The 61,251-nt window shown below is 35.0% G+C and overlaps 4 protein-coding genes and 7 long non-coding RNA genes across 13 annotated transcripts; 2 read left to right on the plus strand and 9 right to left on the minus strand.

Moving 5' to 3' along the window:
• Nucleotides 1-9,498: 9,498 nt before the first annotated feature.
• Nucleotides 9,499-10,402, minus strand: LOC114543349. Its single transcript, XR_003690000.1, has 3 exons — nt 10,030-10,402; nt 9,898-9,939; nt 9,499-9,509 (listed from the first exon to the last, which is right to left on the minus strand). It is a non-coding gene; the product is annotated as an uncharacterized LOC114543349 (long non-coding RNA).
• A 9,281-nt stretch (nt 10,403-19,683) lies between these two features.
• LOC114543343 lies at nt 19,684-20,192 on the minus strand. Of its 3 annotated transcripts, none has more exons than XR_003689996.1 (4): nt 20,162-20,192; nt 19,987-20,068; nt 19,792-19,914; nt 19,684-19,724 (listed from the first exon to the last, which is right to left on the minus strand). It is a non-coding gene; the product is annotated as an uncharacterized LOC114543343 (long non-coding RNA). The 3 variants fall into 3 exon arrangements; XR_003689994.1 differs by having other exon boundaries at nt 19,987-20,060; nt 20,162-20,173; XR_003689995.1 differs by having other exon boundaries at nt 19,987-20,060; nt 20,129-20,170.
• A 621-nt stretch (nt 20,193-20,813) lies between these two features.
• LOC114543345 lies at nt 20,814-21,424 on the minus strand. The gene is made up of 3 exons (XR_003689997.1): nt 21,387-21,424; nt 21,049-21,302; nt 20,814-20,852 (listed from the first exon to the last, which is right to left on the minus strand). It is a non-coding gene; the product is annotated as an uncharacterized LOC114543345 (long non-coding RNA).
• Nucleotides 21,425-28,548: 7,124 nt separating this feature from the next.
• LOC114543348 lies at nt 28,549-30,076 on the minus strand. Its single transcript, XM_028562367.1, has 3 exons — nt 30,015-30,076; nt 29,254-29,469; nt 28,549-28,658 (listed from the first exon to the last, which is right to left on the minus strand). The coding sequence occupies exons 2-3, from the start codon at nt 29,453-29,455 to the stop codon at nt 28,549-28,551; spliced, it is 312 nt and encodes a 103-aa protein (XP_028418168.1). The 5' UTR covers nt 29,456-29,469; nt 30,015-30,076.
• Nucleotides 30,077-30,088: 12 nt separating this feature from the next.
• LOC114543346 lies at nt 30,089-31,119 on the minus strand. Its single transcript, XR_003689998.1, has 3 exons — nt 30,868-31,119; nt 30,328-30,559; nt 30,089-30,178 (listed from the first exon to the last, which is right to left on the minus strand). It is a non-coding gene; the product is annotated as an uncharacterized LOC114543346 (long non-coding RNA).
• Nucleotides 31,120-31,718: 599 nt separating this feature from the next.
• On the minus strand, nt 31,719-32,930 carry LOC114543339. Its single transcript, XM_028562365.1, has 3 exons — nt 32,816-32,930; nt 32,141-32,535; nt 31,719-31,759 (listed from the first exon to the last, which is right to left on the minus strand). The coding sequence occupies exons 1-2, from the start codon at nt 32,928-32,930 to the stop codon at nt 32,210-32,212; spliced, it is 441 nt and encodes a 146-aa protein (XP_028418166.1). The 3' UTR covers nt 31,719-31,759; nt 32,141-32,209.
• Nucleotides 32,923-34,823, minus strand: LOC114543340. Its single transcript, XM_028562366.1, has 2 exons — nt 34,611-34,823; nt 32,923-33,197 (listed from the first exon to the last, which is right to left on the minus strand). Exons 1-2 carry the CDS (start codon nt 34,755-34,757, stop codon nt 32,946-32,948), a joined length of 399 nt encoding a protein of 132 aa, XP_028418167.1. The 5' UTR covers nt 34,758-34,823; the 3' UTR covers nt 32,923-32,945.
• Nucleotides 34,824-35,696: 873 nt separating this feature from the next.
• Nucleotides 35,697-36,433, plus strand: LOC114543341. The gene is made up of 2 exons (XR_003689992.1): nt 35,697-35,770; nt 36,313-36,433. It is a non-coding gene; the product is annotated as an uncharacterized LOC114543341 (long non-coding RNA).
• A 2,239-nt stretch (nt 36,434-38,672) lies between these two features.
• On the minus strand, nt 38,673-42,212 carry LOC114543347. The gene is made up of 3 exons (XR_003689999.1): nt 41,784-42,212; nt 40,414-40,640; nt 38,673-38,756 (listed from the first exon to the last, which is right to left on the minus strand). It is a non-coding gene; the product is annotated as an uncharacterized LOC114543347 (long non-coding RNA).
• Nucleotides 40,115-41,586, plus strand: LOC114543338. Its single transcript, XM_028562364.1, has 3 exons — nt 40,115-40,250; nt 40,356-40,649; nt 40,850-41,586. The coding sequence occupies exons 1-3, from the start codon at nt 40,194-40,196 to the stop codon at nt 41,090-41,092; spliced, it is 594 nt and encodes a 197-aa protein (XP_028418165.1). The 5' UTR covers nt 40,115-40,193; the 3' UTR covers nt 41,093-41,586.
• Nucleotides 42,213-52,693: 10,481 nt separating the features above from the next.
• Nucleotides 52,694-53,518, minus strand: LOC114543342. The gene is made up of 3 exons (XR_003689993.1): nt 53,226-53,518; nt 53,094-53,135; nt 52,694-52,704 (listed from the first exon to the last, which is right to left on the minus strand). It is a non-coding gene; the product is annotated as an uncharacterized LOC114543342 (long non-coding RNA).
• Between the last annotated feature and the right edge of the window lie 7,733 nt (nt 53,519-61,251).

Raw genomic sequence — 61,251 nt, forward strand, 5'->3', positions numbered from 1 at the left:
TAAATATATAACAATTTACTATAGCACTGCTTTGTGGAAACACACTTTGCAAATTGTTGAGGTTTTTAGGTAGTCTTTTTTTTAATAATTATTCCAATATAAAATAGTTGTTTAAGATTTGTTGACTCTCCTATTACTAATCAATTTCCTATTACTATATGATTCCATTTGGAACAAGATGTAAATGCCTGAAATTTAGGGTTCCTTTTTGTATTAATCATGTTGCCTTTTTGTTATAATTATTTACTTTGTTGCAAACAAATAGGTGTCCAAAATTTGGAGTCCACTTTGGCAACCATTCTGCCCTTTTATACAATTGCCTTATTGTAAACAAAATGGGTGTCTGAAATTCGGAGTCCATTTTTGTCATCATTTTGCCATTTTTTCATAATTATTTACTTCATTGCAAACAAAATGGGTGTCCGAAATTCGGAGTCCATTTTGATAATCATTCTGCCATTTTGTTATAAATGTCCCATTGCATTAGCAAATTGGGTGTCTGAAATTCGAGTCCATTTTTGTCATCATTTTTCCATTTTTTCATAATTATTTACTTTATTGCAAACAAAATGGGTGTCCGAAATTCGGAGTCCATTTTGATAATCATTTTGCCATTTTGTTATAAATGTCCCATTGCATTAGCAAATTGGGTGTTGAAATTCGGAGTCCATTTTTGTCATCATTTTGCCATTTTTTCATAATTATTTACTTTATTGCAAACAAAATGGGTGTCCGAAATTCGGAGTCCATTTTGATAATCATTCTGCCATTTTGTTATAAATGTCCCATTGCATTAGCAAATTGGGTGTTTTCGAAATTCGGAGTCCCTTTTTGTAATCATTTTGCCATGATTATTTACCTTATTGAGAACAAAATGGGTGTCCGAAATTCGGAGTCCCATTTTGTAATCATTTTGCCAATTTTTTTATAATTGCGCCTGTGCAAGTATATGTATGCAAGTAAATGGGTGTTTGAAATTCAGAGTTGTTTTTTGTAATAATTTAACCATTTTATTTTTCCTGTTCTTTTTAAACATAGTTTTCCATTTTGAAGAAAATATAAGTTTAGAAAAGGAAAATTAATCTTTTCTCTAAATTTTCATATTTTTATTGATTTCAAGTTGGAAATATATACAGTTTGCAAAAATCTACTAAACTACTACTAAATTAAACAGTAAATTTTCCATTCTGCAAAATTGCAAGAAAATATTTTTTCAAATTTACCTCAAAAAACCGCTTTTTCTTCTGAAATTAAAGGAAATTATACCTATTTTATATTATGGGTTAAACTGTGCAGAAAAATTAGTCAAATTCTGCAAAATCAAGGATTTTTTTTATGGATTTGGTAGTTTGGAATTGTTGAAAATAGTTTGGAACGCGTTAACTCTGAACCTCAGTCAAAGAGCAAACGTCAGAAAATCAAGCAATCCACTTATAACTAAAACTCCAGTAGAACGATCCTAGAAGAAAAGTTTTCATGGTTAATCTATTTCTTGTGTTTAGTTAGAAAGGTAGTCCAAATTAAAAAGGCAGTTGCTACGAATCACAAGCTGGGTTTTGCAAGGGAATTTCTCTTCCAAAACATGGCTATATACATACAAGAGGGATGGAAAAATAAAGTGCAAGGGTTCAGCGTTGATTATAGGATGTTTTCATATAACATAATTATGCAGCCTAGTAATCGTTTAGTTTAAACTGAAGGCTGCTTTTCACTTACCCGTTTTTTATACGCACGTACACATACAGAGAATTTTAAATGCTTTTAAATTTTTATTATTTAAGATGCATCTAGTTGAACTAATGCACTAAATATGCAGAAAACTAAGTTCCTTCATTTATTCACTTAGTTTTTTCGAAGGTAACATGTATAAGGATTTAAATTTTTACGTGCGTGTACGTGCGTATGAAAAACACGTAAGAGGAAAACAGCCTTATTCCAGATTTTGACAGAACATTAAAACTCAGTGAAAATACAATAATATTCTCTACACAGGATTTTGTCTGCAGAAAAGTACAAAATAAGGAATTTCAACTTACGTCTGGGTGACTGCATGAAGTAGACCGCTGTAGGAAATATTGCAGTTAAATCTGAACACAGCTTCGGTGAAATTTCCTGCAAGGAACCAGTCATAAGACAATATAAAGACAATTGAAAGCTCTCTGAAGATTAAGAATAATTATACTGCTCGGCCTGGCCAAACTAGCCTCTCTGAGTAATAGCTGTTCTTTTACTGGGAGCCAATTAAGTTCGCATAAACCTGGTGCAATATGGTCGAACTTACCAATTTTGTAATTATCCTGCACGCAAAATTTAGACCAACTGTAGTTTCTTGATGTTGGTGGACGATGTGTTGTAACTAGTCCCGGGATGATAAGAATTAAGGCTTCTTTATCAAGCATTTTTTGACTCGATTTATTTGGCACAGAGAATTCGTACATGCAGAGACTAAGTTGGTGATATGCTGGTCATACGACAAATAAGAGTCTAGTGTCATTCCTAGATCTTTGGCAATAGGAACAGGGGTGATGGCTTCGTTCGGGAACTTTATAGTCATGTCTTCCGGAAGTTGTTGTAGATTTTGCCGAGTACCAATCAGCATATATTTAGTCTTTTCCGGATTAATAAGCAATTCGTTTTCAGAGCAGTGTTTAGCTACCGAAAAAAGGTCTTCCTCTATAGTTGTTGCTTTAAACGATCCGCATCAGCCACTAACGATCCGCATCAGCCATACGATCCGCTCCACATACATCTAATAATGGAATCAGTAGAATAGAATTCTGTCTCTCGATATTCTCCGTGTCCGACAGGGTGGATTCGGCTTCCGTTTGGGTTCTATACGAAAAAATCTTTATTCAATCCGTTAAGGTTAGTACTATTCAGCTGTTCAGATTGATAGCACCATGTTCTTTTATTAGCTCATTGATCGTGATGGACATGACGTCTTGAATTTTTCCTTCGGACTCGAAGGGGTTCTGCTCGATTTGTAATGCGAACAGGCAGTAGCGTAGCAAGCCTGTCGATTTGTCACACTATGCTAATATTTTAGTGTTCATTGACTGTTAAAACAATAAATTTTTAAAGACATGAATAATTATAATAACTCGAAATTTACATATAAATAGCGGGACAAAATCGTCAGGCTGGCTACGCCACTGCGAACAGGGATAGTATTAATATGGTCGTTGCCGGTGACCTTTTGTTGCGGTGTTTGAGATTCGTTGTTTGGACTCTTTTGATTTATAGATGTTTTGGTTGTTTCAATTATATGTAAATCGGCATTGTACAGGGTGTATCAAAAAAACGCAACACTTAATATTCATGATATCCTCTTTGTTCTACAACACAAAAGACGTTTGGCCCCTGGAATGCGAGAAAGCTTGTAATCATATTCTAGCGGCACAATCGTCGGTAAACAAAGTCGGGTGCGTAAACCAACGAGCAGAATTGAAAGTATCTAACGAGTAAAATGTTATTTACAATTTATTTTTACATTTTATTCGACAGTTAGCATTCAAGTTATCATGCACGACAATAAAAACTCGTTGTTCGGTTGTTAGCTGCACCATTATTAGTTTAACTGATTTGACTATTAGCAGTTGAACTGTACCATAAGAAGCCATTTTAAAATCCCAGGGGCATAAAATCTATTGAGCTTATGAACAATATGAATTTTAGAATATTAAGTGTTGCGTTTTTTTTGAGAAACCCTGTAATGCTGATCGTCAACATCGCTTGTTTGATTGCAATTTTCCCCCTCATTAGGGATTAACTCAACGATAACGCTATTATTAGTGACCTTTTGTTGCAGTGTCGGAGCTTCGTTGTTAGGGCTCTTTTAATTTATAGATGATTTAGTTATATTAATTATATGCAAATCAGCATTGTGATGTTGGTCATTTGAGTCTGAATGTAGATTGTTTAATTTTTGATTGCTATTTGGGAAATCATTGTTTCCCACAATAGTCCTACGTGCGCTGCAATAATCTTCCTTGTTATCAGGGGTTTCAAGTATGACCTCGCTTATTTGTGTGGATTCTCCTGCTTCTCCATACTTTTAATTTTTGTTGAAGGTCTTCAATTGTGACATCTTGATCATATATTGCTTTATTTTTTTTCATCTAAAATAATAGCAAATTCATTCAGCACAGATTCCAATCTATGGTTACAAGATAGATTATGGTCCCCATTGGGCGCCATAATCTTACTCACGGAATCTACTAGAAATACATGCCACTTCAAAGATTACTAGAAATACATGCATGCAGCAACACCTCGCCATTTTAAACGAAGCAAAATATTTCGTGTGCTACCTAGAATTTTCTACGCTAATATTATGAAATATTGCTAATTTTTTGCAGGGGGAGACTGCCTTAAAAAAATGTACTTGCTAAGTGGCGAATCATGACGAATCACACTTACGAAAAAATAGTATAGAGTTATTCTTTTGATATGTATTCTGTGGTTTAGAACTTGTATGGTTATTATAATTATTTGTGCTGTTTTGATGTTTTGAAGCTTTAGCTACACAAAAGTTTAACACTCACTTAAACTGCAACATAATGCAACAGGCAAACAGGTGATTTCTGTTCACCTTTACGACTGTCTTTGTTTCCGAAAAATTTGCACGAGTTATTTCATAACATTAGCGTAGAAAGTTAGGTCTAGGTAGCGCACAAAATATTTTGCTTCGTTTAAAATGGCGAGGGGTTGCTGCATGCATGTATTTCTAGTTAAAAATACAAAACAATCGCACCGTAACCATTAGCTTCACTTGGCCCGCATATAACCAACTTATATAAAAACAGTGCTTTAGAGCACTTCAAATCTACATGTGATATGTTACAAGCTACGAGTAGAATGGTAATGTCTGTAAAGATACAGTATGTCAGATTGAAGAAAATTAATCATGAACATTACAGTGAACTCATCAGTTTAAATTGTTATTTCATTTGAGATCCTACCAAAAGGTATTAAGTCTCGTCAAAGATCTTTCCAAAAAAGAATAAAGTAAAAAAAAAAAACTGTAGGCTTTCACCACAAGAACTGGTGGTGTAGTGGTGAAGACGGTGATCTGCCAAGTATACAGTCAATGGTTCAAGCCCTGGACAAACCGAAAAAGAACAACAAGGTAATTAGGTGAGAATTTGTGAGTGTGAGAGGAGTAGAGCGAGAGGGCGAATAGGCCCTCGCCTTTGGCGAGGAGTAGACAGAGGGGGGTTGTCTTTCCCCCGTCTTTCCTCACTTTCAATGTAAGCTTTCTTCAATAATTTAATTGTGTAAGGGGATAATTTGGGATGTCTGAGAATAAGAAAGAGTAGGGATAGATAAGAGTAAATAGGAGTATAAATAGGGGTAAGAGGTTTAAATGAGTACAAAAAGACTTAAATGTTTTATATACTGTTTTCTCACCTATACTCTCCCCCTGCTCCCGGGAGCCGAGGCCGCCCAATTACTAAGTCTTTTTGTACTCATATACCCCTCATTCACCCTACTTATCCCCTGATTTCCCTAAAGATTAACTTTTATTTCCAAAGATTAGTCGAGTATAAACGCGAACAACGTACCAACCCTTTTTCTTCTTTCTCGTCATAAGAAACGTACCATCCTTTTCGTGATACCACGATCTTGTATTTGACAGTGCACGACTTTACCACAAGGCTAACTGGCGATTGTTGGAAGCCTACACAAACTTATTCGCCATAACCTTACCATGTATTATTTATAACGAAAATTTCCATCAAAAACGAGATTAAAAACTCCAACTTTCGACACATGAAACCAACATTTTCACCATTAGACTACAATTTCTTCTGCTGAAAGGCTACGTTTATTTAATTTACCTTATCCTTTTCACGATCAAGTTCATAAGAAAAATGGTTATGATAGGATTCGAACCATCGATTTACCACATGGAGACCATAGTCTTAACCACTAGACTACAAGAACTTGGTCTGAAAGGCTATGGTTATCTAATTTCTTTAACCTTTTTACAAAGTTCATATTGAAAAGCGGTTATCGTAGTATTCGAACCATCGTTTTACCACTTAGGAGGCCATTGTTTTTACCACTAGACCAAGAGATCATGTGCTAAACAGCTATTTAATATCTGATTTACTTTAACCTTTTCACGAAGTTCATGATGAAAAAACGGTTAAAATAAGATTCGAACCATCGATTTACCACTTGGGAGACCATTGTTTTCACCACTAGACTACGAAATCATGTGCTGAGTTGCTATGAATATTGATTACTTTTAACCTTTTATGATGTTCATATTTAAAAAACGGTTATGATAAGATTCGAACTATCGACTTACCACTTGGGAGACCATTGTGTTCTGCAATAGACTACAAGACCATGTGCTGAAGGGCTATAATGATTTAATTTACTTCATCTTTTTTTACGAAGTTCATAATGAAAAAAGGGTTATGGTAAGATTCGAACCATCGATTTACCATTTGGGAGACCGCTGTCTTTACCATTAGACAAAGAGATCATGTGCTGAACGGCTATGATTATTTGATTTACTTTAACGTTTTTACTAAGGACATAATGAAAAACGATTACGGTAAGATTTGAATCATCAATTTAGCAGTTGGGAGACCAGTGTCTTCACCACTAGACTACGTGATCATGTGCTGAATTGCTAGGAATATTTGATTTACTTTAACATTTCCATGATGTTAATATTGAAAAAACGGTTATGATAAGATTCGAACCATCGAATTACCTCTTTGAGAGACCATTGTGTTCTCCAATAGACTACAAGACCATGTGCTGAAGGGTTTTGATGATTTAATTTACTTTATCTTTTTCAGGAAGTTCATAATGTAAAAACGGTTATAAGATTTGAACCATCGATTTACCACAGGAGACCTTTGTCTTCTCCACTGGACACAAGATCATGCGCTGAACGGCTAGATTATTTGATTTACTAATTATTAAAAACGGTTATTGTAAGATTCGAACTACGGATTTACCACTTGGGAGACCATTGTCTTTTCTACTATACTACGAGATCATGTGCTTAGCGGATACGATTATTTAGATTACTTTATCTTTTTCACGAAGTTCATAATGAAAACACGATTATGGTAAGATTTGAACCATCGACTTACCACTTGGAAGACCAATGTCTTAATCACTAGACTACAAGATCATGTGCTGAAGGGCTATATATTTTTAATTTACTTTATCTTTTTCACGAAGTTATAATGAAAAACGGTTATGATAAGAATCGAACCATCGACTTACCACTTAGGAGACCATTGTCTTTACCACTAGACAACGAGATCATGTGCTGAACGGTTATTATTATTTAATTTACTTCATCTTTTTTACGAAGTTCATAATAAAAAACGGATATAGTAAGATTTGAACATCGATTTAACATTTGGGAGACCACTGTCTTCCCCACTAGACTACGAGATCATGTGCTGAACGGTATTATTTGATTTTTTTTAACGTTTTTGACAAAGGACTTAATGAAAAGGAGTTATGGTAAGATTCGAACAATCGACTTACCACTTAGGAGACCATTGCCTTGACCACTAGACTGCAAGATCATGTGCTGAAGGGCTATGTTTATTTAATTTACTTTATCTTTTTCACGAAAGATCATAATGAAAAACAGTTATGGTAAGATTCGAACCATCGATTTACCATTTGTGAGACCACTGTCTTACCACTAGACAACGAGATCATGTGCTGAACGGCTATTATTTGATTTACTTTAACGTATTTACTAAAGACATAATGAAAAACGGTTATGGTAAGATTCGAATCATCGATTTACCACTTGGGAGACCATAGTCTTCACAACTAGACTACGAGATCATGTGCTGAACGGCTGTATATATTTGATTTACTCTAACCTTTTCACGATGTTCATAATGAAAAAACGGTTTTGGTAAGATTCGAACCATCGACTTGCCACTTCGGACACCATAGTGTTCTCCAATAGACTACGATCATGTGCTGGATATTTTATTATTAATTTATTTTATCTTTTTCACGAAGTTCATAATGAAAAAACGGTTATGATAAGATACTGACCTTCGATTTACCATTTGGCTGACCACTGTTTTCAATAGACTACAAGATCATGTGCTAAACGGCTAAGATTATTTGATTTACTTTACGTTTTTACGAAGGACATAATAAAAACAGTATAGTAAGATCTAACCATCGACTTACCACTTAGGAGACCAATGTTTATCCAATAGATACAAGATCATGTGCAGAAGGCTATTATTTTTTATTTACTTTATCTTTTCCACGAATTTCATAATGAAAAAACGGTATGGTAAGATTTGAACATCGATTACCACTAGGGAGCCTTTCTCTCCACTGGACTACAAGATTCATGTGCTGAACGGGTATGATTTTTTATTTATTTTAACTTTTCACGTAGTTTATAATGAAAAAACGGTATGGTAAGATTCGAACTACGATTTACCACTTGGGAACCTTGTCTTTCCACTAGCTACGAGATCATATGCTAGCGGCTGATTATTTAATTTACTTTATCTTTTTCACGAAGTTCATAATGAAAAAACGATATGGTAAGATTTGAACCATCGACATACCACTTGGGAGACCAATGTGTTATCACTGACTAAGATCATGTGCAGAAGGGCTATGATTATTTAATTTACTTTATCTTTTTCACGAAGTTCATAATGAAAAAAGGTTATGGTAAGATCGAACCATCGACTTACCACTTAGGAGACCACGGTCTTTCCACTAGACAACGAGATCATGTGCTGAACGGCTATTATTATTTAATTTACTTTCATCTTTTTCACAAAGTTCATAATGAAAAAGGATATGGTAAGATTTGAACTATGATTTACCATTTGGGGACCACTGTGTTCACCACTAGACTACGAGATCATGTGCTGAACGGGCTAGATTATTTGATTTATTTTAACGTTTTTTGACAAAGGACTTAATGAAAAAGTTAGGTAAGTTGAACCATCGACTTACCACTTAGGAGACCATCCATTGTCTTCACCACTACACTACGAGATCATGTGCTGAACGACTATGATTATTTAATTTACTATATCTTTTTCACGAAGTTCATAATGAAAAAACGGTTATGATAAGATTTGACCATCATTACCATTTCGCTGACCACTGTCTTCACCACTAGACTACGAGATCATGTGTATACGGCTAAGATTATTTGATTTACTATAACGTTTTTACGAAGGACATATGAAAACAGTTATGGTGATTCGAATCATCGATTACCACTTGGGAGACCATTGTGTTCACCAATAGACTACAAGATCATGTGCTGAACGGCTAGGATTATTTAATTTACTTTATCTTTTCACGAAGTTCATAATAAAAAAACGGTTATGGTAATATTTCGAACCATCGACTTACCACTTGGGAGACCATTGTGTTCTCCAAAAGACTACAATATCATGTGCTGAAGGGCAATTATTATTTTAATTTACTTCATCTTTTTCACGAAGTTAATATGAACCTGGTGACACCTAAATTGAACAAAATTGCTTCAAAAATGGCTAATAACAAGGAATATATATATGTATATAAACACACAGGTAAGTTATCAAGAAACTTTAAAACAATAAAAGTAACTGTAACGTGAGTGCAACCTGTCGTTCATTCCAATGTAATTTATAACCACTAATATTCTACACAAAAATATGGCATATGTTGATGTTGAAATAGTTTGGAAACGTTAGCTTCAGTTAGCTTATCACTTTATTAATAGAACCCACTTATTAAATTAGAAAAGGAATATGGACCTAATTTTTTGAAGACAGAGGGTGGGGCATTGATACCATGATGAATTACGAATTTGAATTTATTGCGAATAGTTTCATTTTAAGGAATGAGGTACAATTAACCCGAACATACGAATTCACTTCCACTTTTATGACCAGCAAAGTCTTTGTAGAACTTTTAAAATATAATAATCAGTGGTTAATTGACAGATTGTACAATACAGTAAAACAAAGGTACGAAATAAAAAAAATTACACTTCCTTACTAAAGCCTCTGTGATAAGGTCTTCTCTGCGCTCGGTAGAAAATGTAATATTCTTAGTCTTTTGCCTGCTTTGTCTATAAATTAAACAAAGACAGATTTTTTACAAATTACCAGCAGTTGTCAGTTTTATTTTATCTCAAGATTGACAACTGACACTCTCACACCAATGATAACTTCTGTTGGTGCCTTCAAGCTTGGCATGATGTTTAGAAAATCTTTGTAAGCCCACTAAAATATTTTTGAAAATTTGTCAGTTAATAACTTTCTCCTTGTGGTTACCAGCCATTCACATGTGCAATGACAAAATTAGATTGAGAACTTTATGGCTGCAGTTATATTCCAGTTGCCAAAATACATACAAAGACAGAATGATAGTGGTCAGGTGTTGAATACTACATACAATAATTTGCATGAAAATATGGAAATGATGATAAAATCCTAAAAGGACATAGGATTGATTTCAACATAATTTGTTTGGAAAATCAGCAAATGAACCTCTTTTTCGGAGTTGGTCTGAATTCTTGACATTTTTCTAAAACTTTCTAATAGTTGTTGATCATAACAGAGAGCTATTATATATGTTAGGCATTTGCAAGCAAATTCAAATTTGAAACCCAGGATCATGCAGCAATATTGTGTATATGATGGAAGACTGGAAGTCAGGATACATATCTTGTCAGATAAGCCCAGGTTGCACAAGACATCTTAATCAAAATTTACATCAAAGTGATTTTGACAAACATTGACACTCCTGTATTAAAGTCACATACTCGGTTAGAAACTTGTAATTTGTTATAACAAAAATATTACAATTACCTGGTATTATTTAATATACCAGAGCAGTACTTGAGTGTGAAAGTACAAAAGTATCCAGAACTATTACACTTACTTGATTGGTGACTTCAAAGGTAGAAAAATTGTCAGTTTTTACCGCTTTCGATGCGATGGAGAACATTCTCTTATACCTAGAAACGATGTGAAACGAAGTCCAGTTAACCAACCATGCCCATCACGAGCCCGGACTGGTAAACAAACTACGAAGAAAGTACACGATGGTTACACGGAAATCACTTTCCCACCACGAGTGTTTGATCGTAAAATGACAAGCGATATTGTCGTCATCGTAGTCGCTTGCCATTTTAAAGTTTCGATCACTCACAACTGAAATATGAACATTATTAGTCACACAAAATCGAAAACATTCGATTGCAATTCCGCCATGATCTTTGGCGCATACCCGATTCGTGAATTTTGACGTCGGACGCGTGATGAAAGGACTGATGAAATATTATGTGGCAGATCACTAATGAGGGTTATAAGGCCGGGTTACAAGTCACGAAATATATTGTAATAATTAATTAAATATGTAATGCATAATTATAAGGCACTAATAATATAGTGCTACCATTAAATTGTTCTACGGTTTTATGGTTCTACGGTTCTACGGTTCTACGCTTCTACGGTTCCATGGTTCTATGGTTCTACGGTTCCAGGGTTCTACGGTTCCAGGATTCTACGGTTCCATTGTTCTACGGTTCTATGGTTCTACGTAGGGGTGGATCCAGACTGATGTCTGATTGCGACTGATGCGAAATGCATCAGTCAAAATTTCACGAGCATAGTAATTGAACACTAAATACGGAAAATTGCAATAAATACGGAATTTTCTAAAAATCTCTAATAAAGTTTATTATTTATTCTCTTTTCGGTTTACACTGTCTTAAAATTCGTAAAAAACTAAAAACGATTGTTAATAAATCCAAAAAAGGCAAAGCGAGACGATGTTTGAAATTTTAATTAAAATTTCGCCTTTCTCTCGTTGTACGGTTAGTTGTCGTGACACTATATCCCCGAATATGTCGATTATGCATCCACTCTGACTCATCCACTCTGTCGTGACACTATATCCCCAAATATGTCGATTATGCATCAAGTCTGACTCTTATCATATTACCGTCAGTGGATGCGTTTACGTAACATTGGTTCACAAGGGAATGAGGGATATTTACTGTCAACAATCAGGTGTATACAATTAATTTATCAAACCATGGAAGAAAAACAAAATATTTCACCTATGATAATTTAGAAATATCCCTTCCTTGCTGACTCAATTGTGGTGGAAGAGTAAGTGATAACCTTGTTGATGTACATAATCTTTATGATTATTTATGTTTACCACCTCTATGATACCTTTAAGAAATGGATCTGACTTGTTAAACATATCACTAATTCAATTTATTCTGATACAGGGTTCATGGAGCATAAGAATGCCAGGGGTAGAAACAATTTAAGAAAAAATCCTGCACTTCAGCTTGTTACAAAGGTAAGTTTGCTTTTAGTTTACAGCTTTCATATTGATATAAGGTACCATAATTCTTGTTGACAAACTATCCAAACAGATAATTGACTGCTAAATTTCTTTGTTAGACATAATACCCATGTGTGCTACTTCGCTACTTTTTAGTTACCTGCCATATTTTGTATAAAATTCTAATTGATATTTTAGTTAATTGACAGAGTAAAGGTTCTAAATTACCAGTAGAATAATTTTCTTTCACAATGTATCTGGCAAACTCTATTAATTCTTTTTCAGGTAAAAGCAGAATTTTAAAGAGTAAACCACAAATTAATCCATGATATAGTTGGCAAATTTCAATCCATTGATTGAGAAAAATATTTTGGACTATGCCAAGAATTGTAACAAGAAACTACATTTGTTCTTAAAAACAGAGTGGAGAGAGCAATTGGTGGGAAATCAGGTAAGTCATGCAATTAATAATAATTTGTCCAAACCAATGGCAAAATTACAGTATTATAGCAATACAGGCTATTGCTACATGAAATATGGCCTATTTATAATCTATCTATCTTGATAAACAATTTTTTTAACAGACATCACAAACACGACAAAAAATGTTGGCTTACATGATTTCACTACATTTTATTATCTATAGGTATTATTTACAAACAGTTAAAAAATGTACTATTAAGTTAAGCATGCCGTCACACTAAGGAGTCAAAAGAAACATTTGCATGTAAATACCTATATAGGTGATTAAAACAAATTTTAGCAAGTATACAAATAAGTTGCACCATATAGCAAAATTTATAGGTATGGATAACAATTTTCATAGCATGCATGAGTTACAAGCAAACATGTTGAAGCAATAACAATATATAAAATTATATTACTGCCGTTTTTTATGCAATCAAAATGTTCAACAGAACTTATCTCTTTAATTAAAAACATATATATTATGTTACACTAGTAAAATATTAAAAACAAACTTTTCTAGCTTTCGTACGAACGCGTCCATCATCAGGGAATAACTGGCGTAAAACAAATTCTAGCCTTAAATACGGTCTACAAATGTGCATACATTAATAATTATACAATAATTATTAAGCCTAAGGTTAAAACCTATTATAAGAGGAAGGGTACCAAAAGCCCAATTATATAACACAGTACTCTCTGTTTAAAGAATGACAATAATTCATAGTTCTTATTTCTTTAAAATCGGCTTATAAACGTCAGGAAGTATCCTACCAATTATCTCTGTTCGAAATACCGTTACCCGATTGCTCAATCATACATGCTTCTTTCCATTTACGTTGCGCCCATCTGCTCTCTTTACATAATAATGTTGAATCGTTCCATGCTATATCATGTTCACAATCATACCCATGCTTAGCCAAAGCTGACTTTTCAATCTTCCCAAACGGACTGCTGCCTTGTGTTTCTTCTCTCGCGTTCCAAAAGCTCGTCCTGTTTCACCAATGTATTCTACATTAAAGCCTGCACAGGGGATGCTATACACCTCCCCTGTCTGTTCTTGGATTGATAATACATCCTTTGGTTTTACTAACTGTTTTTTCAACGTGCATACCGGCCTCATTGCAACTTTAAATCCGTTTTTAATTAATGTCCGTTTTAATTGTTCCGTTGTACTTTGAATATATGGAAGGACTACTAAACCATTGCCCTTATCCAGGTCTGTTGGTTGTTCAGCATCGCCCACTGATAAATTACCACTTCCAATTTCCCTACAAATTCTCGTTAACATTTCTTTAGGGTAACCGTTGCCTCTCAAAACTTTATATACTCGTTTCTCTTCTTGCTTTTGCTCCTTCGCATCATTACATACGCCAACTGCCTCATAAAAAGTGTCCTCGCAACCGCATTCTTATGCTGCCTTGGATGATGGGAATCGAACGGTAAATATCGATCCGAATGCGCCGGCTTTCGGTATACCTTTGTGTGGATCATACCATCATCACTAACTTTATTTAGCGTATCAAGAAACGCAAGGCCTTCCGTCTTATTATATCTCTCCACTGTAAACTTAATGTGATCACTTTGAGTGTTCAAATGGTCATGGAAGTTAGAAATCTGCGATTTCTTCAGTGCTGTGATCGTGTCATCCACAAATCTGTAATAAAACCTCGGACTATCAACAAAAGTATTCAACGCTTTGATTTCCAATTCTTCCATCACTAAATTAGCCACAATTACCGACACCGGTGACCCCATTGCTGTACATGTATTTGCTTAAAATAACTTCCTCTGAATTGGAATTCTGTCGATTTTAGACAAAACTCCAAGAGTTCAACAACATCCTGTGCTAATAATGACGTCCTTTTTACTAATGTTAAATCCTTATTCAGTCTTGAAGCCGCAATCTGAACTGCTAATTCCACCGGGATTGAAGTAAATAATGCCACAACATAAAACGACACCATTTCCTCATCATCTTCCAACCGGAACTCACTTACTTTCCGAACTTACTCATATGAATTCTTTATATGGTGCTGAGAGTTACCAACAAGTGGAGATAAAATACCACGTAGAAACTTTGACAACTCGTATGTTGTAGAACCAATAAAACTAACAATAGGTCGTAATGCTATGCCATCTTTATGGATCTTTGGTAACCCATATAAGCGCGGTGTTATACCATCCGTCGTACTTAACTTTCGGTATAACTTTTTTCCCAGCTTTTCTTTCTTTGTAACCAAAATTAATTTCAATCGCTTTTCGCATTCTTTTGCTGGATCTTTATCCAATAACATGTATGTCTTATTGTCATTCAACATATTGTTTATTTTCTCTTCATACTGAATTCTATCCATCACCACTGTCGTATTGCCTTTGTCTGCTTTCAAGATCGCTATTGTTTCATCCTCCTTTAAATCTCTTATAATTTGCCTTTCTCTTTTAGTCATGTTGTCCTTTGGTAACTTCGCCTGTTTCAATATACTAGCCGTTTCTGTTCTAATTTCAGTTTTTTGTATCTCATCTAGACTGTAAATTGAACTTTCTACCTCGGCAATAATATCCATCATCGGAACACGTTTTGGTGCCATTGCAAATTTCAAATCTTTTTGTAATACAGAGCATTCATCGGTTGTGAAGGGCAATGGTTTAGTAGTCCTTTCATATATTCAAGGTACAACGGAACGATTAAAACGGACATTAATTAAGAACGGATTTGAAGTTGCAATGAGGCCGGTATGCACGTTGAAAAAACAGTTAGTAAAACCAAAGGATGTATTATCAATCCAAGAACAGACAGGGTGGTGTATAGCATCCCCTGTGCGGGCTGTGATGTAGAATACATTGGTGAAACAGGACGAGCTTTTGGAACGCGAGAGAAGGAACACAAGGCAGCAGTCCGTTTGGGGAAGATTGAAAAGTCAGCTTTGGCTAAGCATGGGTATGATTGTGAACATGGTATAGCATGGAACGATTCAAAATTTTTATGTAAAGAGAGCAGATGGGCGCAACGTAAATGGAAAAAAGCATGTATGATTGAGCAAACGGGTAGCGGTATTTCGAACAGAGATAATGGTAGGATACTTCCTGACATTTATAAGCCGATTTTAAAGAAGTAAGAACTATGAATTATTGTCATTCTTTAAACAGAGAGTACTGTGTTATATAATTGGGCTTTTGGTACCCTTCCTTTTATAATAGGTTTTAACCTTAGGCTTAATTATTATTGTATAATTATTAATGTATGCACATTTGTAGACCGTATTTAAGGCTAGAATTTGTTTACAACAGTTATTCCCTGATGATGGACGCGTTCGTCCGAAAGCTTGGAAAAGTTTGTTTTTAATATTTTACTAGTGTAACATAATATATATGTTTTTAATCATGAGAGTTCCGAGTAACATAACCACATTGCATTTTACTTATCTCTTTAAGTCATCCAGCTGCCAATAGTCCAGGTGATGAACAGTTTTTGACTTTTGATACTATGTCAGAGTCATCCATAAAGAACAATGGGCTGGCATAAGAACATATATTTAGCATATAATTAATACAATCTTTTTACAGATAATACCACATAAAATATGGTATGTATTCATGGAAAAACTAGATTTAGGCTAATCATTATTATAATATAATGTCCTCTTTGATCTAAAACTTCCTAATTATCAGACTTGCTCAGTTACCATGGTCTCTCATTTATTTATTGAATCCCTCATGTCTTTCCCCATGCAATGTTGCAAAATTCTGTTCTAATCTAAAAGAACAAATATAATGAATTAACAAGGCAAGCAATATAGCCACAGCAATGACAGCATTATTATGTCATCATCAAGACAATAATAACTCATGGATAAAGGAACATTATGCTGACTTTCTTCGCCTGGCACCAATAAAGTACTTATTGAGTGCCATTGTGCCAGAAATTTAAGCACTTTTAATCTTAACAGCAACGAAATGTCAATGTTTACCTGAATCCCTTTGTCTCAAATGTAAAAATTGAAAGATCGATCTCTTGGTAAATGAAAAACAGGATGGTTTTTCTGAAAAATCAACGTAAGGGCTGGCAACCTAGTATGATTTGGGAATCTTAATTCATCTCAGAAGCATGGCAATATGGCCAATAATGCCAAGAAAAATGCTTGTTTTTCGAAGCAGAGACATTGTGTGAGAATTATCGATGTTTTTCTAGTTCTTTTTATGGCATCACCCTTGAATACTCCACCAAATCCACCTTCGCCAATCAAGCCATTCTCGATATAGTAATAAATCGCACCTGAAAGTCAAAAGCAATTGCTTGCCAATATAACTGAACAACTAAAGAAATATGTGAAGTAAAATGGATTTTAGAATAAAAACGCAAACTCTAAAAATTTTTGTAGCGATAGAATCGACTTGCCTTTTGACTTGCAAACTTCAACAAAGTTTTCCCCATCGACAACTCTAGTGACGCGTGGCACAATTGAAGGTTGGGAAGGTTTGAGAAAATAAATGGGCTTACAAAAGGATTGTTATGGAATTAAACTTTCATAAATCCCTGTCTTTCCCACCGCTGGTAGTGAAGTTTGTGTTTCATCGAGTTTCGGCCGACTTTGTAGTCTCAAAATCCACGAAGTATCTCTAATTCGTCTTCGAACTAGAATCTGAACCCATCCTTGACCAACGCAACTGCACCCATTGCTTGAGTCACAAGATTTCTGTACTGAGCCTACGGTACCAGTGGCCTTTAAATCGCGGGTAAGAAAGTCAGTTGCTTTCGTATCGAATTTTGTGTTTGACACCTGGCTAGAATCATCTGCACGAGCTTTGCTATCAGTTGAAGAAGCCTGGAAATGTCAAATACGTTCCTAAGAGCTTTCACTAGAAGAATATTTAAACTTGGTTGCTCTTCCAAATTATTTTGTTGTTTAAGAATAAATACGCTGGGCAGACAGCGTATGCGAATTTAAACAATGATACTGAAAGCATTTTCCTTACCTGACTAATTGAGGCCTCGTTTTTGTTTCTCTTAAGCTCAACTTTTAAAACCTCAGGCTCCGTGCCCTTCTGCAGTGAATCATCTCCCACAAACACTTTTCCTGCCGAACAATATGCGCATGACATGTTCGAAGTTGCCCGCTTGTTGACTGTAACCGTGATCAACACATTGCCAAGCAACCAACTTCTTGACGCTCCATTGTGCAGGAGTGGTTCTACAACTGCAGTTCTACAAAACAACAAAATAGTCATCTTCCTTGAAACACAGTGCAGAAAAATACGAAGCCAATATACAGACGTTTTTGGTTGGGTCAAATAAGAAGAAAATGTATATTTGACCATCATATCAACCACGATTTCCATCATCTCTGAACTAAGTGTGTTGCTGTAGTCTTCCTTTGATTTCTCAAGGGAGTTTGGGGGTGACTGGAATTTTGGTGGAGGGATGAGTGACTTTAGGGTATGGGTTTGCAGCATCTGAACATATATCTGTGTTGTTAAGACTCTAAAGGAATACAAGGACATATATTTTAACAGAGTTTTCAAATGATTGAAAACGAGCTTCATTATTAGCAAAATTATGTAACATGAAATGGACAAGTTTATGTAACAACACTGACTAAGCTGTATAAAGTTTAAAGACCACTTCTTAATATCTATTGAAAATTTAGCAAGCAATCTCCGTGGCAATAGAATGAGATGTGGACTTACTTTTTTAATAAATGGCACGAATTGCTTTCTTAACAACAGTGGAAAATTGACAAACCAGGATGAAATGACATTATCAGCAAGAGTTACCGTGTATTGAGAGTATCTAAGGTGAAACATTTTCAACTCATCAACAACTTTTCGCCGAATACGATTGGGTGTTTATACAAGCTAGCTCTCTTTAGGGGTACATTGATATTTCGCAAAAGATTTCCTAATTTACGTAACTTCAAGAAACATACCAGAGAGAAATTCTAACAGTGGTATGACAACTTGAGGCGTTGGCGAAAGTTTGGTAAACTTTTCCAGATATGTTGGGAGCAGTCTAAGGAACGAAAATCTAGAAGTTATTGCTCAAAAAATCTTGTATTTGTGAAGGAGTATCTCGCATAACAAGAGACGTTACATTTAGGCTGGATTTTGTTGAAAAACATTTCTGTAAATTCACTGAGTGCATTATCAAGGCACGATTTCAAATATCTCCAAAGCAATAAACTTCTAAAACATTGCAATTACTTCAACCAACTTCATTCTTTACAAAGTGCTAATGGACATAAAAAAGTCTCAAATTCCAGACTATCTTAAGTAGCCATACCTTGTCATATCTGGCAAAGCATTTCTAACATACATATGGTGAGACAGGATACGCATAAGGTCGTGGAATGAGCAACCAAACCAACCTCCAAAGTACGCATCAGACAAAACTAACGAAATATACAACAACGTTTAAGCGAGAACAGACAACCGCTGAAAATAAAGTCAAGCAGGTTCTTATCTGTTCATCTTGACCAATAAAAATGTGGTACGTACACAGCTATGTTAATACCTTCACATGTTACATTAAAATATCCAATTAAATCATTAGTATGGTATGATATAATTATGGTATAAATTGGTTATGGTATGGTATGGTGTGATATAATTATGGTATGATATGGTTATCGTATGGTATGATTTGTCTTGGTATGGTATGGTGTTATATAATTTTGGAATTATATGGTTATCGTATGGTATGATTTGGTTATGGTTAGTTATGTATGATATGATATGATTATATGATATGATTATATGATATGTTATGGTATGTATGGTTTTAGTATAGTTATGGTAAGATATTATGATAGATGCAAAAAACTGAATGAGAAGAACCGTACTGAAAAAATTCTAGCGTACAAATGAGGTCGGCGCATGTCATGAGGAACACGAAATAATCCAGGAAGAAAATCATAATTTCAAACCTGAATGCAAAGTAAAATTTTTAGTTCATGATTTTGGTGTGAATGTGCACAACTTAACTTCCCTTACCATTTTAGATAACACTGTACATATTTAACGCAAGTAGTGCTTTCAAGAATGTATCAAGTTTTTATCTTGCAGTGCCTCTGGAAAGTTTCTCAGAACAACATACAACACCTCCAATTCCAATTTCTAGAAAATAAAAAAAGTTGAACTTTATTCGAAACTTTATGCCAGATGATATATTATGATTGAAAAGTTTACCTGTTGTAAGCACACAAGAATAACATTCATTGCCTCGTTGTAAGGAAGTGAGACAATCCCGGTTGTCTTATCTTCTGCAGAACTAAAACAAAAATGAGGATGTATTACACTAAGAAGAGAAGGAATTTTGGAAGCAGAATACCTGACATGCGTTGCACTATCATCATTAACCAACCTTTTCCTTTCAGAACAAATAACATACGAAGTGAATTTAACTTTTCCAATTTTGTCTTCGCACAGCCTAGATGTTCTCAGCTCGCAGACTGAGGAAACATTGAAGAATCTTTAAAAAACAACAATGTAAGACATCATAAAAAAATCGCAGAAAAAACATTGAATTTGGCTTACCACAAGTCGTATCTCCGATGCAATAGACGTCCGATAGCGATTGTCATAATGAGTTTTTATGTGGTACACTAATATATTGAATATTCGTTCTGCAATTACATAATAGGAAAGGGAGAATAAAAAAATTATATTTTATATAACACCAGTGTAAAATGAATGATAAATGGAACTGTACAGCAAAATAGGCTATTACTCCTGACAATAATGTTGCACAGAAGCAAGACATTAAATATCTCAGAAATATTTAGGCTAAAGACCCGGGAATACCACTAAATTATAGCGGTTGAAACGATTATTTGAATAGTATATTCCAACCAGCATATAGCTATAACCTGCATTTGTATTATAAGTAAAAACAATAATCAAATAATGGTTGCTTTGTTATCTCAAATTACTCACTCATAGCAAGATATATTTTAGAAATTCCATATCTTTTCGCTTTTTTGGTACTCTGTTGTCTTCAAAATGTCCCAATTTTACACGTTATCAATCTGTTGTAATTCTGAGTAATTCTTGGGCTTGGATGTGCAAAGAAATCGAAGAAATAGTATTATATAAATAGTAAATCGATTTTGACGCTAAATATATCAAAATAGTACTGAATATTTGAACTAAACCACTGCAACCGGTTTTTGTTTGCATTTTGGGCAATATCCTAAGGATTAGGCCGCTTTGATGTGTAATATTGAATATATAAAACGCTGAATATCATACCTGTGAATAGCTATGTATGCATGGCGGTAAAACGCCATATTTCCAGTGGAATTTCCAATATTTAGCCTTGAAATTTACTGCATTTGAGATTTTGTCAGTATGTTAAATTCACTATTATTCCATGCCATGCCCAATTCGACAATATTCTGAAAGGTTCAGTAGTTAAATGTACCACATAATTTAAATGCTACAACAGTTTGAAAGATTTACTTGCCTTTTAAATTCCGACTTTCCTGCTCGATGGGGTTCTAAAGCTTGTGGGGAAAAAAAGCTATTTAATTGAACTGTAATTTTTTGTGAACTTCATGAGAGAAATAATCGAACAAATACACACATACTGTGATATATTGGCTTGGAATATGCTCCAAAACGTGTGAAATCGAACATTTGTTGTGCAATCACCTTGCAAATATCAAAGAAACGGGATCAAAATTTGAATATAGATTAACCAATCTGATTGGTTTTTATTGAACCAATCGTGGAGTACAAAAATTGACCAATGACAAATTGACCTGTGCACAGAAATAACCAATCAAGTTGTCTTAAATTGCTGAATTATGCAAGAGCCTACACGCTATAAAACAGAGCCGTCTGCGACCGTTTTCTTCAGGTAAGTTAGTTCTTTCTTTAGGTAGGATCAAGGTATGTGTAATTATTTTTTTAATAGAAGTAGATCCCCGTGGCCACTCTGTTAGCTAAGAATCTCTGTCCCCGTATCTGGAAACACGGCTCACTGCTTGTCTAACTGTGTTTTGCTCTTCGTTTTCTAGGGAGCTACTAATAATTTTTTTTTGTGTTTTTCAGACAAAGACGATCGTAGTTTAGTTTCAGTATCCAACCCTAAGAAGCCACCCCATATCCATACCCTCAGTTAAACCCCTAGCCACAATTGCCTTCATGCTAATTTTGAATGCTTACTTTTTTAGGAACAACTCACCATATTTTTTGTCGTTTCAGCTACAGAGTTAGTGGGTTGTGGGTTGTTGGATGTTGTGTCGTCGGTTGTGTGTTTTGTGTTGTACGTTCGTATTGTCTGCCAGTCGGTTTGCGAGTTGCCCTGTAGCTCTCGCTTTTTCCTGGCCACACAAAGAACACATTTCAGGTACTCCTTTTTAGGAGATTGGGTTCGAGTCCCATGAATGTGTCAATTTTGCGCTGATATCTAATGTGGTCCGTCTCTAATACAAAAGAACAACATCCAACGGACAATCTGCATCCTTTCACCACACCAACTACAAGTGTTGTCCTCATACAACAGAATGGAACTTCCAACAGAGTAAGGAGTAACCAATACCCAAGATGAAGTTCTCGTTACTTCTCAAACAGGACAGGATGCGGCACTTGTTAATGAAGTATTCTCGATGTTTAAGGGATCCTCTCAGTTAGACGTCCGATGAGAGGATATTTCAAAGTGGTAAGCTGATTTAAACTTGTGATTACTGTGCGAATACTTCACCCATTTTAATAAATATGAGATCACTAAACTCATTGCTGTCTGCTCGTAAATGGCGCACACAGATAATTTGATTTTATCTGGAAGTATTTTATCAAATCAATTAGAAAGTGTGTTATCTCAAAGAAAAAACATTTACCTATTTGTATAAATTCAGTTCATTTCAAAAGCTTTCCTATAAGCCAAGATATTTATTGCCGAACTTGTACTTTTTAAATTGAATTTTAGAGAAGCGAAAATACGCAAAGCCTTCCAAAAATCTCGCCTAAAAACCTCCAAATATTTGTAGTATACATTGGGATCAATATTTTCATCTATTTTACTTGAAATACAGTCGATTTGGCGATTTGTAGTGATATTTCCAACAAACGTGTTTACAAATGGAAACTGGAAAATGTGCATATAAAATTCCATATCACCATATTAACGAAAATTTGACAATTATGACTTCTAGGGACAATTTTACCCCGGAAATCGATTACCGGGCTTATTTTACCCCCACGGGGTAGGCAACCTAACATTTTTGACACCTCCAACCTCACGTGACAACCACATGTGCATGCAGCTGAGCAACGCCTCGCTATACAAAATAACAAATAAAAAAAGCTTTATTTTTCGAGTTTTTCTGCCTATCCTGACTTAAAAACTATCAGAGAAGATAACTAAAGCCTTTACAGTTTACATGTAACGGTTAAAAGATGACAGGATAAAAATAACGAAGAAAATAACGAAATTCCAAAGGCGAGTTATATTTCTGTTTGTAATCCCGTGTAATTTGATATGATTTTTAGAGCTGCACTGCAGTGTCAGTTAACAGGAATATTGATTAATTTCTGGATTAAAACAGAAGCGATTGGGTTAAAGTATTTTTCTTCAGCTATATTTGGTGGTATTTTTGTGCTTTTTAAATTAAACGGATTAATTTAAACATTAAAAAACCAAGATAATTTCATGATATCTGGTGATGGAAGGCATGACAAGAATTATGCCTACACAATATTTTGCTGCACAGTTCCATATGTCATTCATTTTACACTGGTGTTATTAAAAATAGATTTATTTTTCTCCCTTTCCTATTATGTAATTGCCACTTACCAATATACAGGGGTTGGGGGTATTATGTGAATATGAAAGAAAACAGCTTGCATTTTGTTCTGTATATGCTTTTTTTTATTGAAGTCACAAAATACACGCTGTTACTATACAGTATAGGGCCTTGTGATTCATACACAATTACATATAGTTTCAATTGTGTGAAAGTGATGTTCTTGTAATCTCAATTGTAGATTCTATTGCATATAGAGCCGAATTGGTATTGCAACATATCTTTGAGAATTGAAGTTTATGGCGGTTCTTCAGGTATGTTCTAGCAATTCACTGAAGTACTATTTGTTCGCTAAGAAATGTTGTCCCACGGTAGCGGTACGCACGAACCTGGGATATCACAATGCTGATAGCCTCACAACTATGGACAATAATGTATTAATTCACATGTTCCTTGTTTCTCAATTTTAGATCAAATAAATTATGCAACCCAGGAGTCGCTAACAATTATTACCTTTCTCTTATCATTGACTACACCTCCATCCATCGCGCTTACCTTCCAATCCCTGTGGGTGATGCCATTTTCATGTAAGTGCTAAAAATACGAAACAGTATGAATAAAGTTAGTTTAGTTCAGGCTCCTGTAGTAACACTGGATCAATAACAGATGATCCTTAGCTTGGTATCATTAAAAGCGCCAATCTCTTCCTGACATTTTCCATAAACTTTAGTCATCGCATGTGAATAAAATATTCCAGCTTGTTTCATTCATTCTTCGAAGTTTACACATGGCTAGGCTCTCACTACACGACATCCTCACCTGAAGGCACATTGCTTTTATAGTTGGTTTAGTTGTCAACAGGAATCTGTGGTACAGATCGTTATTAAACAACTCGAGCCTGAAAACAAAATAGAAAAGTCGATCGATTCGTGAATTGTTTCATCCATGATTCTATACTTCTACTACATACTGCAGGAAAAATAACATTGTGTGAACTGTGCAGCAATATAGAGAATACGACGCTGAGGTATATTATATATTAGGTATCTGGAATCTTTTTTATGCAGCGGGAAGCAAGACAGTAGTTTGAATATTTTTAAATCCTGATAGATAAATGTCGTGGACTCACACATTTGTTATCGGCGTCTCCCGGTCGTTTTGTTCCAACAAGACTCTCAAATAATAGTCGCCTGATAAAAGAGATACGTTACTGAGTTTGATTGCTGTCGAGGGATAGGGGGGGAGACGCTTTAAGAAGAACTGTTAAAAAGCTAGAGCAGTATAAGGATTATTACTAACCTATTTTCAGTTGATCAGCTAAACATTCATACAGGACTTCAAACTAAAGGTGATTCCAAAAAACAACGTAGTTTCCACTCAGATCTTTTTCCATTGCAATTGCGCGCATCTCAGATTCGAGAGCCCCAGAAGTTCCTCTCGCGTCTGTCACATTGAAAACAAAAGAAATTGTTTCAAACTCTTTTACGAGAACAGTTTAGAGAAAGAAGTCAGGACTATTGAATTTGTCTTGTTATACTCATAGCAACAGGAAATCCTCTATTACATTTTCATTTCCTATATTTTCAACGGAAACTAACCTTAACTTCGAGACTCACCTTGTAATCCAAAATCAGGTTGTACGCTGTCAGATCTTGACTTAATCTGTAAAAAAGATCGGTTTAAATACCATTGCTTTTTCATCTTTTAAACGACTAGAACATTTTCCCATTTTCTTAATATGAACACTTACTTGTAATAAAACAACTGGATTTAAATTCTCACATCTTTCTTGGATTTGAATCCTATTTTTGTCCTCCTATGCGAGAGATATCCTTCAAGTTGATTCCTTGACGTTCCTCTCGCTTTTCCAGAGCTATAACAGACAAGTATAGCACTTGAAATAACAGGCTTATACGTACATACAAGCATGCATGATGAACTTTTGGAACACGATTGTTGCTTTAAAACGTACTTCTGCAAGATTTACATTGTCACGAATTGATAAATGATCTTCTTTAGTCTCTGGTGGTTGAAGGAAAGATAAAAACTTTCAAACAAAATTGTTTCTTTACAAAAAGGTTTTACACTTCTGAATGAATTACCATTTAATTATTTCGTCAGTGGGGCAGTTGGCATAGTTTAAGGATGAATGATGGAGTTTAGTTACCAAAGCAGTTGATACCATTTAGTCACTATTATGATTGGTTAGTCAGAATCACTGCAATGGGTTAATGTAAATAATGGCCCTCGCAAAAAAATTCTCATTCAAATTTATTACATAATTGTTTAGGAACAGGAAATCTCGCATTTAAACTTTCTTGTATATTTTAGACATTAAAAACTATAACTACTTTAATACGAAAATTATTCTCACAAGCAATGCCATTGCTGTTATATGATCAGTTGTCCAGAGAGCCACAAGATGTCCACTCAATTGCCTGTATGCCAACAATAAAGATTATAAATTACTTGTGGAGTATGCTTGTTAGTCTCAATTGAACTATTTACAGATGGCTAGTATATAGAGGATTATAAAATCACAAGTTTTAAGATGAATCTAAGAATGTTGCTAAAAATAATTCAGGTCCTCCGGATGGAATCGAGGCCATGCATCTGCAACAATTTGTTAATTTATCACTCTAATTCGCACATGTTCAGTAGCGAACGTGTATCAGTGCTTTGTGTAATCATGGTCATGGGTAAGCGTTTTGGTAGAGCGCCCTCGGCAAGCGCCAGATCTTGTATTTTTGCCGCAGTTTCTTCATCAGCTTCCTAAAGTGTAGTTCTAAATAAATATCAACAGATGATTTTAGGCACTTCACACGATGCAGGAATATTATAGAGGTTTTAAAGGGTCTTAATTTCGAGTGGTATTATACACACTTCAAATTCAAGCCAGGAACAGTTGATGGAAAAATGAGTCAACTATATACGTTCTCAGTGATAAGAGCATTGCACCGGCATCGCAAAAGCGATTCCTGCCGGAGGATCTATAGTTGACTCATTTTTCCATCAACTGTTCCTGGCTTGAATTGAAGTGTGTATAATACCTCTCAAAATTAAGACCCTTTAAAACCTCTTAAATATCAAATGAACTAATATGTACATTCATCACAGCTAAAAAAGGGCAGAGCATTATAAATGACGTTCGTCAAAAGCAGAAAATTCTGAATGGATGAATGAATGAATAAAACGTACCTCGATTATCGCCTTCAGAACCATGCCAGCACCTTTCACAATTGTTTTCGACGGATGCTGAAATTGTTAAGGAACGAATTTGAAACCACGATTGGTAAGAACAATTAGCGGGGCAATAGTAAAACATACATAAGCGAAGAAATGGTAAAATTGGTACTATTTATTGCAGTTTTATCGTAAACCTACCTGGAACAATCGAGAAATGCAATGACCCATTTCTGGACAAACAAATAACAGACTTCATGAGTTGCTCCCATGCATGGGTCAAGCTAGTGGACGTGGTAAAATTCACCAAAAAAGGTAAAGAGAGAAAGGCTATTTAATCAACTAACGCGTTCCAAACTATTTTCAATAATTCCAAACTATTTTTTTTTCCGCAAAATTGATGAAAAAAACCAAAAAATGCAAAGATTTTAATTTATGAAATCAAATTGGCGTTTTTTGCAGACAGTTTTTAGGGACTCTGCCAAAAACAACGTATTGAACTAAACGAGACATCATTCTATCAACTGCGACCTGAGATAAATAAGGTATCTGAATTTCAGACACCTAAAACAAATCTGAGTTTGCCAACATCTTATATATTACCGACAAATGATAAATGGGGAAGCTGAATTTCAGACATCTAAAACGGCTCTAATCTGCCAAGATCGTGTATATTAACCGACCTGAGATAAATAGGGTGTCTGAATTTCAGACACCTAAAACGGTTGAGTCTGCCAAAATTCAAAATATTTTAATGTTAACCACAAGCGATAAATTTGGAAGCTGAATTTCAGACACCTAAAACGGTTTGAGTCTGCTAAAATCGCATATCTTAACCGACCTGAGATAAACAAGGTATTTGAATTTCAGACACCTAAAACGGTTTGAGTCTGCCAAAATTCAAAATATTTTAATGTTAACCGACAAGCGATAAATTTGGAAGCTGAATTTCAGACACCTAAAACGGTTTGAGTCTGCTAAAATCGCATATTTTAACCGACCTGAGATAAACAAGGTATCTGAATTTCAGACACCTAAAACGGTTTGAGTCTGCCAAAATCTTATATATTAACCAACCTGAGATAAATTAAGGTATCTGAATTTCAGACACCTAAACGGTTTGAGTCTGCCAAAATCGTATATTTTAACCGACCTGAGATGAATAAGGTATCTGAATTTCAGACACCTAAACGGTTTGAGTCTGCCAAAATCGTATATTTTAACCGACCTGAGATGAATAAGGTATCTGAATTTGAGACACCTAAAATGGTTTCAGCCTGCCAAAAAAAAATCTTATGTTAACCGACAAGCGATAAACTGAGAAGCTAAATTTCAGACGCCATAAACGGCGTGAGTTTGTCACAAATCTGATATAAACAATTAAATGAACCGAGATTAAAGGCTGAATTTCAGTTTGTACTGTCACCGATCGTGTACTGAAATAAAAAGCACTTTTTCAGAGTGTAGCCCAATTTCAGAAAAATATTGGTTTGACTGTTTGTTTAAATCATATGTGCATAATTCATAAATCAAACACATCTAAGCAGAGATGAGATTTTAGAGCCAAATTTTAGTCCGCGATCAACGTTTTATGGGTTTTCAACAGCGGACACCTAAAACGGCTTGATTCTGTCAAAATCTTATTTATCAACCGACAATGCATGCAGCGAAACCGACCAGTGAAAAATTGGGCAGCTGAATTCCAGAACCTAAAGCGACTTGACTGAGTCTGCCAAAATTTAGTTTACCTGCAGACCTTCACATCACAACCAAAATACTAAAGTCAAATGCAAAGAATCATGTATATAGAATTATATAATTAGTTTTTCAAATCACAAAATTTTGCGCAATACGTTTTTGCCTCTTCTTCATTTGGTGTTAAGCATAAAACATTCCTGCCTTCCTTCATGGCTGCAGCAGCTCCAGCAACTGAAACAGTCATAAAAATAGATCAATTTAGTTGGAATGTTATACTGCATAACATTTAATTATGTTTTTTACGGGAAACTACTTTAAAATATACTGCGCGAATAGGTGAATAAACTGAAGGAAGAAAGCTAGTGATCCAATGATAGTGTAAAGTTGCATAGTGGGACACAGCGAATCAACCTTATCATTTTAGCTCCCATATTGAAAGGTTTCAATTTTGCATTAACAAGAAAGTTTCTCGAAATTTTTGTCAACTTGACAAAAAGCCTAATTAACATTTAAATAAGACAAAAGAAATTGTCTAAATAAAGTTCAAAGCGCTGAGATAGTTGAATAAACCACTACGAACAGAAATGACCTTCACCACTGACTAGATGATTGACTATGTCCTTTGAATCCGCCACCCATCAGAACAGTGTAAAGTGAAACTTCACAGTAAAAGCGGTTAAGTTAAATTATTTTTTTGTATCAACGATTAACAACACGATTGCACCTGTTGTTTCCAGATAATTCATTGTAACTAGTCGGCAGCAACAATGTGAACAGTGCATAAAAAAATTATTAGTATTTCATCAGTACTGGTATAATTGCATACCTTGTGGCGTATTCACGTCAAGAATCCAATCGCCTGGTCTACTGAACATTTCAACTACAGAATGCCACACCTCCAACTCCTTGTGCTCTTGACTTACAATAATAAAATTCTCAGTGCAGGCAGTGAAATTAAAATGATCTTGCAGCAGCCGTTGCCCAGGCGCCGCATGGTAGAGGAGAAACCCCTCTACAGCCCGTACCATACCAAGGCTAGGACCTGTAAAATGCAGGAACAATGCGTAAGTTAATTTTGTTGTATGCATTGCAAAATACGGTTACAGTTTACAGTAGGTATGCTTTTATGCGTGTAAATTTGACGTATTTTCGAGTGTACGTGAATTTGAACTTCTAATTTTACAGTTGAATGGCAGAAATAACAAACGCAGACAAGTTTAACTAAATTTTTTACAAAAATAAAATATAAAAACATTGCATCGCAAGAACCTCTAGAAAATACCAGGATGCTGTTTTAACAAAATAATCTATGATGAGCAGAAACCCAAAAGGTGGATTAAACAAAGTGATTAAGGACCTTACGATTGACAATTACACCAGACATGCGGCTAGCTGCAATCGACAAACTATTGAAGATAGTATTTTGGGGCCAATTATTAGATGATAGAGCTTCCGGCAGTTTGCGAATTAAAATTGAGGCATAAATTCTCTACGACAGACACGGTTAATCCTTTGCCGTAAACGTGAACATTAAAATCTTACTATTTTAAACATGAATACATTGCCCGTTAATATGCTAATATATACCTGATGGTTTAACTCCTTTAGCACATGCGAAACCAAGTTCGCAGATTCCACGGTGTTCCTCGATCCATTTTTTATTTCCATTAATTGATGGATATCCCCCATTATTGCTACGTTGAAAATGTGGCACACACCAAAATTTAAACGGTCCACTAGGTCCAGCAAACCTGCAGCAAATGTTGTCACATCATTTTCATAAAAAAATCATTGTGAAAAAGAAAGTATTGTTCAGTATACACCTTTTTCACAATTATCACAGTTGTACATATACAGTACTATTGGTGCATTAGGTCAATGTTATATCACTATACTGTACCTGATGTGGTGAAAGCTTACATAAGGCTAATGAAAATCCTTTTTCTTGCCCGTATGACCCCTTGCTGCAGTCCCAGTGGGTCAACACACATGTGGACAACGCCGCTTGTTCCCTGGTCCATCAGAAATACATTGGGTGATACAACTAGTGGCTGGTCTGATTCCTCGATGGTCAGACTCTTTTGCAGATATTCCAAGTTTTGTCTGAAAATAAGGTTGGTTTCATCTTTTCCCTAGTAAATAGAAACACAGCTCTACTGAATGTGCGAAACACAGGAAAATGTTTGCAGACTAAAATGGTCATCAAATAGGTAGCAGAATTGAAAATTGAAATCTCCCAAGGAACATGTAGCAGGGCTGATTTAATGTTTATTTTTAAGCTACTAGTAGTTTGAAATGTTTCTAGTAGTTTGAATTATTAATTTAGAAGTCAGTTCAAATACTCAACCTCAGCATAGAGAGAAGAGCGGATATTTTCCATTCTACAAACCTGGATCAAAATATCGAACTGCCTGATATAATACATATACTGTATACTTACTGTAAATTTCCTTAACTGGTCAACGCTGACTTTCTCTCCCAATTTTGCACTAAGCAATTCCCATTTACATCCAAGAAATGAAGAAATCACTTTTTGGACAGGCTTCAGTACTTTGCACTCCTTGCACACTAATTTCAGTTCATCCAGACTGTTACTTTGGTCAGCAACCTAAAAAAAACAACAGATTTAGAATGATGATTGGATTTAATTTAAAGGGCACAATTATATTTTAATAAACTAAGTGGTTAATTAGTAAATAAATTTTTAACAGATCACAGAGGCAAAAAAATAAGCTAAGGGGTATCTTACGCCTAAAAATGGAAGAAATATCTTTACTTGACCCAACAGAGCAACACGATCTGAAACGTCGAGGCCAAATAAGCATTTGATGTATGATGGCTTGAACCTCGGCTTTTCTGGTAGGTCCTTTGCCATTGCTCGCTGGTATTTAGGAAGACCTTTTTCATATTTTCGGCACATCTCAAGGAATGACTGATAACCATCTTCTGGGAGAGCAGCAACAAGAAATACATCAGAAAGATTTTTCTTCTAAAAAAGTACAACATTTAACAAGAATATTAATTACTCAGTGTAAGTGCTTTATTGATCAGCAAGTTAATTTAAAATTATTTCATTAAACAGGTTTAGGTTTAGTACAGATTATAATTACATCTACTTTCTTTTGATAACCCATTCACTGGTGGCAAGACTTTCACTGGCAAGCAAAATCACCTGGTGTTCACAATATATTACAAATTGAATAAACTAAAAAGTTTACTCACTGTCTTTCCTAATATGTGGGAACATCTGTCTCTCCATTGCTGACTAGGAACTAAATCATTGTTCTCATTTTTTTACCAATGATCTCCAACTGCCTGTGAGCAACTTCCACCTACAGCAGAATAAAAAAATGTTTGTGATCACAGCTTTTTTAACCCACTGACTGGTAAATCACCCAAATGATTGCTGCTGCAATTAATAATTTGTTAGTTTCTACTGCAATTGCCTGTGGCAGATTACTACTAATTATTATCGTAAGTAACTCAGACCACTATAACCAATAATTTACCATTGACAATTTTGGTATGTACTTGAGAAAAATTTCTGGTATTTGACAAAGCAAAGTTGAAAAAGTTAAGAAGTTGGGTACTCATTACTACTGTGACACTAATGGGTTCCTTAAGTAACTTGTTGACTGACTGTTAAACTATAACAAACAACCACTCCCTCTTAATATTTAACAATATTAGAATTGCCTTTCTACAGAACTTGCCTCATCTTTGAATGTCATTTAATGACGGAAACACCCAGTCTTATTATGCCTTGACGCCAGCCATAAAGCTTAAAAATTTGTTAACCCAACAAATATTCTTGCATATCTTCCCTTATACTCTTCACTATCAGGGTGCTTCTCTAAAAGTTGCTTTGTTGCCAACAAGTTATGCGTACCACCAAGTACCTCATACTGATAGCTGCTGACATCTGATTTTGAAAAGTTCTCCTTTCTGTTCAGACCTTTTACCAACAAGTAAAGAGGTTCATATGAGCCATTGGGGTTACTTTCCATATTTGCCTTTAATTGGGCCAAAAATATTTCATCCACTTTCCTGATCATTCTGTCTGCTGGAGGTAGTTCAATATTGCCAACCGGAACATAGAATTGCTCATCTATTCAAAGTTATGAAAAGACATGCATGATATTACTGCCAAATGAAGGTGCACTTATACAACTTGAGTAAGCTAGAATGGTAAAAAGGAAACCATTGGGCAAAAAAAGCTGGTCATATTGAAAGAAGTAATTGTGTAGCAGGGATTTTAATTAAGAAAATGACTTGATAATTAAGCCTTAATTTAAACTTGATAATTTCTGTAAAAAATTAATTAACATTCATTGTGGTTTAGTGGTTCAACAAAAAATATCATATGTATATATTTAATTTCTACATACCAACTTCGCATTCTTTTGCTCTTGTTTGGTATTGTAATTCTTTGGCCTCTTCATCTTGACACTTTTTCTTGGTTAGGGGAGTACTCAGCTGTTCCACAAGAGATGAAGATCCCATTTTTAAATTTATAGCTTAATCTTCATTAGTGATTAAAACAGGCTCGGAATCCTTGGATCCACCTTGATTTTGTTGATCTTGACCATCATTAGCGCAATCTTGCTTTTCTAACTTTTCAATGGCTTCATTGCATTTTGCAGCCCATTGTTGCTCATTTTCAGTCGCAACAATTTCACGGAAAAGCCCATTGCTTGCTGACCAGTCATATTTCCCTGTGGAGAAGAAACAGTGTTCTCTTTTGCCATCTGCCCCTCGAACGAAAATCAACTATAAAATATGAATAAAATATAATTTTTACATAGAATCAATCAAAATACAGTATTAATATATGTACGGATAGCTGGCATCATTATTTGAAGCATCTAATAGGTGAAACTATCATCCATAACGCGCTCATTCATTGTGTAGTGCCTAGTTTATAACACACTAGCAATATTTTGTGTAAAAATTTTACAGGGACAAATGCTAGGACTAAGTTTCCAACCCTTGGACCAAGGGTTTTAAATTAATTTTAAAAAAGCTGACTTTGTGTTTGACACTGAATCATTTTCCTAAAACTTTAATCACTAATCTTTCACGACGTAGAATTTACGCATGTAAAATTCCAACTAACCGAAAGCTATTTGTGTTATTTTAAGGCTTAAATGTAGAAATGGATATTTGTTTATCCATAGGCGGCCCAGAACTGATCTCGCTGACCTCGCGCGATGACGTATCTTGTCATAATATAAGACTGTTCAGACAACATGAGGTCGCACGAGGTCAGCGAGATTACCGAGATCAGTTCAGGGCCGCCTATGGTTTATCATGTTGTGTTTGTTCGGGGGGGTCCCACGCATCATACGTAGATCACGGCCCAAATCACCGTTTCACCGCCATATCATTCATTTTTTAATCTATGGCCCTATCTTATATACGCCCTGATCAATTAAAGGCATGCCAGTCATGCACTTATAGTCTCAAACTCGAATCATTATCGCCCCGTCGTAAAATAGGTGGTTTCTGAGGGCCGAGGCGCCATTCCTTGTTTTAGAAAAGCTAGCACGAGCATTATCATAGACTGTCAGAATTCTATCATTTATACTTTGCAACCTCAAGATAGAAATCTGCTAAACATTGTAAAACTATAAAACTTTATTTCAGTCAGACTGCTCAATATGGAGTTTTATAAACTATAACAGTCCATTATTACTAAACCTTGGCTTTAGCCATATTAATTTTGATGGGTGTATACTTCATAATGAAATTTAAATTTCATGCGATTATGTTACGGCGTGCGTTTTGGTATATGACTTGTGAACGCTAAACGAAAGCTAAGTGAACCTCGGTAGGAGATTTTACTTGTAGTTAAACTATATCAGATATTGAATGTATCAGATTTTTTCAAGGCAATGACACCCCAGAAAGCGCAGTTAGGCGCTGGACTATAGTGAGTGGGGGAAGAGTATTTTAAAAATCGCTTTACTGTATTTTTATACAACTAGTGCCAATATGGTTATTAATTCGTTACAACAAACATATAAAACTAGGACTCAAAAGGTCGCTGGTGCACGCAGCATCTCATTTCAGCAGGTAGAGACCAATACCACAGTATATAATACCAAATATATTTACCCTTTATACCCTTTAATATATAATTTATCTTTATATTAATCACAGTGGAAAAATTAAAAATCATACCTTTACAGCCACGCGATTCTTAAATTTTCCCACTTCAGCGCGCAGAACATGCAAATATTCTACACTATTTTTGGAATGCCGAATACCGTTGACAAACACGTACGCTTTGTCCTCATTTACTCGAATTGACCATTTGAAAGAAGGCATTTTTTAAAATACTGTTTGTTGACTGCTGAATAAACCTTGCTGAACAAAACTGCTGGTGTCTTTGGCAGAGGAGATAGAGTATATTTTGGCAAGGTTTTCTAGCGTCATACAAGGTGATAGCGTCATACAAGGTGATAGCGTCATACAAGGTGATAGCGTCTTCGCGGCTCAACGAATCAGCGTTCGAGAACACAAAGCCGTAGGTAACTGAGGAATTTTTCATTGTTAAAAGGTTCAAAACTCAACCAATCAAAAACGTTTTAATAATTAGCGACAAAAATCATAATAACGGAAAACATTTAAAAACTTAGAAGGGTGTAAACTGATCTTAGTGAAAACCGGCTGCTTCCTAACTTCGTAACTAAACTTGTCAGAAATATTTTGAAGAATGCGGTAAAAGACCAAAACGCATAATTGTATAGTTATGTCGTCGCCTTGCGGGTTTGGATTTTCATCCTTGCCAGAACCGGCGTCGCCGTCCACTATTGAAACTCTTCGAGAGAGAGAAATAGAAGGCAGTTCGCCTATCGGTATTGGATTCAGCAGTGACCATGAGAACACGAGGAGTCCGCAAAGTTGTAAGAGATCACAAATAAGCAATCTGTATACTTGAATATAGTACATGAACTATAGTCTATATCTACACAATTTTATGATGATATTTAGTGACGAGCTCTCCTGGGGATTGTACGACTCCTGTTCACTCACAGTTATCTAGCCTGTACTCTTCGCCTGTTGGAATTGGATTTAGCAGCAGTGACAACGAAAACGCACTAAGTCCGCTAAACGGTATGATATGTTACATTTCTACGTGTCTAAATAGATTGAGATTAGAAATATATATTCACCTGTATTTGGACAAGCGTTGTAATAATTTATTTTGTTCTCCATTTTCTGCTAGTCGCCAACACTCCTCGTATTTTTGACTTCTCCACTGTCTCTGCGATCCTACTCAACACTCGAAGGAAACTCATCGCCTGCTAGCCCATCACCAGACAACAGCCCTTCTAAATGTAAGAAAATATTTGAAATTTTATTTTTAATTTTAACTATACCTAAAATTTCATAATAGATATAATAACTGTATTTTAGTTGAAATTATAAATAAAGTGCGGCGCAAAAAAGGGCAAGTTACGTCTCTTAGGTTTCAATAAGACTTGACGCAATGATAAGACTTGCCGTTTAGTCTTTTGTGGCGAGTTGAAATATGAAATTTGGAGTATGCGACATCGATTAGCAACTAACCAATTTTCGATAGACTCGTGACTTGTGTTTTTAGCATACCACTATAAATAAATTATTAATAAATAGCAGTAAATTATTCAATGAAATGCTACGAACACCAAACTTTGACAAGTGGTATATAATAATACAATTTGTCGACCGTCGGCCTTGCATGCGCTTCCAAGTTTTAACTAGCGTCGCGCGCATATACAAACAAGAAAACAATAAAATAATTATGAGAAACATCCTTAAACTTTCAGCTATAGCCTGATTCGAAGTCTATAATAAATTTGCGGCATTTAATCAACAGTGTCAATGATTTTACATTTAGCCCAATCGCCTGTTAAACGTAGGAGAATGCTCCATTGTGACACCCCGTCTACATGCGCACAAGAAAGCAGCGGACAACGAAAAACAAAGCGAAGTTTAAACTACGAGGGTGATTCTGAAGGTAAGAACCATTTTAGACTTTAGTTGTTACTTGTTCACTATTAAATTTAAAGCAATTCCGTGCTTTGGAAACAAAAATGCATGCATGCGCACCTACAGTTTTAAGGCATATTGCTGTATTCATATTTCAGTATCTGATGACAATGAATGTTGGTTTGAACGAAAAGTAGTTTTTGTTGATGTTCTGAAAAACTGTTCGGAATACGACCGGCTCGTAAATTTGCTAAACTATCACCAAGCACACGTTGAGACATTCCTGTCAAACAGAGTTACCCATCATAACAGCAAAAAAATATTCTGCCTGCAGCAAAGAAGTAATGCTTAAAAATGTGCAATACAGCCGTGGAAAGAAAATGGTGCAATTGGCAATCATAACCACACCACAAAAAAATAGTTGGAAATCCACGCAACCAGTGCTTACCCTAAACGATTTGATAAAATTTTCCGTGAATTGTAACAAACACATCGGCAATCGGAAGAACAGTGGTAATAAAAAGGTAGAATTTCACTAGTAATAACAGTGACAAAAAAATTGACAACCGCAGGAATGCAACTGTATGGGAATTGCGGGGTAAATAAAAGGTTGAAGATGCAACTGGAAAGTATAGACCGCTTGTGGTTGAAATGAAAGACTGGCCGGAACTGGACTTTAACTGTCACAACACTCCCTTTGCTTGTCCAAAAGTTTTAAAAGCAATTTCAACTCATCCGAGTGTAAAACGAAAACTGTGCGAGCTGTGTAACATTAATTATAATACTAGTGAAAAACATCATCTTAATGGATCAATACATCAAAAGAACGCGCATGATAATAAGTTGTTTCAATTGCTCGATAAAGCGATACAAAAAGGATCATTCTTGTTCAAAAATAAATAAGTTTAAACTTACGACTTAAATATTCTCAAATTTAACTGTCAATGTCTTAAACTTCTTATAAAGGAACAAACAAGAAAAACAAACAAATAGTCTTGGAATCATCGAGTCTGACTGCTGTGATCTTGACTGCTTAAAAATTGTGCCATTTAAAGATATCGACAGTGTTAGACGTGAATTTATCTCACTTGAAAGTATAGTCGATGAAAGAAATTATATTCTCAATTATCTAAAAGATAACACGTCAACCACTCACGACGCAGAAAAAGGGAAAACAACTGTGTTCAGAATAAAAGGAACACAAGTCTGTAAGCAAGCTTGGATAAAAGTCCATGACATAAAGCTACAAAGATTCCAGAAGATATATCTTGATTTTAAAAATGGTTCAGAAGTGTACGTCCATGGAAACAGTGGATTCAAAAGGCCCACAACAAAGACGGCAGAATGTATAGCATGGCTGAGATTTCTGGTTAACTCAATTAGTGACCAACAACCAGATAGTGGAAAAGTTCATTTACCATCCTGCTTTACAAAATTGGCTTTGTACCAGAAAATGTTAAGTGACCTGGATTCTGAAGATACCATCAGTAGGTCACAATTTTATAGCATCATGGAGAAAGAATTTAAACATGTCTCAATACCAAAGGTAACAATTACATTATGGTCATAATATACAGATTTTAAATGGGCACTGTAATTTTCACCACTAAAACCATGAAACCGCGCCTGATAGCGGGCTATGTGTGAGTATACTGGACATTGCAAAGTTTTACGTAATCTTACCAACCATAAAACATGTTCAACATGTGAGCTAACCTTAAAGCTACTGTATCCCCACACCACTAGCAAAATATGTATTTTTTCAATAAAATTTTCATTTGGCAAATAAATTTTCATTTGGCAAATAAATTTTCATTTGGCAAAATTTTCAAATTGGTATTAGACATGTCAGTTGGTGGTAATAAATATACCAAATATTGTTTTATTGCAGGAAAACCGGTTTACCAAATGTGACCACTGCACAAATTATAAAAAGCAACTAGAGGCAACAATGAATAAAGCTAAAAGAAAGGCCATTCAAGAACTTCTGGATGAACACATTGAACGTGTTATATAAGTAAACAGAATAATGAGAGTAAAATTTCTACAAATATTATTTGTTTGTCTACAGATTATTTTGCCTGCGTTTTGGGTTTTTGTCCAGCACCTGCGTGATTATAGTGTGGTATTAGCTAACAGGGCATTCTTAACCTCTCTGTTGATAGCCAGTATATATCCTGTATAAACAATTCAATAATAATTCTTACCAGGAATGAACGAAGAAAATATCATCTTCATCAGTACAAAGCACGGCGGAGTCCTTCAAAGTATCTAACAATCATATTGGATGGTATGGATCAATCCAAAACTGATGTACCAAATCTTCGAAGAGTCTGCAAATCAACTGCAAACCTGCAAAAGTTGAGAACACATCTTGTTGGAACTATAATGCATAGTGGGTTGTGTCCCATGGGAAAATTATTCCATGGTATGTTTGACCTTTTTCAATGGAAACATGACAGCAATCTAACAATGAACATTCTCATCAAACTTCTTGCACTGTTCAATGATCGCTATGGTTTACCACACATACTTAATCTCCAACTGGACAACTGCTGGCGTGAAAACAAAAACAAATATGTTTTAACTTTACTATCTCTTTTGGTGGAATGGTCGGTGTTTGACAAGGTATAGTTAAAATACGAATATGAGATACCTTTAAAACAAAGCCAGACAATTTAGTCACAGCCACAAAGGGTTTACTGTAGGTGGGCCCATCTATATGTTTTTTGAAGTTTTGCCTGGTGCTGTAATGAGTGATTGATAGTCTAGTGGGTTCAAAATAACAATATATTTATTATTGCAGCTAAAAATGTATGTGAAGCTTAGAAAATAGCTTGAGCTAATGATCAAGTAAGATCATGTGTGCTTTTTTGTACTTGTACTAATAATGTACAAGTTTTTCAAAGGAGTAATTTTTCACAACAGGAATCTCAATTATGTTTCATACAGTATATATACAAGTTAAAGTAATATTGCATGTAACCTTTAATTTTTCAGATAAAGGGCAACTTTCTACCAGTTGGCCATACGCATGAAGATATTGATGCATTATTTGGCTGTTTTTCAAAGCATCTTAAATTTCTTGATGTATATACAGTAAATGGTAAGTCTTAACAGACAAGTACTTACATAAAATCATCTGACAGAGTAAATCCTTGGGTGTATATATATTGTTCACATGTTAAAATGGAAAGGCATATACACTGTATATGTTCAACATGGATTTGACTGCATGTGTGACCATGCACCCTCTGTCTGATACTGTACACAAACAATTACCATACAATTAGATTTTGTTCTATTCTGCTGACATACAGTGTGACAAAATAATAGAGATAAGCTGATTACCAAAATTGATTGATTACCAAAATTGCCCTTTACAATGTAAAAAATTATTTTATATTTGAGTAATTTAAGATCATTGTTTTTAAGCATGGTTAAATTAAAAAACTATTGAATTCGGGCTTATGCATGTGTTGCTTTTTGTTTGTGAATCATCAGCTTACAGTGCATACATTGATTTTTTGCACCAATAAATAAAGCAATCAGCCAACAGATAAATATTAACAAGCCATTAATTGTCTTTTTCTGAATATTTTCTTTTTCTTTTTTTTAGATATAAGAAAAGCATTTGAAGAATGCTGTAACAAGCCATACCCAGAATCTGACTGTTTATCATGCATTTATGATTTCAAGAAGTGGTTGGATGGTCACAGTGAGGACTTACACAATCATGTCAAGCCACACTGCTTTAAATTTGTGAGAAATGAAAAAAACAAAGCCGTAATGTATTACAGAAAGTGGAGTGATGATGAATGGATGGGTCCTATTTCTTTATTAAAGGTACCAGTATTCTAAAATTTCTCCCAAAGTACCACAACTATCACAAAGTACTCAAAATTGCTTCAAGGCACTATAAGTTATTGTTTTATTTCATTTTATAAATAGTCAACTCCTATGGACATGCCAGTCCAAATACCAGCAGATTTTGCAAAGGCAGACTTACCTAAGCTTGCAGTTGACATGCAAAAATGGTTTTCTGTAATGACCTCAACAGCACAAGGATGGTGGGAATCATTTTTGCAGACAACAGGCAACAATGATGCTACAATTGATAATACGTTTCCAATATTTTCACTGAAAAATCATGTTAGAAGACCAAATGCTGAACCTGTTGAGACAGCTGAAATACCAGCACAGCTATCTGCTTTGAGAGAGAAGGAGCTAGAACAACTAGAAGAGGTAAACAAAAATATTTTAATGGGATTGGATTGATACATTTGTGAAGCATTAACTAATAAGCTTTTATAACAACATAAAAAGTTTTAGCACTGAAATGGCAACTCCTATAGTATGAGCATGCTGATCAATGGAACCCTAATCTTATGCAGTTGGCATAGCAAATATACAAATTATTCTATATTTTACATTTATTTTCCTAGATATATACTGGCTCATATCAAGCTCCAGCTTCCCGGGGCATAAATATGGATGATAATTACTTGGCTGCTTTGAAACCTGATGTGTTTGTGGCAGTAAATATATCCAACTACAAAAAAAGGCCAGTCATTGGGAAAGTAACGGAGGTTGGAAATGATGAATTTTGTTTACAATACTGGAAGGGAAATTATAGCACTGCTTGGGAACCCCACATTGTGAATAGTAAAGATGGGCTAACACCATAGGTGGATACCATTCCCAAAGCGGCTATTATAATATGTGCGTTCGAACTTGATGACAAAAATCATTTGCTGGAAAACACCAGAAAATTTATTAAAAAATGGTACAGAGATCACAAAAAAAAGCCTAACCATTAGAGGGAAAAGGAACTATACTGTGCCCCAATATTTTTTATATGAGAACCTTATGAAGTACCAAAATGTATTTGTGAGAAACATTTGTATATTTAACCATTCTTAATACCAAATTTACACTAAAACAATTAGTCGCCACAGCTCATATCTACTTTGCCTTCTGCTCAGTGGATATGGGCTTGTAAACACCTTGCCTTCAGGCTTCAACAACTAATAGACCTATATGGATTTAATACGATGTCAATTATTTCTGTATGAACACAAAGAGCAGCATTCCCTGAGAGAATTGCAATATGTGTTATTATAATTCTTGCAGGAAATTCTGGTATTTGTGAAGCATTTGATGTCCTAATGCATAAGGAGTATTGTTATTGTGTATTAATGAGCATTAGAAATTGCCATGATTCGATTTTTAACCTAAACAAAATATAGTGTTGCAACACTTGCGTATACAGTATTTACTCGGTTTATTTATTGTCATCAACACGCTTTTTTGGGCTGCCCTATGATCTTATAAATCAATAAATGTTATTTTATATGCAGAAGACTCGTGCTCACTTACCGGTATTTGATGCATATGGCTGTACTGATTCACCTATCAGATCTTGATAATTTCAGTATAGGACTACCTTCTAAGCTTCGAGTTGGCGAAACCAAAGAAACATTCAGTAATATTTAAAAAAAACCCTTTATTTGTAAAACTTTGTTTGCCTTCTTCGCCATACATGTTTTTGAAATACACAAAACACAATTCAAACACGTATTAATTTTGTGGCCTGGATCTCTGAATATATTAGATCTGATCTAAATATATTAGATCTGATGAACTGATGTGGATATATTTAGTTGCAATTTTTACTATAAATTTGTTTCAATCCGACCCTGTCTGTTGTGTGTTTATCATGTAATATCAGTGTGTTGTAGTTTAGGTAAGCAGGGATTTTATTCTTTATGTGCGTGGACTGTGGAGCAAAAGAGCAAGTGGTGTACTGAATGCATGTGATGTAAGTTTTAATACATTGTGCACTACTGAATTTTTCAAATATTATACAATAAATATATAACAATTTACTATAGCACTGCTTTGTGGAAACACACTTTTGCAAATTGTTGAGGTTTTTAGGTAGTCTTTTTTTTAATAATTATTCCAATATAAAATAGTTGTTTAAGATTTGTTGACTCTCCTATTACTAATCAATTTCCTATTACTATATGATTCCATTTGGAACAAGATGTAAATGCCTGAAATTTAGGGTTCCTTTTTGTATTAATCATGTTGCCTTTTTGTTATAATTTTTTACTTTGTTGCAAACAAATAGGTGTCCAAAATTTGGAGTCCACTTTGGCAACCATTCTGCCCTTTTCATACAATTGCCTTATTGTAAACAAAATGGTTGTCTGAAATTCGGAGTCCATTTTTGTCATCATTTTGCCATTTTTTCATAATTATTTACTTCATTGCAAACAAAATGGGTGTCCGAAATTCGGAGTCCATTTTGATAATCATTCTGCCATTTTGTTATAAATGTCCCATTGCATTAGCAAATTGGGTGTCTGGAATTCAGAGTCCATTTTTGTCATCATTTTTCCATTTTTTCATAATTATTTACTTTATTGCAAACAAAATGGGTGTCCGAAATTCGGAGTCCATTTTGATAATCATTCTGCCATTTTGTTATAAATGTCCCATTGCATTAGCAAATTGGGTGTTTGAAATTCGGAGTCCATTTTTGTCATCATTTTGCCATTTTTTCATAATTATTTACTTCATTGCAAACAAAATGGGTGTCCGAAATTCGGAGTCCATTTTGATAATCATTCTGCCATTTTGTTATAAATGTCCCATTGCATTAGCAAATTGGGTGTCTGAAATTCGGAGTCCATTTTTGTCATCATTTTTCCATTTTTCATAATTATTTACTTATTGCAAACAAAATGGGTGTCCGAAATTCGGAGTCCATTTTGATAATCATTCTGCCATTTTGTTATAAATGTCCCATTGCATTAGCAAATTGGGTGTTTGAAATTCGGAGTCCCTTTTTGTAATCATTTTGCCATGATTATTTACCTTATTGAGAACAAAATGGGTGTCCGAAATTCGGAGTCCCATTTTGTAATCATTTTGCCAATTTTTTTATAATTGCGCCTGTGCAAGTATGTGTATGCAAGTAAATGGGTGTTTGAAATTCAGAGTTGTGTTTTGTAATAATTTAACCATTTTATTTTTCCTGTTCTTTTTAAACATAGTTTTCCATTTTGAAGAAAATATAAGTTTAGAAAAGGGAAAATTAATCTTTTCTCTAAATTTTCATATTTTCATTGATTTCAAGTTGGAAATATATACAGTTTGCAAAAATCTACTAAACTACTACTAAATTAAACAGTAAATTTTCCATTCTGCAAAATTGCAAGAAAATATTTTTTCAAATTTACCTCAAAAAACCGCTTTTTCTTCTGAAATTAAAGAAAAATTATACCTATTTTATATTATGGGTTTAATTGTGCAGAAAAATTAGTCAAATTCTGCAAAATCAAGGATTTTTTTTATGGATTTGGTAGTTTGGAATTGTTGAAAATAGTTTGGAACGCGTTAACTCTGAACCTCAGTCGAAGAGCAAACGTCAGAAAATCAAGCAATCCACTTATAACTGAAACTCCAGTAGAACGATCCTAGAAGAAAAGTTTTCATGGTTAATCTATTTCTTGTGTTTAGTTAGAAAGGTAGTCCAAATTAGAAAGGCAGTTGCTACGAATCACAAGCTGGGTTTTGCAAGGGAATTTCTCTTCCAAAACATGGCTTTATACATACAAGAGGGATGGAAAAATAAAGTGCAAGGGTTCAGCATTGATTATAGGATGTTTTCATATAACATAATTATGCAGCCTAGCAATCGTTTAGTTTAAACTGTAGGCTGCTTTTCACTTACCCGTTTTTTATACGCACGTACACATACAGAGAATATTAAATGCTTTTAAATTTTTATTATTTAAGATGCATCTAGTTCAACTAATGCATACTAAATATGCAGAAAACTAAGTTCCTTCCATTTATTCACTTAGTTTTTTCGAAGGTAACATGTATAAGGATTTAAATTTTTACGTGCGTGTACGTGCGTATGAAAAACACGTAAGAGGAAAACAGCCTTATTCCAGATTTTGACAGAACATTAAAACTCAGTGAAAATACAATAATATTCTCTACACAGGATTTTGTCTACAGAAAAGTACAAAATAAGGAATTGTCAACTTACGTCTTGGGTGACTGCATGAAGTAGACCGCTGTAGGAAATATTGCAGTTAAATCTGAACACAGCTTCGGTGAAATTTCCTGCAAGGAACCAGTCATAAGACAATATAAAGACAATTGAAAGCACTCGGAAGATTAAGAATAATTATACTGCTCGGCCTGGCCAAACTAGCCTCTCTGAGTAATAGCTGTTCTTTTACTGGGAGCCAATTAAGTTCGCATAAACCTGGTGCAATATGGTCGAACTTACCAATTTTTGTAATTATCCTGCACGCAAAATTTTAGACCAACTGTAGTTTCTTGATGTTGGTGGACGATGTGTTGTAACTAGTCCCGGGATGATAAGAATTAAGGCTTCTTTATCAAGCATTTTTTGACTCGATTTATTTGGCACAGAGAATTCGTACATGCAGAGTCTAAGTTGGTGATATGCTGGTCATACGACAAATAAGAGTCTAGTGTCATTCCTAGATCTTTGGCAATAGGAACAGGGGTGATGGCTTCGTTCGGGAACTTTATAGTCATGTCTTCCGGAAGTTGTTGTAGATTTTGCCGAGTACAAATCAGCATATATTTAGTCTTTTCCGGATTAATAAGCAATTCGTTTTCAGAGCAGTGTTTAGCTACCGAAAAAAGGTCTTCCTCTATAGTTGTTGCTTTAAACGATCCGCATCAGCCACTAACGATCCGCATCAGCCATACGATCCGCTCCACATACATCTATTAATGGAATCAGTAGAATAGAATTCTGTCTCTCGATATTCTCCGGTCCGACAGGGTGGATTCGGCTTCCGTTTGGGTTCTATACGAAAAAATCTTTATTCAATCCGTTAAGGTTAGTACTATTCAGCTGTTCAGATTGATAGCACCATGTTCTATTATTAGCTCGTTGATCCTGATGGACATGACGTCTTGAATTTTTCCTTCGGACTCGAAGGGGTTCTGCTCGATTTGTAATGCGAACAGGCAGTAGCGTAGCCAGCCTGTCGATTTGTCACACTATGCTAATATTTTAGTGTTCATTGACTGTTAAAACAATAAATTTTTAAAGACATGAATAATTATAATAACTCGAAATTTACATATAATAGCGGGACAAAATCGTCAGGCTGGCTACGCCACTGCGAACAGGGATAGTATTAATATGGTCGTTGCCGGTGACCTTTTGTTGCGGTGTTTGAGATTCGTTGTTTGGACTCTTTTGATTTATAGATGTTTTGGTTGTTTCAATTATATGTAAATCGACATTGTACAGGGTGTATCAAAAAAACGCAACACTTAATATTCATGATATCCTCTTTGTTCTACAACACAAAAGACGTTTGGCCCTGGAATGCGAGAAAGCTTGTAATCATATTCTAGCGGCACAATCGTCGGTAAACAAAGTCGGGTGCGTAAACCAACGAGCAGAATTGAAAGTATCTAACGAGTAAAATGTTATTTACAATTTATTTTACAAATCGACAGTTAGCATTCAAGTTATCATGCACGACAATAAAAACTCGTTGTTCGGTTGTTAGCTGCACCATTATTAGTTTAACTGATTTGACTATTAGCAGTTGAACTGTACCATAAGAAGCCATTTTAAAATCCCAGGGGCATAAAATCTATTGAGCTTATGAACAATATGAATTTTAGAATATTAAGTGTTGCGTTTTTTTGAGAAACCCTGTAATGCTGATCGTCAACATCGCTTGTTTGATTGCAATTTTCCCCCTCATTAGGGATTAACTCAACGATAACGCTATTATTAGTGACCTTTTGTTGCAGTGTCGGAGCTTCGTTGTTAGGGCTCTTTTAATTTATAGATGATTTAGTTATATTAATTATATGCAAATCAGCATTGTGATGTTGGTCATTTGAGTCTGAATGTAGATTGTTTAATTTTTGATTGCTATTTGGGAAATCATTGTTTCCCACAATAGTCCTACGTGCGCTGCAATAATCTTCCTTGTTATCAGGGGTTTCAAGTATGACCTCGCTTATTTGTGTGGATTCTCCTGCTTCTCCAATACTTTTAATTTTTGTTGAAGGTCTTCAATTGTGACATCTCGATCATATATTGCTTTATTTTTTTTCATCTAAAATAATAGCAAATTCATTCAGCATAGATTCCAATCTATGGTTACAAGATAGATTATGGTCCCCATTGGGCGCCATAATCTTACTCACGGAATCTACTAGAAATACATGCCACTTCAAAGATTACTAGAAATACATGCATGCAGCAACACCTCGCCATTTTAAACGAAGCAAAATATTTCGTGTGCTACCTAGAATTTTCTACGCTAATATTATGAAATATTGCTAATTTTTTGCAGGGGGAGACTGCCTTAAAAAAATGTACTTGCTAAGTGGCGAATCATGACGAATCACACTTACGAAAAAATAGTATAGAGTTATTCTTTTGATATGTATTCTGTGGTTTAGAACTTGTATGGTTATTATAATTATTTGTGCTGTTTTGATGTTTTGAACCTTTAGCTACACAAAAGTTTAACACTCACTTAAACTGCAACATAATGCAACAGGCAAACAGGTGATTTCTGTTCACCTTTACGACTGCCTTTGTTTCCGAAAATTTTGCACGAGTTATTTCATAACATTAGCGTAGAAAGTTAGGTCTAGGTAGCGCACAAAATATTTTGCTTCGTTTAAAATGGCGAGGGGTTGCTGCATGCATGTATTTCTAGTTAAAAATACAAAACAATCGCACCGTAACCATTAGCTTCACTTGGCCCGCATATAACCAACTTATTAAAAGTGCTTTAAGCACTTCAAATCTACATGTGATATGTTACAAGCTACGAGTAAATGGTAATGTCTGTAAAGATACAGTGTGTCAGATTGAAGAAAATTAATCATGAACATTACAGTGAACTCATCAGTTTAAATTGTTATTTCATTTGAGATCCTACCAAAAGGTATTAAGTCTCGTCAAAGATCTTTCCAAAAAAGAATAAAGTAAAAAAAAAACTGTAGGCTTTCACCACAAGAACTGGTGGTGTAGTGGTGAAGACGGTGATCTGCCAAGTATACAGTCAATGGTTCAAGCCCTGGACAAACCGAAAAAGAACAACAAGGTAATTAGGTGAGAATTTGTGAGTGTGAGAGGAGTAGAGCGAGAGGGCGAATAGGCCCTCGCCTTTGGCGAGGAGTAGACAGAGGGGGGTTGTCTTTCCCCCGTCTTTCCTCACTTTCAATGTAAGCTTTCTTCAATAATTTAATTGTGTAAGGGGATAATTTGGGATGTCTGAGAATAAGAAAGAGTAGGGATAGATAAGAGTAAATAGGAGTATAAATAGGGGTAAGAGGTTTAAATGAGTACAAAAAGACTTAAATGTTTTATATACTGTTTTCTCACCTATACTCTCCCCCTGCTCCCGGGAGCCGAGGCCGCCCAATTACTAAGTCTTTTTGTACTCATATACCCCTCATTCACCCTACTTATCCCCTGATTTCCCTAAAGATTAACTTTTATTTCCAAAGATTAGTCGAGTATAAACGCGAACAACGTACCAACCCTTTTTCTTTCTTTCCGTCATGAGAAACGTACCATCCTTTTCGTGATACCACGATCTTGTATTTGACAGTGCACGACTTTACCACAAGGCTAACTGGCGATTGTTGGAAGCCTACACAAACTTATTCGCCATAACCTTACCATGTATTATTTATAACGAAAATTTCCATCAAAAACGAGATTCAAACCTCCAACTTTCGACAGATGAAACCAACATTTTCACCATTAGACTACAATTTCTTCTGCTGAAAGGCTACGTTTATTTAATTTACCTTATCCTTTTCACGATCAAGTTCATAAAGAAAAATGGTTATGATAGGATTCGAACCATCGATTTACCACATGGGAGACCATAGTCTTAACCACTAGACTACAAGAACTTGGTCTGAAAGGCTATGGTTATCTAATTTTCTTTAACCTTTTTACAAAGTTCATATTGAAAAGCGGTTATCGTAGTATTCGAACCATCGTTTTACCACTTAGGAGGCCATTGTTTTTACCACTAGACCAAGAGATCATGTGCTAAACAGCTATTTAATATCTGATTTACTTTAACCTTTTCACGAAGTTCATGATGAAAAAACGGTTAAAATAAGATTCGAACCATCGATTTACCACTTGGGAGACCATTGTTTTCACCACTAAACTACGATATCATGTGCTGAGTTGCTATGAATATTTGATATACTTTAACCTTTTCTACGATGTTCATAATAAAAAACGGTTATGGTAAGATTCGAACCATCGACTTACCACTAGGGAGACCATTGTCTTCTCCACTGGACTACAAGATCATGTGCTGAACGGCTATGATTTTTTGATTTATTTACCCTTTTAACGAAATTCATAATAAAAAAACGGTTATGGTAAGATTTGAACCATGAAGTTGACACTTGGGAGACCATTGTCCTTTCCAATAGACTACAAGATCATGTGCTGAAGGGCTATGAATATTAGATTTACTTTATCTTTTTTATGATGTTCATATTGAAAAAACGGTTATGATAAGATTCGAATCATCGACTTACCACTTGGGAGACCATTGTGTTCTGCAATAGACTACAAGACCATGTGCTGAAGGGCTATAATGATTTAATTAACTTCATCTTTTTTACGAAGTTCATAATGAAAAAAGGGTTATGGTAAGATTCGAACCATCGATTTACAAATTTGGGAGACCGCTGTCTTTACCATTAGACAACGAGATCATGTGCTGAACGGCTATGATTATTTGATTTACTTTAACGTTTTTACTAAGGACATAATGAAAAACGATTACGGTAAGATTTGAATCATCAATTTACCAGTTGGGAGACCAGTGTCTTCACCACTAGACTACGTGATCATGTGCTGAACGGCTAGGATTATTTGATTTACTTTAACATTTCCATGATGTTAATATTGAAAAAACGGTTATGATAAGATTCGAACCATCGAATTACCTCTTTGAGAGACCATTGTGTTCTCCAATAGACTACAAGACCATGTGCTGAAGGGTTTTGATGATTTAATTTACTTTATCTTTTTCAGGAAGTTCATAATGTAAAAACGGTTATAATAAGATTTGAACCATCGATTTACCACAAGGGAGACCTTTGTCTTCTCCACTGGACAACAAGATCATGCGCTGAACGGCTAGAATTATTTGATTTACTAATTATTAAAAACGGTTTTTGTAAGATTCGAACTACGGATTTACCACTTAGGAGACCATTGTCTTTTCTACTATACTACGAGATCATGTGCTTAGCGGATACGATTATTTAGATTACTTTATCTTTTTCACGAAGTTCATAATGAAAACACGATTATGGTAAGATTTGAACCATCGACTTACCACTTGGAAGACCAATGTCTTAATCACTAGACTACAAGATCATGTGCTGAAGGGCTATGAATATTTAATTTACTTTATCTTTTTCACGAAGTTTATAATGAAAAAACGGTTATGATAAGAATCGAACCATCGACTTACCACTTAGGAGACCATTGTCTTTACCACTAGACAACGAGATCATGTGCTGAACGGTTATTATTATTTAATTTACTTCATCTTTTTCACGAAGTTCATAATTAAAAAAACGGATATAGTAAGATTTGAACTATCGATTTAACATTTGGGAGACCACTGTTTTCCCCACTAGACTACGAGATCATGTGCTGAACGGGTAAGATTATTTGATTTATTTTAACGTTTTTGACAAAGGACTTAATGAAAAGGAGTTATGGTAAGATTCGAACAATCGACTTACCACTTAGGAGACCATTGCCTTGACCACTAGACTGCAAGATCATGTGCTGAAGGGCTATGTTTATTTAATTTACTTTATCTTTTTCACGAAGATCATAATGAAAAAACAGTTATAGTAAGACTCGAACCATCGATTTACCATTTGTGAGACCACTGTCTTTACCACTAGACAACGAGATCATGTGCTGAACGGCTAAGATTATTTGATTTACTTTAACGTATTTACTAAAGACATAATGAAAAACGGTTATGGTAAGATTCGAATCATCGATTTACCACTTGGGAGACCATAGTCTTCACCACTAGACTACGAGATCATGTGCTGAACGGCTGTATATATTTGATTTACTTTATCTTTTTCACGAAGTTCATAATGAAAAAACGGTTATGATAAGATTCTGACCTTCGATTTACCATTTGGCTGACCACTGTTTTCACCACTAGACTGCGAGATCATGTGCTAAACGGCTAAGATTATTTGATTTACTTTAACGTTTTTACGAAGGACATAATAAAAAACAGTCATAGTAAGATTCGAACCATCGACTTACCACTTAGGAGACCAATGTGTTCTCCAATAGACTACAAGATCATGTGCAGAAGGGCTATTATTTTTTAATTTACTTTATCTTTTCCACGAATTTCATAATGAAAAAACGGGTATGGTAAGATTTCAACTGTCGATTTATCACTTCGGAGACCATTGTCGTCACTACTGGACTTTGAGATCATGTGCTGAGCGGCTATATATATATTTGATTTACTTTAACCTTTCCACGATGTTCATAATAAAAAAAAAGATTATGGTAAGATTCGAACCTTCGATTTACCATTTGGAAGACTCTTGCCTTCACCACTAGACTACGAGATCATATGCAGAACGACAAAGATTATTTAATTTACTTTATGTTTTCACGAAGTTCATAATGAAAAAACGGTTATGATAAGATTCTGACCATCGATCTACCATTTGGCTGACCACTGTTTTCACCACTAGACTGCGAGATCATGTGCTAAACGGCTAAGATTATTTGATTCACTTTAACGTTTTTACGAAGGACATAATAAAAAACAGTTATAGTAAGATTCGAACCATCGACTTACCACTTAGGAGACCAATGTGTTCTCCAATAGAATACAAGATCATGTGCAGAAGGGCTATTATTTTTTAATTTACTTTATCTTTTCCACGAATTTCATAATGAAAAAACGGGTATGGTAAGATTTGAACCATCGATTTACCACTAGGGAGCCCTTGTCTCCTCCACTGGACTACAAGATTATGTGCTGAACGGGTATGATTTTTTATTTATTGTAACCTTTTCACGAAGTTCATAATGAAAAAACGGTTATGGTAAGATTCAAACTACGGATTTACCACTTGGGAGACCATTGTCTTTTCCACTAGACTACGAGATCATATGCTTAGCGGCTACGATTATTTAATTTACTTTATCTTTTTCACGAAGTTCATAATGAAAAAACGATAATGGTAAGATTTGAACCATCGACATACCACTTGGGAGACCAATGTGTTCATCACTAGACTATAAGATCATGTGTAGAAGGGCTATGATTATTTAATCTACTTTATCTTTTTCACGAAGTTCATAATGAAAAAAAGGTTATGGTCAGAATCGAACCATCGACTTACCACTTAGGAGACCACGGTCTTTACCACTAGACAACGAGATCATGTGCTGAACGGTTATTATTATTTAACTTACTTCATCTTTTTCACAAAGTTCATAATGAAAAAATGGATATGGTAAGATTTGAACTATTGATTTACCATTTGGGAGACCACTGTGTTCACCACTAGACTACGAGATCATGTGCTGAACGGGTAAGATTATTTGATTTATTTTAACGTTTTTGACAAAGGACTTAATGAAAAAGAGTTATGGTAAGATTAGAACCATCGACTTACCACTTAGGAGACCATCATCATTGTCTTCACCACTACACTACGAGATCATGTGCTGAACGACTATGATTATTTAATTTACTATATCTTTTTCACGAAGTTCATAATGAAAAAACGGTTATGATAAGATTTGGACCATCAGTTTACCATTTCGCTGACCACTGTCTTCACCACTAGACTACGAGATCATGTGATATACGGCTAAGATTATTTGATTTACTATAACGTTTTTACGAAGGACATAATGAAAAACAGTTATGGTAAGATTCGAATCATCGATTTACCACTTGGGAGACCATTGTGTTCACCAATAGACTACAAGATCATGTGCTGAACGGCTAGGATTATTTAATTTACTTTATCTTTTCACGAAGTTCATAATAAAAAAACGGTTATGGTAATATTTCGAACCATCGACTTACCACTTGGGAGACCATTGTGTTTTCCAAAAGACTACAATATCATGTGCTGAAGGGCAATTATTATTTTAATTTACTTCATCTTTTTCACGAAGTTAATATGAACCTGGTGACACCTAAATTGAACAAAATTGCTTCAAAAATGTCTAATAACAAGGAATATATATATGTATATAAACACACAGGTAAGTTATCAAGAAACTTTAAAACAATAAAAGTAACTGTAACGTGAGTGCAACCTGTCGTTCATTCCAATGTAATTTATAACCACTAATATTCTACACAAAAATATGGCATATGTTGATGTTGAAATAGTTTGGAAACGTTAGCTTCAGTTAGCTTATCACTTTATTAATAAGAACCCACTTATTAAATTAGAAAAGGAATATGGACCTAATTTTTTGAAGACAGAGGGTGGGGCATTGATACCATGATGAATTACGAATTTGAATTTATTGCGAATAGTTTCATTTTAAGGAATGAGGTACAATTAACCCGAACATACGAATTCACTTCCACTTTTATGACCAGCAAAGTCTTTGTAGAACTTTTAAAATATAATAATCAGTGGTTAATTGACAGATTGTACAATACAGTAAAACAAAGGTACGAAATAAAAAAAATTACACTTCCTTACTAAAGCCTCTGTGATAAGGTCTTCTCTGCGCTCGGTAGAAAATGTAATATTCTTAGTCTTTTGCCTGCTTTGTCTATAAATTAAACAAAGACAGATTTTTTACAAATTACCAGCAGTTGTCAGTTTTATTTTATCTCAAGATTGACAACTGACACTCTCACACCAATGATAACTTCTGTTGGTGCCTTCAAGCTTGGCATGATGTTTAGAAAATCTTTGTAAGCCCACTAAAATATTTTTGAAAATTTGTCAGTTAATAACTTTCTCCTTGTGGTTACCAGCCATTCACATGTGCAATGACAAAAAGATTGAGAACTTTATGGCTGCAGTTATATTCCAGTTGCCAAAATACATACAAAGACAGAATGATAGTGGTCAGGTGTTGAAATACTACATACAATAATTTGCATGAAAATATGGAAATGATGATAAAATCCTAAAAGGACATAGGATTGATTTCAACATAATTTGTTTGGAAAATCAGCAAATGAACCTCTATTCGGAGTTGGTCTGAATTCTTGACATTTTTCTAAAACTTTCTAATAGTTGTTGATCATAACAGAGAGCTATTATATATGTTAGGCATTTGCAAGCAAATTCAAATTTGAAACCCCAGGATCATGCAGCAATTATATTGTATCAATATGATGGAAGACTGGAAGTCAGGATACATATCTTGTCAGATAAGCCCAGGTTGCACAAGACATCTTAATCAAAATTTACATCAAAGTGATTTTGACAAACATTGACACTCCTGTATTAAAGTCACATACTCGGTTAGAAAACTTGTAATTTGTTATAACAAAAATATTACAATTACCTGGTATTATTTAATATACCAGAGCAGTACTTGAGTGTGAAAGTACAAAAGTATCCAGAACTATTACACTTACTTGATTGGTGACTTCAAAGGTAGAAAAATTGTCAGTTTTTACCGCTTTCGATGCGATGGAGAACATTCTCTTATACCTAGAAACGATGTGAAACGAAGTCCAGTTAACCAACCATGCCCATCACGAGCCCGGACTGGTAAACAAACTACGAAGAAAGTACACGATGGTTACACGGAAATCACTTTCCCACCACGAGTGTTTGATCGTAAAATGACAAGCGATATTGTCGTCATCGTAGTCGCTTGCCATTTTAAAGTTTCGATCACTCACAACTGAAATATGAACATTATTAGTCACACAAAATCGAAAACATTCGATTGCAATTCCGCCATGATCTTTGGCGCATACCCGATTCGTGAATTTTGACGTCGGACGCGTGATGAAAGGACTGATGAAATATTATGTGGCAGATCACTAATGAGGGTTATAAGGCCGGGTTACAAGTCACGAAATATATTGTAATAATTAATTAAATATGTAATGCATAATTATAAGGCACTAATAATATAGTGCTACCATTAAATTGTTCTACGGTTTTATGGTTCTACGGTTCTACGGTTCTACGCTTCTACGGTTCCATGGTTCTATGGTTCTACGGTTCCAGGGTTCTACGGTTCCAGGATTCTACGGTTCCATTGTTCTACGGTTCTATGGTTCTACGTAGGGGTGGATCCAGACTGATGTCTGATGCGACTGATGCGAATGCATCAGTCAAAATTTCACGAGCATAGTAATTGAACACTAAATACGGAAAATTGCAATAAATACGGAATTTTCTAAAAATCTCTAATAAAGTTTATTATTTATCTCTTTTCGGTTTACACTGTCTTAAAATTCGTAAAAAACTAAAAACGATTGTTAATAAATCCAAAAAAGGCAAAGCGAGACGATGTTTGAAATTTTAATTAAAATTTCGCCTTTCTCTCGTTGTACGGTTAGTTGTCGTGACACTATATCCCCGAATATGTCGATTATGCATCCACTCTGACTCATCCACTCTGTCGTGACACTATATCCCCAAATATGTCGATTATGCATCAAGTCTGACTCTTATCATATTACCGTCAGTGGATGCGTTTACGTAACATTGGTTCACAAGGGAATGAGGGATATTTACTGTCAACAATCAGGTGTATACAATTAATTTATCAAACCATGGAAGAAAAACAAAATATTTCACCTATGATAATTTAGAAATATCCTTCCTTGCTGACTCAATTGTGGTGGAAGAGTAAGTGATAACCTTGTTGATGTACATAATCTTTATGATTATTTATGTTTACCACCTCTATGATACCTTTAAGAAATGGATCTGACTTGTTAAACATATCACTAATTCAATTTATTCTGATACAGGGTTCATGGAGCATAAGAATGCCAGGGGTAGAAACAATTTAAGAAAAAATCCTGCACTTCAGCTTGTTACAAAGGTAAGTTTGCTTTTAGTTTACAGCTTTCATATTGATATAAGGTACCATAATTCTTGTTGACAAACTATCCAAACAGATAATTGACTGCTAAATTTCTTTGTTAGACATAATACCCATGTGTGCTACTTCGCTACTTTTTAGTTACCTGCCATATTTTGTATAAAATTCTAATTGATATTTTAGTTAATTGACAGAGTAAAGGTTCTAAATTACCAGTAGAATAATTTTCTTACACAATGTATCTGGCAAACTCTATTAATTCTTTTTCAGGTAAAAGCAGAATTTTAAAGAGTAAACGACAAATTAATCCATGATATAGTTGGCAAATTTCAATCCATTGATTGAGAGAAATATTTTGGACTATGCCAAGAATTGTAACAAGAGACTACATTTGTTCTTAAAAACAGAGTGGAGAGAGCAATTGCTGGGAAATCAGGTAAGTCATGCAATTAATAATAATTTGTCCAAACCAATGGCAAAATTACAGTATTATAGCAATACAGGCTATTGCTACATGAAATATGGCCTATTTATAATCTATCTATCTTGATAAACAATTTTCTTAACAGACATCACAAACACGACAAAAAATGTTGGCTTACATGATTTCACTACATTTTATTATCTATAGGTATTATTTACAAACAGTTAAAAAATGTACTATTAAGTTAAGCATGCCGTCACACTAAGGAGTCAAAAGAAACATTTGCATGTAAATACCTATATAGGTGATTAAAACAAATTTTAGCAAGTATACAAATAAGTTGCACCATATAGCAAAATTTATAGGTATGGATAACAATTTTCATAGCATGCATGAGTTACAAGCAAACATGTTGAAGCAATAACAATATATAAAATTATATTACTGCCGTTTTTTATGCAATCAAAATGTTCAACAGAACTTATCTCTTTAATTAAAAACATATATATTATGTTACACTAGTAAAATATTAAAAACAAACTTTTCCAAGCTTTCGGACGAACGCGTCCATCATCAGGGAATAACTGGCGTAAAACAAATTCTAGCCTTAAATACGGTCTACAAATGTGCATACATTAATAATTATACAATAATTATTAAGCCTAAGGTTAAAACCTATTATAAGAGAAAGGGTACCAAAAGCCCAATTATATAACACAGTACTCTCTGTTTAAAGAATGACAATAATTCATAGTTCTTATTTCTTTAAAATCGGCTTAAAAACGTCAGGAAGTATCCTACCAATTATCTCTGTTCGAAATACCGTTACCCGATTGCTCAATCATACATGCTTCTTTCCATTTACGTTGCGCCCATCTGCTCTCTTTACATAATAATTTTGAATCGTTCCATGCTATATCATGTTCACAATCATACCCATGCTTAGCCAAAGCTGACTTTTCAATCTTCCCAAACGGACTGCTGCCTTGTGTTCCTTCTCTCGCGTTCCAAAAGCTCGTCCTGTTTCACCAATGTATTCTACATTACAGCCTGCACAGGGGATGCTATACACCTCCCCTGTCTGTTCTTGGATTGATAATACATCCTTTGGTTTTACTAACTGTTTTTTCAACGTGCATACCGGCCTCATTGCAACTTTAAATCCGTTTTTAATTAATGTCCGTTTTAATTGTTCCGTTGTACTTTGAATATATGGAAGGACTACTAAACCATTGCCCTTATCCAGGTCTGTTGGTTGTTCAGCATCGCCCACTGATAAATTACCACTTCCAATTTCCCTACAAATTCTCGTTAACATTTCTTTAGGGTAACCGTTGCCTCTCAAAACTTTATATACTCGTTTCTCTTCTTGCTTTTGCTCCTTCGCATCATTACATACGCCAACTGCTCTCATAAAAAGTGTCCTCGCAACCGCATTCTTATGCTGCCTTGGATGATGGGAATCGAACGGTAAATATCGATCCGAATGCGCCGGCTTTCGGTATACCTTTGTGTGGATCATACCATCATCACTAACTTTATTTAGCGTATCAAGAAACGCAAGGCCTTCCGTCTTATTATATCTCTCCACTGTAAACTTAATGTGATCACTTTGAGTGTTCAAATGGTCATGGAAGTTAGAAATCTGCGATTTCTTCAGTGCTGTGATCGTGTCATCCACAAATCTGTAATAAAACCTCGGACTATCAACAAAAGTATTCAACGCTTTGATTTCCAATTCTTCCATCACTAAATTAGCCACAACCACCGACACCGGTGACCCCATTGCTGTACATGTATTTGCTTAAAATAACTTCCTCTGAATTGGAATTCTGTCGATTTTAGACAAAACTCAAAGAGTTCAACAACATCCTGTGCTAATAATGACGTCCTTTTTACTAATGTTAAATCCTTATTCAGTCTTGAAGCCGCAATCTGAACTGCTAATTCCACCGGGATTGAAGTAAATAATGCCACAACATAAAACGACACCATTTCCTCATCATCTTCCAACCGGAACTCACTTACTTTCCGAACTTACTCATATGAATTCTTTATATGGTGCTGAGAGTTACCAACAAGTGGAGATAAAATACCACGTAGAAACTTTGACAACTCGTATGTTGTAGAACCAATAAAACTAACAATAGGTCGTAATGGTATGCCATCTTTATGGATCTTTGGTAACCCATATAAGCGCGGTGTTATACCATCCGTCGTACTTAACTTTCGGTATAACTTTTTTCCCAGCTTTTCTTTCTTTGTAACCAAAATTAATTTCAATCGCTTTTCGCATTCTTTTGCTGGATCTTTATCCAATAACATGTATGTCTTATTGTCATTCAACATATTGTTTATTTTCTCTTCATACTGAATTCTATCCATCACCACTGTCGTATTGCCTTTGTCTGCTTTCAAGATCGCTATTGTTTCATCCTCCTTTAAATCTCTTATAATTTGCCTTTCTCCTTTTAGTCATGTTGTCCTTTGGTAACTTCGCCTGTTTCAATATACTAGCCGTTTCTGTTCTAATTTCAGTTTTTTGTATCTCATCTAGACTGTAAATTGAACTTTCTACCTCGGCAATAATATCCATAATCGGAACACGTTTTGGTGCCATTCAAATTTCAAATCTTTTTGTAATACAGAGCATTCATCGGTTGTGAAGGGCAATGGTTTAGTAGTCCTTCATATATTCAAGGTACAACGGAACGATTAAAACGGACATTAATTAAAACGGATTTGAAGTTGCAATGAGGCCGGTATGCACGTTGAAAAAACAATTAGTAAAACCAAAGGATGTATTATCAATCCAAGAACAGACAGGGTGGTGTATAGCATCCCCTGTGGGCTGTGATGTAGAATACATTGGTGAAACAGGACGAGCTTTTGGAACGCGAGAGAAGGAACACAAGGCAGCAGTCCGTTTGGGGAAGATTGAAAAGTCAGCTTTGGCTAAGCATGGGTATGATTGTGAACATGGTATAGCATGGAACGATTCAAAATTTTATGTAAAGAGAGCAGATGGGCGCAACGTAAATGGAAAAAGCATGTATGATTGAGCAATCGGGTAGCGGTATTTCGAACAGAGATAATGGTAGGATACTTCCTGACATTTATAAGCCGATTTTAAAGAAGTAAGAACTATGAATTATTGTCATTCTTTAAACAGAGAGTACTGTGTTATATAATTGGGCTTTTAGTACCCTTCCTTTTATAATAGGTTTTAACCTTAGGCTTAATTATTATTGTATAATTATTAATGTATGCACATTTGTAGACCGTATTTAAGGCTAGAATTTGTTTACAACAGTTATTCCCTGATGATGGACGCGTTCGTCCGAAAGCTTGGAAAAGTTTGTTTTTAATATTTTACTAGTGTAACATAATATATATGTTTTTAATCATGAGAGTTCCGAGTAACATAACCACATTGCATTTTACTTATCTCTTTAAGTCATCCAGCTGCCAATAGTCCAGGTGATGAACAGTTTTTGACTTTTGATACCATGTCAGAGTCATCCATAAAGAACAATGGGCTGGCATAAGAACATATATTTAGCATGATATTAATACATGTATCTTTTACAGATAATACCACATAAAATGTGGTATGTATTCATGGAAAAACTAGATTTAGGCTAATCATTATTATAATATAATGTCCTCTTTGATCTAAAACTTCCTAATTATCAGACTTGCTCAGTTACCATGGTCTCTCATTTATTTATTGAATCCCCTCATGTCTTTCCCCATGCAATGTTGCAAAATTCTGTTCTAATCTAAAAGAACAAATATAATGAATTAACAAGGCAAGCAATATAGCCACAGCAATGACAGCATTATTAGTGTCATCATCAAGACAATAATAACTCATGGATAAAGGAACATTATGCTGACTTTCTTCGCCTGGCACCAATAAAGTACTTATTGAGTGCCATTGTGCCAGAAATTTAAGCACTTTTAATCTTAACAGCAACGAAATGTCAATGTTTACCTGAATCCCTTTGTCTCAAATGTAAAAATTGAAAGATCGATCTCTTAGTAAATGAAAAACAGGATGGTTTTCCTGAAAAATCAACGTAAGGGCTGGCAACCTAGTATGATTTGGGAATCTTAATTCATCTCAGAAGCATGGCAATATGGCCAATAATGCCAAGAAAAATGCTTTTTTTCGAAGCAGAGACATTGTGTGAGAATTATCGATGTTTTTCTAGTTCTTTTTATGGCATCACCCTTGAATACTCCACCAAATCCACCTTCGCCAATCAAGCCATTCTCGATATAGTAATAAATCGCACCTGAAAGTCAAAAGCAATTGCTTGCCAATATAACTGAACAACTAAAGAAATATGTGAAGTAAAATGGATTTTAGAATAAAAACGCAAACTCTAAAAATTTTTGTAGCGATAGAATCGACTTGCCTTTTGACTTGCAAACTTCAACAAAGTTTTCCCCATCGACAACTCTAGTGACGCGTGGCACAATTGAAGGTTGGGAAGGTTTGAGAAAATAAATGGGCTTACAAAAGGATTGTTATGGAATTAAACTTTCATAAATCCCTGTCTTTCCCACCGCTGGTAGTGAAGTTTGTGTTTCATCGAGTTTCGGCCGACTTTGTAGTCTCAAAATCCACGAAGTATCTCTAATTCGTCTTCGAACTAGAATCTGAACCCATCCTTGACCAACGCAACTGCACCCATTGCTTGAGTCACAAGATTTCTGTACTGAGCCTACGGTACCAGTGGCCTTTAAATCGCGGGTAAGAAAGTCAGTTGCTTTCGTATCGAATTTTGTGTTTGACACCTGGCTAGAATCATCTGCACGAGCTTTGCTATCAGTTGAAGAAGCCTGGAAATGTCAAATACGTTCCTAAGAGCTTTCACTAGAAGAATATTTAAACTTGGTCGCTCTTCCAAATATATTTTGTTGTTTAAGAATAAATACGCTGGGCAGACAGCGTATGCGAATTTAAACAATGATACTGAAAGCATTTTCCTTACCTGACTAATTGAGGCCTCGTTTTTGTTTCTCTTAAGCTCAACTTTTAAAACCTCAGGCTCCGTGCCCTTCTGCAGTGAATCATCTCCCACAAACACTTTTCCTGCCGAACAATATGCGCATGACATGTTCGAAGTTGCCCGCTTGTTGACTGTAACCGTGATCAACACATTGCCAAGCAACCAACTTCTTGACGCTCCATTGTGCAGGAGTGGTTCTACAACTGCAGTTCTACAAAACAACAAAATAGTCATCTTCCTTGAAACACAGTGCAGAAA

Source organism: Dendronephthya gigantea, unplaced genomic scaffold (assembly GCF_004324835.1).
Source record: "Dendronephthya gigantea isolate DGI-Jeju-01 unplaced genomic scaffold, DenGig_1.0 000441F, whole genome shotgun sequence".
Taxonomy (NCBI): Eukaryota; Metazoa; Cnidaria; class Anthozoa; order Malacalcyonacea; family Nephtheidae; genus Dendronephthya; species Dendronephthya gigantea.

Excerpts from the sequence above, each read along its gene's own strand:
- LOC114543339 (XM_028562365.1), bottom strand. The coding sequence starts at position 32,930 with ATGGGATCTTCATCTCTTGTGGAACAGCTGAGTACTCCCCTAACCAAG. Across the intron at positions 32,536-32,815 it reads AGCAAAAGAATGCGAAGTTG|ATGAGCAATTCTATGTTCCG; the intron begins GTATGTAGAAAT and ends AACTTTGAATAG.
- LOC114543338 (XM_028562364.1), top strand. The coding sequence starts at position 40,194 with ATGTATTACAGAAAGTGGAGTGATGATGAATGGATGGGTCCTATTTCT. Across the intron at positions 40,251-40,355 it reads GTCCTATTTCTTTATTAAAG|TCAACTCCTATGGACATGCC; the intron begins GTACCAGTATTC and ends TTTTATAAATAG. Across the intron at positions 40,650-40,849 it reads AGCTAGAACAACTAGAAGAG|ATATATACTGGCTCATATCA; the intron begins GTAAACAAAAAT and ends TTATTTTCCTAG.
- LOC114543348 (XM_028562367.1), bottom strand. The coding sequence starts at position 29,455 with ATGGTACGGGCTGTAGAGGGGTTTCTCCTCTACCATGCGGCGCCTGGG. Across the intron at positions 28,659-29,253 it reads TGACGTGAATACGCCACAAG|TTGCTGGAGCTGCTGCAGCC; the intron begins GTATGCAATTAT and ends TGACTGTTTCAG.
- LOC114543340 (XM_028562366.1), bottom strand. The coding sequence starts at position 34,757 with ATGCCTTCTTTCAAATGGTCAATTCGAGTAAATGAGGACAAAGCGTAC. Across the intron at positions 33,198-34,610 it reads AGAATCGCGTGGCTGTAAAG|TTGATTTTCGTTCGAGGGGC; the intron begins GTATGATTTTTA and ends CATATTTTATAG.